The sequence below is a fragment of the Hydra vulgaris genome, chromosome 12 (assembly GCF_038396675.1).
Source record: "Hydra vulgaris chromosome 12, alternate assembly HydraT2T_AEP".
NCBI classification, from domain to species: Eukaryota; Metazoa; Cnidaria; class Hydrozoa; order Anthoathecata; family Hydridae; genus Hydra; species Hydra vulgaris.
Genome location: NC_088931.1, coordinates 49,234,925 through 49,307,013, shown reverse-complemented (window position 1 = coordinate 49,307,013; position 72,089 = coordinate 49,234,925). Strand labels below are relative to the sequence as shown.

Sequence of the window (72,089 nt, the reverse complement as noted above, 5' to 3'; positions counted from 1 at the left end):
GCAGTGTGAGCTGAAAAGTTTAACAATAATTGACTATGGGGAGGGAATGTCGAGACCAAACAATGTCAATTAAAAAATTATATTTAAAAAAAAAAGTAAAACATTTAAATTTATGCTATCTATGAGCAGGTTTTAGAGGTATTTACACCAACAATGTGGTATAAAAACTTCTTGCTTTTGTTGCTTAAAACTGTACAAGATCATCGGAAAAACAATTTAAGTTCAAAAATTAGCTTGCTTATCTGAAATAACAATTTATTTATTTTTACTTCAATTGAGTACTGTTGTGAATAAATATATAATTAAACCAAATAAAAATTGATAGTATATGCATTTTTAATATTATATTAACAATTCAGGTATACCATCATAATATGATAACAAAAACTGACATCGTTTTCAATGGGAGATGGCAAAAATTGACCGAGTTTGATAAAGGGGATGGTGTTCAACAAACCGGGTCATCATTTGACATCATTATCCATAGATGACCCTATGATTTAGGTAAAATAAGTAATCAATCTTCCATACTTCTCTTTAGAAAGTGTAAGAAAAGAGCATTGTAATGCTGAGAATCTATCTATTTGACCACCTATTTTATAAATTCGAGAGACAGGTGTACGTGCTAATCGCAAAAGAACTAATAACAATACTCTAAATTGATTTTAACTTCGTAGACTAACATTAATATAGTATTTAGAGATAATAAATGAAGCTTACATGATTTTTATAATTTGTATTTATTTCCATTAATTATCAGTTTTAAGACTCTATTTTATAAAATGTATTAAAAAACTATTTATTTATAGTATAATAATAATAATAATACATTAATACTAGTTTCCTAATGCTATTATCATCTCAATGTTAATGGTATTCATTTTAAAGAAAAAATTTGTATCGATTTTATTGTCTTAATGTTATATAAATATATGTATATTTTTTTTTTTTTAGAAAATGTTTGAAGAAAGTTAAAAGATACTAAAAACCATGGTTTTATGCAAGTCGAAGCGATTTAGTTAATTCAATCGACAAAAGACGGTGTGTAAATCGCAAAAGAAAAAATAATATTTTCAATATTTATTTTGAATGTATTTGTTAATACCATTTATTTTAAAATAAATTCATTTTGCAACATGTTTTTTAATTTTATAAAATTTCGTTATAATAGTTTATGGTAAATCCCACATATGTTATAGGTGGAAAGCATCAGATGTAAAAGATCTAAAATGCTACACATTTTGAATCCCAAATAGGATAAAGTAGCAAATATCAGATTAAGTTAAGCCTCTCTGAAAGCTTCGATGATTAATTTTAAATTACTATTTAAGTAAATTTTAAAAATTATCATAGAAGCATTCGGGCTTTCATTTGTCTAGTATTGACTACTTTTATACCATTCGGATTAAAATATATGTGGCGTTTAAAATCTATAACATGTAGTATTTTCCACCTATATCCCATGTAGGATTTACCATGTAAAACCTATGTGGGATTTAACATACAAAACCCACATGGGACAAAATAATAATCCCCATATGGGTTACATAAGGTAAAAACCCACGCGTATCTCATATGGGATTTACCATATGGAATCCATGTGGGATTTACTATATGAAACCCACATGGGACAAAACAATAATCCCCACATGGGTTACATATGGAAAAAATCCACGCGTATCCCATGTGCGCTTTTTCACTGGGATCATCTTTATTTATATATCAGTGACGGATGCAGCTTTTTTTTGGTGTTTGAGAATTGCTTTGCAAAAACTACGATGGTTGGGGGCTGGGAACAAAAAAGCCTTAGAATTTCATCCTCCTCCCAACCCGAAACGTAAGAGCAACATGTTGATAAAATATTTTCTTTGCTATTCTCAACTAAATAAATCATCAATAAGTTTTAAGTAATATTGTACTATCTCTAAGCGTTCAAAAATTATGACTACGTAAAATGTGTAAGCCCCTCAAATAGGGGGAGGGGCTTAGGGTAAACTTTATATAAATTAGAGTTTATCATTTAATGCAATCAAACAATGTTATTTCAACGTTGATGCGTTTGATGAGTTTATTTTAAAAAAATAAAGTTAAAAATATCTTATCTAAACCTAAAATAAAGTTATTTGTATTTGCAAAACCCAGATTACATATATTTTTATTTAAATTTGTATTTGATAATTTAGAAGAAACGTATTTGTATTTCAATTTAAATAAATGTATTTAACTCTAACCCTGCGTTCCGCTAACATTGTTTCTCAGCAGAGGCTAGTGTCTTTATATAAAAATTTCAGTAATGACTAAGGTTCTAGCCACTTACTTAATCTGAGTTTCTTGCAATGTAAGATTTTGATAGTTTTAAGACTGTGTATATGAATTATTAAGAGCTTCGTTTTTTTTTATTATTATTGTTTTTTTTTTGTTTGTTTGTTTTGCTGTTTATATAAACTACAATTTTCACAAAAAATAAAATTTAATTAACTATTAAAACTATTAAAAGTTACTATTTTTCTTTTAAACGAAAGCTTAAAGAACTTATTTTTACAATCGAACATTTAACAGTATACTTTTGATATTTTTTAGTGATCTTCCTTTTCACCCTCTATTTAAACATGAATTTATAAAATATATATGTATCATTACCAACTGTAATATGTAATAATATGTCTTGTATTTTATTGTAAGTGTATTTCTTCGTTAACTTATTTTTTATCTTGTAAATATCTTATATATTTTAACACGAACATTTCTTAGCTATTACTCGACGACAACCCCGTTTGGTCTTCTACGAGTCCCCGCGTTCTTTTATTATTTAATTACGATCATTATATATATTTTTTTTATTATTATGTCTTTCTATTTTAAATATTGTAACAAAATGCTTATTTAAAATGTAATAAAAAGAACAACTACAACAAAAAAATATATGTATATATAAATAATTAACAGACATGAATTAAGCAGAAATATATCAGATTTAGACTTGGTGAATTTATGTATGGGTGAGTTCGATACATAATACTAATAGTTTTACAAATTTTTGATTGTATTTATTTTATATGTGGGAGCCATGATAAATGATCGTTCACAATAACTCCTAAAAACTTTATAGTATCTTGTTTTTTTAATTTGTTTATAACTTATAATAAGTTTTGGCAGTTTTAGAGGAAGGTTTTCTTCTTGTGTTTTTTTATGAGACAATGTATATTGTGTTTTTTCAACGTGAGGAGAAAGTTTGTTTGACCTGATTCAATTATTTATGTTTTCTAATTCAATGTTTATGTCAGCATATAGTTGATTAATATTGGTATTAGATAAAAATAAATTTGTATTGTCTGCAAACATAATAGCATTTAGTTTTATTGATGCATTATTAAAATCATTAACATAAATTAAAAATAAGAGCGGTCATAGGATCGACCCTTGAGACACTCAACACAGAATATTCTTTAATATCGACATTCAATAAAAAATCTTCATTTAAATAAGGAAATGTTTCACTCGTTTAAACTTTTTAGATACTTGTAATACTTTTGAAATCGGCAGGGGTCAGTGGTTGCATAAGAATATTTCACATTTAGAAATGCAAATGAGTAAAGCACTTTTTGGCCAGTCCTTTGTCAATACGAATGTTAGTAAAGCTGTGAAGTGATATTTTAAAGATGAAAATCCAACGTCACCTTTAGTCATGTCTTTTCATGGATCTACTGGAACTGGTAAAACAAATGTTTCGAAAAAAAACAGCTGATTCCTTATTCAAAAAAGGTATGAAAATTAAATGTGTTTATTTTTTAAATGCTTCACAGAGTTTTGCTGATAAAAGTAAGTTTGCAGATTACCAAAGTGAATTATCTGGGTACATTCAGGAAAATTTAAAATTATTTGAGCAATCATTATTTATCTTTGATGAAGTTGAAAAAATGCTAGAGGGTCTTGCTGACACTATGATTCCCTTTTTAGATTACAACACTAAAATAGATGGTCAAGACTATCACAAAAATATATTTATTTTTTAAGCAATACTGATGCTGATATAATAATTAGTTCTATTATTGATCATTATTAAAATCATAATTCCAGAGAGACATTTACCTATGCAGATGTCGGAAAAAAAATAGCTATTGCTGCTCTAATGTCATCAGGTGGGTTTAATGACTCTATATATCATCATAAAAGCTTTAATAAATGCTTATGTTCCTTTTTTACATTTGGAGAGCAAACATGTTCTGTAATGCGCAGAATCAGAATTAAAAAAAAATATGAAAGTCGAAAAATCCACTTTAGAACAATTTTTTTTTTTATTCCTATTTTTATACAGAAAATGATAATTATCCCTTGTTTAATCTTTATAACTATTATAGTCAACTTTTTACTTGATTTTAAGCAGGAAATGTCAATTAAAAGTGTCATTTTTTTTTTTGTGGAAATGTTTTTCCTTCAGGGAAAGATTTCTTTAGATTGGTTTCGGGGAGCTGGTCTTTAAGGTTTCGCATTGCGAAAAGCTTTTTCTTTAATATTATCAAGATATTCACATTCTTTTAAATATTTTAATATTATCAAGATTATCACATTCTTTGTTTTTCTTTTTGCTAATCATTGTTTTTCCTTTTTGTAATCAACATACTCAAATAACCAAATATCTAATGTAATAGCTTCAAAAAAAGTCCAACATAAAAAAAATATAACCTAAAGTCCTCAACCTTTCCATCAAACACCTGACAATATTTCAAATATCTCTTCTTATAAAAGATCCTAAGTTTTGCCCGACAACCAAAGGAAGTTTTTACACATTGGCTCTGATATAAAATAGTGCACAAAAAGGTAATATTTTATTTGTAAAGGACTTATCTTATCATACCAACAAACTAGTTTTTCAAGACCACCTACTTTTTTAAACACTTATGAAAAGGTAAATCTTTAATAAGATAAAATTACCTTTAGAGATCTTACTAAAATGATTAGTAAATATAATCGTTTAACCAAAATTGAAATAAATTACATCACAAATTACAAATGAGAGTCAAGCAATTTTTACATAACTCCAAAACTGATAAATGTAATGAAATTATTGATAAAATTAACAAATCAAACTTTCTGTATACAGAAATGAAAAGCAGGAGTTAATTTGTCAAAATTACAGTTAAGTGAGTTCTTAAACATAATTTTATTTCCAATTGTTATAAAACAAAAAGCTTTCAATACAGATTATTAAGATTTTTTAAGAAAGATATCAAGAGATTTAGAGAGAGAAAGTTGTATTTTGACATGTGATCTGTTTTGTAATATAAAACATAAAAATATAATAGACAAAATTAAAAGCATTTTTTATTCTTTCTGTTTAATAATGAAATGTATCGCCAAATTACAAAAACAGCAACAAGTATTGATTTTGCTCCAGACTATGCAATTCTCACAATTGAATTTTAAGAAGAAACAAGACTTTTTCCTAAAATCTTACCTAAATACTTTTCCGATCAAGAAGTTAACGATATGAAACAGTTTTACTATAGATCTATTGATGACGGTTTCATAATCTGGCCAAAACAATTAGATATTGTAAAGTTTATAAATTCTTAAACTGTAAAAGATAATTCAATCAGTTTTACAACAGAACGGGGAAAAAAAAATATAAAAGATGGTAACACTAACAATTTGATTAATTTTTTAGACATTTATTATTCTTGAAAATAGCAATAGAATAAAAACAATAAATATTGTATTGTAATTCGTCTTTGTAATACAATAACAATATATTGTTATTGTAATAAAAAAAAATTATCTTAGTGTCAAAATTTAATAAATGTTTTAATAGTCCAGTTGCCGACTATATATTCTAGTACCCTTGAAATAGGGTACAACTAATATTTAATGATTGATTCTATTTTACTGAAACATAATGGGAGGGGGAAGGGGTGCCCAAATAGTAAATTGGGCAACTTTAAATATTGAAAATCAAAGTTAACGGGATCAAAAAAAGGAAACCACCATTTTTCTGCAATAAAAGGGATTCGGCAGACCTAAGACAGCGATTCAATATAAAATACTGAGAAAGGTAAAATAAATAATAAAAATATAGTGAATAGTTTTCTTTAAGTTTAAAAATTACAGAACATTTTACAATAAGAAACTACAGAATGCTCATCAAATTGCCCACAAATGCAAAGTCCAGTTACTTTTGCATTCGGCGCGTCTTTTGAACGATTTGGACGTCTTTTCAACGTTCAAAAGACGTCTTTTTTTTAGGTCCCGTGCCTATTGGGTTAACACAATGAAAACTGGCTTTATTAAACAGTCGATGCAATGTTTTGATGCTCGACTCTTACTTACTGTTTTTTTCAGATGAATCTTTATGTCTTTAGAGAATAAAAGTGAAATTAGTTCTTCCACGATTATACGTAATACTCTGATACTGTGTGGAAACTTCTTCCAGCCAACATAGCTCCAACACCTGAAATCGCAATTTTCAATACACCTTCCAGAACATGACATTAATGTACAAACACAATCAATAATTGCAGGATTTTTTCAACTATTTTAGCTACTAGCTTTTCCTGAAGAACTGAGAACCACCATAGCATTACCAAAGTAGTCAAAAAGATCAAAAATTAAACTTCTGCGGCTCTTTGTATCACAATGGCTCATGTGTGTAGCATACAACTCTAAAAAATTTCGCTTAAGATTACGATTACTGTTCATAGTAGAGATAACAACAATAAAACCTTTATCCTCTTTAATTAAAACACTAACAACCCTTTTGTTTTGTGCACTTTTAATATTTCGAGCGGTCATAAAGTTTGTGTAGCATTTAGAGTAGCGCTTGCTATCTTCGAATATTTTAATCCGCAAACAAAATATTAAATTAAAAACTACACTCTTTTTATTTGGTACGGATTAATTATCAAAAGAACATTTGCGAACGTATGCCATATGTAATAGTACCAATAAATTAACACAATGAGAGCGGAAACTAAAAACCTTATTGCTACGAAATTATCCTTAATTAGCTATTTAAAATTCGGGAAATTTCTAATAAAACTATTTATAAGTTAAGTCTTGTATTGTAAAAAGAGTATACCAAAACTTCTATAGAATTTCATTAATTATATTGGTTGTAATTTATATAATACATTATTAAATAAAATCTTCTTAAATATTTTGTGGTTCATTCTCGGTTACAACCGATTTTACCTGATTCAAAAAATATTTTATGTTGAATTGCTATCTACTTAATATTTACACAATAAACGTTTAATTAAATAAAATATTAAACTTTGATAAGTCTAAAATTATATTTTAACTTTAATTTTAGACAGCCTAATTCTTTCCTGCTTTCTAGTACAAATTAGGTTTTTTAGTTTTATAGTCATAGTTTTTTATTACGTAATAAATATTTCTTCCGCGGAAGAATTGACACGGAATTCTGTGTCAAGACAGTATTAAAGCGTGTCAATATTAACGCGTGACAAGTTAAACTTTCTGAGTTGCCTCCAAAGAAAATTTCGATTTTTGAAAGACTCATAATTAAATGCAGTAAAAAGGTAAGTTTTATGATTCATTTTATTTTTAGCTTGTGAAGGAAATGTTTCTTCACAGTGTTAAGCCTGAAGTCTTAAATTTCAAAAGCGCAAATTTTAAGAAAGTACTTTTAGTTTGTATTTTTTTCAGAAAAATTGTGTGGCTCAGTTTTTTTCTCAAAAAAGTAGTGTCACCCAATTTTTGCAACTTCACACTCTAAGTTTGTAAACATAAAAATGTAAAAACCAGCAAAATAATGTTTACAATTTAAGTTTATTTTCACTCTTTTAGATTTTGCATCTAGTATCAGACTCATTTTTTGCCTTAGGATCAAAGGTTGAACCACGAAATAGCAGGTATAGTTTTTTTGTTTATTTTTTTCACTTTTTTTGAATAAATATGATTTATAACCCAGAGTAATTTTTTTAAACAGGTTCCAAGCAATAACTGAAATTGTTTTGTTCATCTTCAAGTTATATTATAAGATTGTAAAATGGGGATCCTAAAGTAGACTAAGTAATACTTGCTACAAAGTTGGTATTGCTACATTTTGGGCTTGTAAATAATTTCTTTTATATTTGCAGAAACTAGACTCCCACCTGGTGGCAAAATGCAAAAACTCTGGTGGAATAACTTTGAAGATGTTGAACCGAATTCAAAAAATGTTTCACAAGTCAAATGCAAGTTATGTCCAGATGTCGTCTCTAACAGAATCGTTAGACCAAATGCTTCTGCAATTGGCATGAAGTCACACTTTAAGCGCAAACACAAAACTGTGTATAATGAAGTTTTGCGGCAGGAGGAAGAAATAAAGTCTCAACAAGCCACTTCTGGGGAAAAACTTGAGTTTTTGGCATCAATAGGAGGTAATCATTTTTTAATACTTAATGATTCTTAAAACTTTGAAAACTGCTTTTAGGAGTTAAAGCTCTTGTGATAACAGCAATTAAAAATATATCTAGGAACTGGAGCTGGTAGTTACTTTCAACTGCGCGGGAAATTCAGAAAGCCACATTTAGAAAAACACATTTTCTAAAGCTGATGTCGCAAGATCCTATGCATTTAAGATTTGACTATAAAGTGTGTCTTGGCCTTGCAAACTCAAATGTTTTATTTCACTTTATGGAACTCCCATTGATTCAACAAATGTTTCAAGCAATTTGTCCACAGGTATATTAGAGTTCTATTCCAATATTTATGCTAACAACAACCCGAGTTAAGTATGCTTCAAATGCCAGGTGTTATTATGATTCAAAATATTTTAAACTATTTTTAGTACACACTTTGTTCTGCAAGGACCTGCGCTCAGAATAAACCTCTCATTGTATATGAGGCTGCCAAAAAAGCTGTGAAAGACATCGTCTTTTCCGAGATCAAAATGGTTACGCGCATTGGTTTTACCACTGATTGATAGTCTTCTCCAGCATGTAACAAGTATAATTCCATTACATCAACAACAACTACCAAATACGGAGATTTTTGTGGTGTTGTGAGCCAACTGATGTCCCACAGACTGCTGAAAACTTACAAAAAATCTTCTCGGAGTAAGTACTTAATGCAATGAATATGGTCAAAATTTGAATGGTATTGGTTATATCAGTAAAAAATATTATATTTTATTTTTTGATTTCTTTCAAGTTAATTATAATTAACTAAAAATTTGGGAGACTTTACTGTATTAGTAGATTTTTGGTCAATTTCCAATTAAGAAAAGTTGTTTGGCAACTTTTAAAGTTAATCATTTGATGGAAACTATATTTATAGTAAGATATATAGACTTTGGTATTCACAATGCAGTGGCATAGCAAGGGTCATTAGCGCCCGTGTCCAAAATAGCAAAAAGGGCCTTTTTATAACAAAAAATATATTTTTTTCAGAAAAAGCTTTTTATATAAGACAAGCATTTTTTTGGCGCCTCTTTAATTGTTTGCGCTCTGAGGAAAAGGCCCTTTACCCCCGTTTCGCTATGGAACTGCACCAATGTACCTCTAATATTTTTGTGTTTAATTATTTTCACAGTGTTATGATTTTATTCTTCTAGCTTAACTCAGGATTTACAAAGTCAATTGCCCAATGGTTGTGAAATTTTTCTCACTCATGATGCTGCTGCCGCCAATGTGAAAACTTTTTCAAAAAACTCATCATCAGTCTCATCAGTTTCCTGTGTCAACCATCGGTTAAATCTGGTCTGCTTGGCTGGACTTAAAGCCAGTCCTTGGTTCGAAAAAGCAAAAGCGTTTTTTTGTTTGCTTTGAAACTTACCCAAGATTGCAGGCCAAACGGAGGCCACTGCAGCGCACTTGAAACAAAAAAATTTGTTAAAAGGACCATTTCATAAAAATCAAAGCTTTGTCAAGACACGCTGGAATAATATGTTTTTTTGCTTGAAGTCAATTTTAGATGCAAAGCCTATTCTTCTGTACATACAAAGAAAAGGAAAGAAAAAGGAATTCCCTGACAAGCAGAATACCTGGTGGAGAGAAACTGATGAATCCATTTTTGAAATCTGGCAGAAAGTTTTGCCCTTGATGAAAAGTCTTAATGACGCAATCAACACCTTGTCTGTTGAAGACAAGCCATAAATTCATGAAGTCATTCCCAAAGTGTTCAACTTGCACAAAATCTTCTCTGGCAGTATGACAGAAGAAAACACAGAAGATGTGAGGAACTACTGTGGCAGCTGTTTTGTCCAAGCTTGAAGAAAAGTTTAAGAATCATGGCTGCGATAAGAAATTTTTTGCTGAAGCAAACTTTTTAGATCCACGTTATTGTGGAGTGGCTCTACGTCGATTCTGCCCGGCATTATTCAAAAAGGTCAAACGAGAAATTATGAATGAACATTCTTCCTGCAAAGAATGGACCTCTGCAACACGCCCAGAGGATTTTGAGGAGTTTTCCCGTGAAAACGATCCCCTTTATGAAGCCTGCAGAGGTGAAGAAAAAGCAACAGACCAAATGGTTAGAGCTGAAAAGAAACCTCTTATTTTAATGGAGTGGGAAGCTTTATCAAAAGTCAAAGTGCCAAAAGATACTGATGTCCTTTGCTGGTGGATACAAAATGAATTTCGATTTCCACTTTTGTCGACAGCTGCTCGTGCTGTGCTCTCCGTCCTAGCATCTTCTGCAGCATCAGAACGAGTTTTCTCAGAAGCAGGAAATATTGTCTCCACTACGAAATCGTTTGGAGCCAACTAATGCGGCTCGTCTGGTGCATATACATCACAACAGCAGCAAAGTCATAATTCAGTGGGATTTACCACTTGAATCAGGTAAATGCAGTTTGTTAGAGGGTTTGTTGGTTGCTGTAACAAATTTATCTTTCTAATTTTTTTAATTTGATTTTTGATTTTACTTTAGTTTGAAAATTTTAAATTAAAAAAATTTAATCAAAAAGTTAAAAAAATTTATGGAACTGTCAAATAGTTTATTTAAAAAGTGAGATTTTATTTTTCATGCAAATTTTTAATTTAACTGACTAAAACTGTTAGGAAATATCCAATTATATTTTGATACAAAGTATCAAGAAAAGTAAAAAAGCTGAAACAATGTTATCAACTTGAAGGTCCTTCTAAGTCTGATCAATATCAAAGAGCATCCAGCTCTGGATATTTAGACTCCTCAATAAAGTTCCATATCTGCTGCCTCCTCGAACAGAACCTCAACTCCAGTTAAGCGCAATGCATCTCATAGCCAATTTGAAGAAATTGATTCAGAAGATGATAAAGATCAACTTAATCAGGTCTCCAGTGGTTCAAGTCAGAGTTTTGATGATAATGATGATTACAAATCACCCTGAATTCAAACAAAGGCAACTGTAAGGTGCAGGTATTTATTCGTTGGAAATATTTAAACATCTAATAGTCTTATTCTTATACCAAAATCTTATAAACACAACTCATTTCAGTATAACTTTTAGCAATTAAAATCTTTTTAAAAAAAAGTATGAGATAAAAATAATGAATATGAAGATATTGTTAAAAATAGTACGGTTAACATTTTGTTTTATTTTCAAGCCTTAAACGCATCAAGAAAAATCTCCTTTTGGCTCTTCGTTTCGTCATCGTTAATTTTTTTATGTTGGTTCTTCAACTTTTCAAGACATTAACATTTTTATTTAAGAAGAATTATTATGTTTAACTGTTTGTGTTACTAAAGTTATTTTTCATATATATTTTAAGTTCCTTTTCAGCATTAAAATCAAGAGGAAAAAATAAAAGAGCTGAATAAAATAATTTATGAATGTTATTTTTCATAATAGTAAGGCTATCATCAGACAGGCAATATTTTGCGGCCATTTAGAGCTTAGAAATACATAACAAGATAGGTGATGCGAAATCTAAATGTGTAAAAAATAAAATTTGCAATATCCGTAAATAAAAAATAGCAAAAATAATAGTAAGTTCGTCAGAGATGAATATAAATACGTTAAAATACGTTAGCTTTTCTACTTTAATGTAAAGTAATACACTACAATAATTATTGTAATTGCTTTCATCAAATCAATATAATACTTATTGTAATTTTATTTCATTAAAACAATACAATACAATAGTTCTCGAATTTTATTGTATTGTTAGAAAAAAAACAATACAATACTTATTTTAATTATTTTTCATCATAGCAATACAATACAGAAATAAAATTTTTTTGTTGTTTCAGTAATATTACAATACAATATTATTGTATTGTAATGTGTAATTGTATCTAATTTTTACAATTACAATTACAATAGTCCTAACCCTACTGATAATATTAAAGAAAAAGCCTTTCACAATGTAACACTCCAAGGACCAACTCCTCAAAACAAACCTAAAGAAATCTTTTCCTTAATTACAACTTTTTACAGCATTTTTAACTATCAACCTTTTATAACTGAAACTAACCTTTTACTTAACCTATCTTTAAATGAAAGAGTGAAGAAGGTTATTTCAAATATTCAGCCAGTAATTACATTTAAACAATCACTTAATCTGCTAAGAATATTGACCTCTGCAATGTTTTAGATATTTGATAAAGAAATAGGATTAATCAAATGTAATGATAATCGTTGTAAAATATGCAAACTCTACCTTCAAAAAGTTAAAATAATTACAACATTAAATGGTTTCATATGGAACATAAAGAGTCATAAAACTTACAACAGTAAAAATGTAACATTATATTTAAAATGTTTATCTTGCTATAAGAAAACTTGAAAAACTAATAATTCAAAATTTCATACAAATGGACATATTTCTAGTTGAAGAACCAGACTATTAACAGATAGATCTGATAACCATGTTTAGAATTGCCAACGTGCGCATAATACAACTATAGAATCTTTCTTCCAACTTTTTGTTTTTTTGAAACTCAAAAACGAAAAGAATTTAATTTTTTTTATGAAAAACATATCCACAAACAAAAACATTACACTTTTAATTGACATTTCCTTTTAAGAAACAAATAAAAAATTGATTATAATAGTTATGAAGATTAAACAATGGATAATTATCATTTCCTGTTTAAAAATAGGAAAATATTATTTTAGCAGCTGTGGCGCAGCAGAAGCGCACTTGCCTCAGAAACAAAGTATCCCTGGTTCAAACCCCACCTCTGGGAAAGTTTTGAGACATCGGTTAGGAATGAGGCGTGAACATCCGATTATATGCTCATCCGCTGTGCTCTGTGATAAGACCGTAAGTACTTCTTGGAGCATTGGAGCACCTAAAAAAAAAAGAAATAATAAAAAAAAAAATAGCACTAAAGACGATTTTTTGAAAGGCCTCTACCCAGCTAGCACACATACATTGATTAAAACGTTAGAACAATGTTGTGCGTTGCGTTGGCCCAACATCGACCGCCAACGTTGTTTTTATATCATTTTGGTTACAAATGCGACGTCACCAAAAACCAAGAAACAACGTTAGTCCAACGTTGTAATATAAGTATTTATTGTGAAATGTTTTACATTGATTCAACGTTGTATTTTACGTTGGCACAACGTTGTATTTTACGTTTGCAAATCGGTATATATTGTACGTTTGCGAAACGGTATATTTAAAATTAATTCAACGTTATATTAAACTTTTATTGGAATTAAATTTATTTGTTTTAAATTTTATCGTATACATATAACCATAAAATATTATATAGTTATACGCATATATAGTTCTATATATATAGTTGTATATATTTATGCATATATATTATTATTTTTCTTTTTTTTTATAAAATAATCATTATTTACAATTTTATAAAATTGCATTAACTCAGGTTACAATAATAATAAGGTCTTACAATATAAATGTTTTACAACTGTTATTATATATATATATATATATATATATATATATATATTTTCTATTTTTTTATTTTTTTATTTTGTACTTTTTTGTGTTTTTTGATGTTATGTTTTTTTGTGTATTTTGATTTTATATTTTTATGTATTATTTGTTTTTTTATTTTTGGTTGTTGGAAATATTTTTTTATTTTTGTTTGTTGGTTGTTACGTTGTGCGGAAAGAAATCGAGAGTTTAGATAAGGTTTTAGAATAAGATATTCAATGTAGATTAAAAGACATTGTTTTTTTTTGAAGGAAAACTAATTTTTATTAAAACAAAAAAAAAATTTCAGGACTTTTACTCATATTTTACGTTACGAACACTAGAGATAACACTTATATGTTGAATATATATATATCATAAAATTAGGGCTGGCAGTGATTGTCTAATCATAAATAACAATAATTTTGTTGAATAAAAGAAAAAAATATTTGCAAAGAAGAGGAAATCTTTACTAAAAATGCATATCTTGCTTCAAGCTGTTGTTTTATTTTAGCTCATATATTTAGTTTCAGATGACCATTCTCTACCAGTCAAAAAACGTTCTTAATACACAAATATTGTCAGAAAATGTCCGCAGTGTTTCTATGGACATGATAATTATATTTTAAAAAAATAATGTTTCTGATGTTTCTGATTATTACCCTGATCATTGCCATTGGGTCAATTTTTTGTTGCTAAACATATGGTGGCATCTGCTGTTCCATATTGTACTCATGATGGTTTAAGTCAGTGTCGACAGCAGCTGCAAAGTATGGTTTTTCTATCATGAATTCGCTGTTTCAATCAAGAAAATTGAATTTATCGGAGAAAATTTGCTTTGAGATGTCAAGAAGTTATATAGATGTTTAAAATACTCCCATATTTCATTAGAAGTAGGACAGTAGGCAAAGATATGGACGTTGTCCTCTATTTTACCACAAGTTTTGCTTTTAATATTTTTAACGATCTTTTGCCTTGTGCTTTTGGCAAGCAAGAATGCAGAAGGTAGGCTGTTGTGTAAAAAACAAAAGAGAATACTTTGTGTAATGCGTGGGAGGTAAAGTTTTATTCCCAAATTTGGGTCCACGGCAGTTTTGCTTTTGTTGAACCGTTCCAGCAAAGTGGCTCGACTGCTGGCACGACTGTCTGTCGTTTTTGCCTAATATTTCAATTGATGTTTGTAGTACTGAGACGCTCTGTTGTCCCAGTGTTTTGGAAAATTATTTTGTCTTAAAAAGTTTCAGCCTTGGTTTTGGTTCGTAAATTTTATAAGTAAACTTGCCAACCAATACTTTAAAAAATAGTAATATTCGTGAGTTTTATCCTCTCCGCATTTTTTCAGTTGAAAGAGTGTTTTGAGGCAAGGTGCAGGACTTTGCACCTTCAGAGATAAAATACCGAGACACCCGCTTTTGACGGGTAAGAAAAGTGTCTCTCTCTGACCGGATTGAAATCGGTTTTTTACCACAGATTTTTAAAAATAGCTTTATGCAACTGTTCTATTACCCAATCGGAAATGGGCGACATTTGCCAGAGAACACGCTTTTAATATTGCTAGCGTACTTATCAATATAGTCTTTCCCCTAAGTGACAAAGTACGTAGTCCCAGAAACTTAAGTTTTTTCTCTATTTGTTTAGAGTTACTAGCCAGTTAAATTGGTAGATTCACTCAGTCTGGTGAAAAAGTAACACTTAATACTTTAAAACCGGTGTTATTGTTCCACTCTATGTCCTCCGATTCTGGGTATATTCTAGGATCAAAACCCCCAACAGCAAGACCCTTGGTTTTTGAGGCATTGATCACTGAACCACTTGTTTTTTCAAACAGTTTTACTTTTTCGAAACGATAGCGGATAGATTTTACGTCTCTGGAAAAAAACTTCGAATCGTCTGCGTACTGCTGTAGTTTAAGGAGTTTTGGTGTTCCTGGTAGTGGGAAACCCTCTATTCTTCTATCCGCTCTGAAGCAAGAGGTTTGGCGACAAAAAAGTACAGCAGAAGAGCGAGAGAGTCGCCTTGTCTGACTCCTCTTTCCGTTGGAAAGAAAATCGACAAAAACCGCAATTCAGAATAGATACCGAAACTTCTGAATATAAAGTGTAGATATAAGATACAAAATTTTCTCCGAAATTGAGTTTTCGGAGAATTTACAGCAGAAACGCACGATTGCTTCTGTCAAACACTTTTTCTTGGTCTATTGATAAAATGAAACTATGTAGATTTTTAAATTCTGCGTAATCTATAAGATCACGGACTAAATGCAGATTTGAGAATATTATTCTACCTGGAATTACGCAAGTGTGATTTGGTTCTATAATTTTTCCTATTACTTTTGCAACTCTAAAGGCCAGCACATTTGTGATATTTTTGTAATCAGCGCCAATTAAGGATATGGGCCTGGAATTTTTGCATTCAGTTAAATCTCCTTGTTTGGAACTAGTGAAATTACTGATTTTTTCATAGAGTGGCTGGTTTGTTTTCCTAGAAAAAATGTTTCGAAAGGAAGTTCTTTAAAATCTTTTTCTAAAACGTGCCAAAAAGTTTTGTGAAACTCAGCTGGAAGTTCGTCATAGTGCGGAAATTTTCCGTTTTCAAATTTAAAAAGGGCTTCTTTTAATTCCGCGCCAGTTAGGTGGGTATTTAAAATTTGGTTTTTATCATCACTTAAATGTTTAGTGATGTGTGACAGAACATAGTTTCGGCTCTCTTTGCACAATTTAGTTTTGGTGTAAATGTTTTTATAATATGAAAACAGGGAGTTGAGTATTTCACCAGGTCCACTCGTCATTCTTGCGAATTTCGGTAACTAACTTGTTGCGCTGTTGAATTTTTTCTAAATTATACAAAAATTCTGAAGGTTTTTCTCCTTCTTCGATTAGTTTTTATTTCGTGCAAATAAACGCTCCTGGAAACTGGAGCAAGAAGAGGGCATCGCGTTTTTCTTTGATGCTATCTAAATTCGGGTTAGCGTTTTGTGGCTCCCATTGGATTTCGTTTTCAATTCTTTTGAAGTATTTTTTGTTTTTCGTACTTCCCTTTATCGATATATGTTGTAACTCAGCCTTAACAAAATGTTTGCAGCCGTCCCACCATTTTTAAAATTGACTTACAGAACCGTTTTTTAGTTTGCCAATCTTGAATTAAGAGTTCAATTTTCTGCCTATGCACCTTTATTTCCAAATAGGAGCAATTAAATTTTCAGTATCCTAGTCCTCTCCTAGTTTTACTGAAATTGATGGTTGTTGTTACGAACTCGTGGTCGGAAAAGGGTTGGTGAGAATTTTGGTATATGTTGTTTATTGGCGACTTTCTCAGGGCAGTAAATTAGGTCGAGTCTACATTTTACCTTCTGATTTCGCCATGTAAATTTTCTTTTATTGCGAAGTTTAGAACGAAAACTATCAACTAGGTTATACTTACCTTGGAATACCCCGAGTTCATCGATGCCGCAGTATAATATTTAGCGGTGTGTGTGCACTCTTTGTTGAGAGGCAGGCTTTTGACCATGTTGAAATCTCCGGCCAACAGAACGGGGTGTCCTGTGTCCTGCGAGAAGTCTCCAAGGTTGCCATAAAAAGGCGCCTTTCTCTCGGCACATTATGAGCGTAAATATTCAGCCCCTGCATTTCGTGTTCATCTATAATGTCTGGTAATTCCGCATACATTTGTTAGTAGATCTTTTTCAGCTTGGGCAGCCAAAAAATCATTGGCACTGATCTAAACATCTCCGTATTTGAAACATAGAACATACGCGGCTTGGCGCAGTGGCTAGAGCGCTTGCTTTTGAAGCAGGAGATCCAGGTTCGAAACGAGCTCTGAACAAATTTTCGCGTCACGGCAAGGAAGGAGGCGTGAACTTCCTGGTTAAATTCACATCCGCGGTGCTCTGTGACAAAACCGTTAGGACTTGACACAGAGCTTATCACTTGGGGCACCTAAAAAAAAAAGGACTTGTCACTTAGGGCACCTAAAAAAAAAAAATTTAACTGTTTTCATCCGCCTGCTTAGAGTTGCAAATACCAAGTTTTATGCTAGTGTTTGAACTTGATGAAGCAAGAGCACCAGCATAACTTTGGACATTATAAACTTATAAATTATCAACACACCACTTTCGAATAATAAAAAACCACCAGCAAGACTTCTAAAAAGATTTAGTATGTGTTTTTTTCCCTTTAATATTTTTTTATAAAACAATAAATAATTAAAATTTAATTTCATAGCATATATAGTTAGTTTAAATTGCATATTCTAACATCTCGTGCAATATCTGTCCGTTTTCTCTTAGCTATCTTTCAAACTCGACTTCTTCTGACTTTCACTCTAACTTATTTCGTTCTTCCTAAACTCACTTACTCTTGGTCAGCGATGCTGGTAATGATCCTCATTAGTGAGCTGAACTTGTCTTCGCTGGCCTGGGTATGTGGCCTCTATATGGCAATTAGCCGGAGGAGGATGTACCACAATACCCAATTGAATTTCATAACAAATTTAATTATATAATAATTATTTACAAGTTAATTATATATTTCTTCAGATGAAAAATTATAAGTATTATCACATATTACTTTGTTTTTATAAATTGTAATTTATTCCGTCATCCGGCTAACTGCCATACCGACGTCCTCATAATAAATACAAAGGTTAAGAAAACGAAAATAAACGTAACAGCCAAAATACCTCTGGGCTGCATTTTTTTCGTATCCAAAATAAATAAATTTAAAGTTGTTAGCATACTGATATTCGGTAGGGTAGAGTTGGTCTAAAATATCTAGAACATAAAATATTAGTGGCTGTACTTTTTCATATTCGTACATCATGTGGGCAGTATTTTCATGTTTAAGTTTGTACTGTTGACAAAGTTTGTCTTTTCTAATCTTAAAATCAAACATTTTATCATTGGTGGGCAATGTACAATGTGATGTTTAAAAGAGAATTTCGCTCGCATTATTGTTGATATTTCTTTTATGAAGATTGGTAAAGAAACGTTTCCAATTATTTTCGTTTATATTTTTCATGCTTTCAAAAGAATCTTTCCATTCGTAATATTTATAGTTCAAACTTTTTGTTGGTTTATTTATTAATTTGTATAGAATTAAAACAATTAGGTTTTTATATTCGTATTTTATTTTTATTTTGGCTATATAAAATGGAGATTTTTTAAAATCATAATTTTGACATTCAGCTAGAATTTTTTACGCCATTTTTTCGGATAAGCTTTTATAATACATTCCAATTCCTTTTCAGTCAAGCCATTGCTTTTATGATCTAAAAAACCTGGCTGAAATGTTTTTGTTACATCGGCTACTAGTAAAATATCGTTTTTAACACTTATTTGGCATCGTCTGAATGAGAAAAACGTCATTAGGCTTGTTTTTGAAACTTCCGTTATTTAAAACAATATGTTTGAGGTGTAAAATTTTAAAACCTCCATTTTTCTTTTTTTTTTTTTATTTTCTAAGTTATTTTGTACTTAGTTTTCGTACTTAAAAAAGAAATCCTTCTTTTCTAGATTAGGTGAAAGCTTCTGAGCAAAACCTCAGTATATAGTAGAAATTAGTAAAAAAATAAAGTAAAATAAATACTTATACCAAAAAAAACTTCTCCCCTCAAATAAGTCTTTAGTTAACCTTGCCATTTCAGTTTAACATTTCATTTTACTTTAATCGTCGGTCATTCTTTCATCGGCGTTTGAGGATGCAGTCTTTTTCTATCACTTACGTTTTCGACCATCGTCATACCAACTTCTGAATCGTAATCGACTTCACTCTCGCTCGAAAACTCTCCATCTTCTTTCTTCTTCATCACTTTTTTGTCTTTATTTTGTTTCCTTTTCAATTTCATTTCGGTTAAAGGATCTTCTAGTAGAACAAGATTTTCAATAGGATGCTCGACTTTCTAGTTTTTGGGCAGCGTCGAAAGCCGAATGATATACTTTTAGTGTTGCAATAATCGTATTTTTTTATTTATTTATTTTTTTCGTATTTTTCACTTTCTTTGGTAACGTTAAGCATTTTATAAATCTGTTTGAGTTGATGAGAGAAGCTTTCAAATAACACATTGTATCTTTCCATTTGTTGGGGAATAACAAAGCCAGGTACGGTTGGATTTTTCGTAAGTTTGAGAATGTATCCGTGTGAAAAATTTAGATAAACAATAACGAATTCGATTTGGATTATCATATACCCGTTTTGGCTTTTCAAAATTATCGGTTATGTTTTGACTTTCAGCACTTCCTTTCCGGATGAAGTACTCTTACACATCTTTCTTCGTCGGTTTGATTATTAATTTGCTTGACAGCAGCCATAGCATTAGTATCCTCTAAAAATGAAGCGTTGGTTTGATGTTGATCAATAGGGTGTGTCATACTATGTTCAAAATTTAAAAATTCATACTTATCAGTGGCATTTTTAAGAAAAGGGTGAGGTTTAACACATTAAATTCAGAACTATCAAAAAATTTGAATTTAAATGAGTGTAAGCTACCAGGGAACTGCCTTGAAAATTGCCAAAAAGTGTAAATTTTTGATATTTTCATATTTTCAGGGTTAACTTCAATATTTTAGTGTTATATCTGCTTTACAACAACCTTATCAAAATTATAGAAGGATAAACAAAATTCGTTTAATAGTTATACTGTTTCAGAAATTTTGGTTTACAAAATACTTAAAAATTAGTATTTTTGCAAAGTTTTGTATGTATTTAACTTATTCATTCTATTTGATGAATGGCTACACACAAAACTTTATTCAAAAGTATTTTGCTTTAATATTTGTTATGCAAATTATATATATATATATATATATATATGTATAATTTTAATATTATTTTTTATCTAGTAATTTTTAAAATTAGAAAGACATAAATATATATTATAAATATATAAATATATATATATATATATATATATATATATATATATATATATATATATATATATATATATATATATATATATATATATATATATATATATACATATATATATATATATATATGTAAATATATATAAATATAAATATATATATATTTATATCTATATATATATGTAAATATATATAAATATAAATAAATAAATATATATATATATATTTTTATATATTTATTTATTTATATTTATATTTATATATATATATATATTTATATTTATATATATTTACATATATATATATATATATATATGTATATATATATATATATATATATATGTATATATATATATATATATATATATATATATATATATATATATATATATATATATATATATATATATATATATATATTTATATAATTATAATATGTATTTATGTCTTTCTATTTTTAAAAATTACTAGATAAAAAATAATATTAAAATTAAAATGGCTACTGGAACAAGATGGAAAAATCGTTCTTGTTAACGTCAATATTTGGGATCTGGAAAAGAGTTGCCAACAGCTGAACTGCCAACAATGAGAGATGTCCTAAGATATGGTATTTTTTTAAGAGAAACAAGTAAACTAAACAGAAGAAACTATAGTAATTCTGAGTTGATCCAGGATATTTATAATAAACTTTCAGAAAAATGGCAAATGGCCAGTGTTTTATTTGTGCCTCCCGTAACTTGTTTAAAGCATAATTTGGTAACAAGACTTATAGACGCATGGAACAAAGCTAGTCTAATTTCTCAAAACAAAGCAAGTAAAGTTATAAAACAAAAGTTTAATTTCATTATTGACAAACTGTTTGACTTGGTGGAGTGTAACTGTAAAATAGTTCTTTGTTCTGAGCAATGCTGTTCTCCTGACTGTAAATTTGGTGCCGACATTACCTGTATCTGTCCTAGGAAGAGAAAAATACCAATTATTGAACTGGTTTATATAAAAGGTATGAGTGAATATACGACAATCATTATAAAAGTGTTAGTAAAGCTGAAAATCAAATTTAATAATATTTTACTGATCTCTTTGATTATTTTAAAAAGAAAATTTAGTTTTAATTTGTCTAGTTGTAAGCAAAATATTGCTACCTTTTTTTTAGCCCAACGAGAAAAGATTGGATCTTTTAGTTCATATCAACTTGGACCTGCTGATTTGATGGAGTCCGAAATGTTCAAAAAAGTACAAAGTTGCAAACGAAGAAGAGAAGAAGAAAAACAAACGAGAGAAAAAAAACACACAACGCAAGAAGAAAATAATACTCAAAATGAACAAGATAACGAACATGATGATTATAAAAAGTTTGAATCTGAGGAAAATGAGATTTTTTTTATTCAAAAGTCTTGTACAAAATATTTAAAAAAATCTAGAAATTATGAAGATATCTCTAATATTGCATTAGCCAGTATTCGATACGGTGTTGGTTTAAGAGCAACTGCAGTCATAGCTACTGCAGCATGGGTAGATGGAGGACTTGTATCCCAAAGTGACACTAGATTAATAATAGATCACAGTAAAGTTCGGAGAGCTAGGGATAAAGTAATGAATGAAGTTGCTATTCAGTTTGATGATTATTGCAATAAAGAGATTATTGACTGCATATTTTTTGATGGACGAAAAGATCTTACTAAAGTATTTTTAACTTTGCATGGATCAGACAGACAGTATCCGGCTAAAGTTAAAGAAGAACATTACACTATTTGTTCTGGTGATGGTGAGTATTTATTTCATTTCACTCCAGCTAAAGAAGCAAAAAAGAACCACGCTGAAATTATTGCAGATAAGATTATTGAGTATACTGCAATGAGGAACATTAATGTACACTTAAAAGCAATTGGTGGAGACTCTACCAATGTAAACACTGGTTGTGATGGAGGAGTAATGCACTTTATGGAGCTGAAATTAGGGCGAAAGTTAAATTGGATTGTATGTGCTCTACACACCAATGAATTGATGGAGAATCTAAAAGTGGTAAAAAATGGAGTGGACTCATTGGAAGCTTACTTGATGAAGCAACCAAACTTGAAATTAACCCTTTTTTTAGTAAAGTTGAAACTGGTGAGCCTCTAATTAACTTAAGTAATGAAGTGGTTAAAGACCTTTCTACAGATCAGTATTACGGCTATCAAATAGTTAACGCTATACGCAGTGGTCATGTTCCTCAGCAACTAGGACTTCTTGAAATTGGCCCTGTTAACATGGCCAGATGGCTAACAACAGCCAATACAATATGTAGAATTTGGGTCATCATGGTCTTCAAGGCGATGCAGCCCAAAAACTTCTTAAACTAGTCGAGTTGTGGGAATGTACTTTCCTGTCTGGTTTAACATCAAAGTTAAACATAGTTGGACAGAAGGACCAAAACATGTTCTTTACCAGCTTAAGTTGCTTAAACACCAGTTACTCGATATTCAGAATATTGTCATTCCAACTATTTAGCGATCTACTTGGTATGCCTTCTCTGAATCTATTCTTCAAACTATCCTTTGTTCTGAAAATAAAGAGGAGAGAAGTTTCAGTGTACTCAAAATTCTAGAAATAAGAGGAGAAGGTGATGAAAATGAACAACTAGGAGATCTATCTGTTAGACCAAGAAGGACACCAGATATCAATACTAAGGCAATTTGTCTCAAGGATCTTATTGATTGGAATGAACCTTTTGAACCACCTTTGACTTGTTGCATGACAACTAAAGTCATCAAAAAGTATTTATTTAAACCAATGATTGTACCAATCTTGTGCTGCCACACTCAAGCTGTCGAAAGATGTGTAAAAAAAGTTACCCAGGCATGCGAAAATGTTTTTACAGAAGATAGAAGAGATGGTTGGATTAAAGGACTAGAGTCGTCACAGAAGTTGATGTCAGGTAATCTATCAAAACAAAACCTTATTGGCTTGACAATGTTTAAGAATTATTCTTTATTGTACTTTTTTTTAATAAATACCAGTAAATGTTGTGTGGATCTATATAAAAGTTTTATTTTTAGTTCCAAAACAACCTAATTTTACAGTTTCAGTGGTAGGCAGTGGGAGGGGGCAAACCCCTCTATTTGTTTTTACAAAAAAAAAAATTTTTTTGAAAAAAAAGATGGCGTTTTTACGTTTTGTAAGTTTTTTTTTTTTAATACTTTCATTTTTTAAGTTTTTTTCCTACCCTTCCCCCCCCCCCCCCCGGGCTTTTGGTGAAATAGTCTCATTGACTCCCTGGTAGCTAAAACCTTTTTCTTTTTTTTATTTTAACGGTTCTGAACTTTTAATATTATACCTCACCCTTTTTTAAACTATGCAAAGTAAAATTCAAAAAAAAAGTATGACACACCCTATTGATCAACGTTGGTTTTGTGTTGACATAAGCGATCAACGGCGATCAACTATAAAATTTATAGTTGATCGCCGTTGATCGCTTATGTCAACACAAAACCAACGTTGATCAATAGGGTGTGTCATACTTTTTTTTTTTTGAATTTTACTTTGTTTTAATTTTAATTTGAATTTGTTTTTTGTCAACAGAAAATCAACGAGGTAATAATAAAATATAATAACAAATAAACGTGCTTATTTAACGGCAATTTATTATGATAACATTGCCGTTGCTACAACATCCATTTAATGGATGTTGTAGAAGCGACAATGTTATCATAATATATTGCCGTTAAATAAGGACGTTTATTTGTTATTATGTTTTATTATTAACTCGATGATTTTCTGTTGACAAATAACAAATTCATTGAGCCGTTTACTAACAGCAATATGCTGAGCAAACTAGGGTTAGGATTATTGTAATTGTATTAAAAAAAATAACAGTAACAATAATTATTGTTATTGTATTAACCTAATTTAGAAACAGTAACAATACTTGTGATTTACAACTATTGTAATTCTGTAATACAATAACAATAAATATTTTATTGCAATTCACCTTTACAAAACAATAACAATATCTGAAAAAAAAAAGAATTGCAATGACCCACTACAATAACAATAACTATTGTAATGTAATTCGTCTTTGTAATACAATAACATATTGTTATTGTAATAAAAGAAATTAACATTTTTATTTAAGAAGAATTATTATGTTTAACTGTTTGTGTTACTAAAGTTATTTTTCATATATATTTTAAGTTCCTTTGCAGCATTAAAATCAAGAGGAAAAAATAAAAGGGCTGAATAAAATAATTTATGAATGTTATTTTTCATAATAGTAAGGCTATCATCAGACAGGCAATATTTTGCGGCCATTTAGAGCTTAGAAATACATAACAAGATAGGTGATGCGAAATCTGTGTAAAAAATGAAATTTGCAATATCCGTAAATAAAAAATAGCAAAAATAATAGTAAGTTCGTCAGAGATGAATATACATACGTTAAAATACGTTAGCTTTTCTACTTTAATGTAAAGTAATACACTACAATAATTATTGTAATTGCTTTCATCAAATTAATATAATAATTATTGTAATTTTATTTCATTAAAACAATACAATACAATAGTTCTCGAATTTTATTGTATTGTTAGAAAAAAAACAATACAATACTTATTGTAATTGTTTTTCATCACAGCAATTCAATACCAAAATTAAATTTTTTGATTGTTTCTGTAATATTACAATACAATATTATTGTATTGTAATGTGTAATTGTATTTAATTTTTACAATTACAGTAGTCCTAACCCTAAAGCAAACAGCATGTTCTGCTGGGATTTTTTTATTTTTGGTGGTAATAAAACATTTCAAATTTTAATTATATTACGGTATGAAATTAATATAAACTTTATTGAAAAACATATATTTTATTAAGTAATTATATTTTCAGTTCTTGAATAAAGATTATCCTATTGAAATTAGGGTAGTTCTTTAACTATTTGAGGATAATAGAACATCGTAATATAAATATTTTAACAAGTTAACATGATAAAGTCACAACTTATCAGCAATTTGGCTTATTAATGCTTATTATAATAAAATTACTGTTATCATAGCAAATTAGTAATGTTTATGACTGCAAGTATTTGCCTGATAAATTCTGACTGCAAACTTAATCATATAGTACAAAATGCAATTTAAATTGGTTTTTTCGGTACAAGAATAATAATTCGTTTAATTTTTTTCTTTTGTGATGTAATAAAATCAAGGCCTTCTTAAACAGGCCGCGACAGCTCATTTTCCGTAAAATTAGCGAAGGCCGACTTATTTACGGAGAAGTTTAGTTTCAATGAGGATTTCGGTTGTTTGATTGTAACTATTAAACTCGTAAAATGCCTAATAAATGCTGCGTTTATGGTTGCTCCTCAAATTACAAATCAAAAATAAAAGATAATGTTTATGTCACAATGTATAGATTTCCCTTTAAAACCGAGGATCGCGAGTTATGGATAAAAAAACTTCCAAATGCAAACTTTGTGTTTACAGATTATAAGCGAGTTTGTGCTCAACACTGGCCTAAAGATGCAGAATTAAAAAAAGTCAAAGGCGGTAGTTTTGTTCCAGTGCATCCTCCATCAGTCTTTAAAGGTATACCAGTGTCTTGTATTCCAATAGTGTTTAGAAAACGAGATGTCACTGGGTTAATGTGCTCTGAAAGAAATAATTTACCTGATGAGTTAGAAAGCTTCAAAAAAATGGACGCTATTCAATTTAATGAAATTGTAAAAAATTTGAGGTCAATAATAATTAACTGTGAAGAAAAATTCTATTTTGTTGAAAAAGAAAAAAAAATATCTTTAATATCATATGAACATTGTGGACCAGTACCTAAGTTTTCAATATATATAACTTTAAAAAATTCTGGAGATATTTATTTTACTGGATACAGCCAATTTTTACAAATTAAACTGTCTTTTTTAAGCAAAGGAATTATTAAATATTATTCTCAACTGGAGAATGCTGTTAGTTATGTTATTAATAATGAAACAGATTCTAAGCGAGCAAGTTATATTAGGCATCAAGTAGCTTTATTAAATAAAACAAACAATACACCATTTTCTTTAGAAGACATTTCTGATGCATTGCATCTTTATTCAAAATCTCGTTCAGTATATTTTGATCTCGTAGAGAAGCTTGTTTTGCCAAGTGTACGAGAGTTACAACGAATGACAAACAAAATAAATAAACTTGAAGATACTGAATATTTAAAGATGATATTTAAAGAGCTTCAGGAACTTCAAAAATACTGCTTTATCTTGGCTGATGAGGTGTACATAAAACCTGGCCTACAGTACTCTGGTGGTAAGTTATTTTTAACTAATCAACTGGAAAGCTAAAATTTTTGTTTTTAATTTTTTTAAATTATTGTTTGAAAAGCTTAAATAATTGTAGAACTCTCAATTAAATAAAATAAATCATTAAAAAAAAATTTTTTTCAAGAAGTTAATAATTTTGTTTATTGATTATAGGTATTGTGTATGGTGAAGCAGAAAATGTCCAAGAAAAAGCAATAACAGTTTTAGCACTAATGCTCCTTTGTCTTTTTGGTGGCCCACGACTTGTTATAAAAGTTTTTCCAGTTTGTAAAGTTACAACAAATTTTCAAACAAGCGTAATAGAAGAATTAAATCAACAAATCATAATTGCAGGTGGAAAGCCTCTTAGGTTAATAATGGATAACTGTCGAGTAAATCAAAAAACATTTCAATATTTTAATGCCAAAAATGTTCCAGCATACTATCTTTTAAATGACACTGTGCATATTTTAAAATGTATTCGAAATAATTGGATCACTGAAAAATTACAATGTTTAAAATATAAATTGCTAAATGATAACGATACTGTGCGACTTGCAGAGTGGAAATTTATAATTCAACTTCATGCTGCAGATAATCGAACAGTTAAGTTGTCACCGTTAACACAAAAAGCTGTGTCACCAAAACCAATTGAACGACAAAATGTTGGATTAGTTCTCAAAGTTTTTTGTGATGAAACAGTTGCAGCATTACATGTAAAATTTCCTGAAGTTGAAGATACTGCACTTTTTATTGAAACAGTTGTCAAGTGGTGGCTTATTGTCAACAGTAAAGCAAAAGGTCTAGATATTAGATTAAATGATATTCGAAGAAAGCCTATTACTTCAGTCAATGATTGGCAAATAGATTTCTTAGAGAACTATATTTCTTATTTTGCTGAATATTTAAAATGCGTAAATTCAAAATTAAGAGAGAAAAAGTTAACAATGGATACCCAGAGTGCATTGCAAAAAACTTCTAAAAGATTAGCAAGCTGTGTCAAGTGTTTGTTGAATTGCGGTGTATCATATGTATTGTTAGGACATATGCAATCAGATGCACTAGAAAAACAGTTTAGGAAATATCGGCAAGGGTCAGGTGGCACATATCTGATAACTGTGCAAAATGTTATTTAAAAATTTAGAATCGACAAAACTAGAAAGTTGCTAGACGAGCAAGCAGATTTTACAATGTTTCCTCCTGCTCACCACCACTGTGATAAGTGTGAACTTGATGTGGAGTTTGATTTGTCAATATGTGAAAATTGTGAGGATCAGTTGCCAAATGAATGCAAACAAGGGCTTTTATATATTGTAGGTTTTATTGCTTACAAACTTCCAGAATTACATTTAATTTTAGAAGAAACAGACACCTTTGATATGTTTCAAAAATATGGAACTTTGATCAGTTCTTTGAACAGAGGACGACTAAGAGAACCTTCTGACAATTTAGTCTACTTTGTTATTTATTGTTTTTTTATATTTGAAGTGACACTTGTGAATAAAGTTTCACCATTGTTGTGCAAGAGAGGATTAATTGACATTTTTATTAATTGCAATAGTAAATTTAAATTGCTTGTTCGAAGTGTTAAAAAAGTTTGCTACATTTTAGCAAACATTTTTTTAAACAATTATTGTAAAAAACACTCTGAAGATTTTGGGAAGGAATGTTTAATAAAACAAGCAAAACTTTCAACTTCAAAATAAAATACTTTGAGTCAAAAAAGTCAAAATAATTTTAATAAAATAAAGTTAATATATTTGTTTATTTTTATCAAAAAATTTATTTTTTGTATTACAAGTGTTAAACAGCTACAATAAACATATAGTTATAAAAATGAGTCATTTTTAGCTAAACTCTTTATATTTTTATTGTAATTAACTTATTTATAAATAAATAAATAATTCCTACAATAATTACTTCCGAAATTTAATTAAAATGTTTTGTCCTAATAAAGCTCTTTAATTGATTCTGAAGTTTGTTTACAAAAGCAAAGATAAAAAATAATTTTAACCGTAAAAAAGTCGGCCTTCGCTAATTTTACGGAAAATGAGCTGTCGCGGCCTGTTTAAGAAGGCCTTGAATAAAATAAAGATAATAATGCCTAAATGTGACAGAAGTCTATACATGAGAGAATTTATAAAAGAAAAACGAGATGTTGAAAAGAGAAAAAAATATCTTCTTGAAAAGTGCAATATTGTTGATAGAGGGAATTGTATTCATCTAGATTCAGACATTCAAAAAAATTTTAAAGTTTCTGAAGATGTGCACATCAATATATTGATGTTTTCAATCACTTTGCCTGAAAATAAATTTTTTTTAAGTAAAGTTGAATCTAATTATGGTGATATTGACAACATTGCAGTTGAAAATAGTTTATATAGTAGTATTGATACTCTAACTTCAACAAAAGATTTTTTATATGAGTGGTCATTAAAATACTGTATAAAAGATGATGCTTTAAATGCACTTTTATTTCACTTAAATAAATTTACTCCATCTATACCGAAATGCAGGCAGACATTACAAAAATCTTTTTAAAAAGTTAATGTTTGATATGTCAGTGGAGGCAATTATATATATCTTGGAGTTAAAAGTGCAATTGATTATTATATATCAACAGTTGGAAATAAGGAAAAGCTTGATCTAATTGAAAGTATTGATGGTGCACCTATGTACAATAGTAAAAGACTTCCATTTGGCCTATACTAATTACAATTAACAGAAAAGGACCATATGTTGTTACAATTTGGTATGGTCAAGGAAAACCAAACAATTTAGATAAGTACTTTGAAGATTTTGTGATGCGCCTGCAAGAGCATTTTTTAAATGCATTATAGGGCATAGTGGCTACCATAGCTGTGAAAGATGTATGGCAGTTTGCACATAAAAACATGGTGTAAGATTATTGGAAACAACTGCTTTACTTGGTACTGACATGGCTTTTAAAAATAATTTGAATAAAGAAGGTCACCAACATAAGAGTCTTTCTCCGCTTGTTCAATTAAATTTCCCAATGATAACTGGATTCCCATTGAACTATATGCACTTCAAATGTCTTGGGGTAGTTAAAAAACTTCTGATAAACTGGTCTAAAGTTCCCGATGTATTAGAATAAGTCAATCTGTTAAAGACAGGATTTCAAATGAACTCATAAATTTGCAAAGTTATACACCATCAAATTATACAATTTTCAACGTAGACCATGCTCTTTAAATGAACTCGAGAAGTGGAAAAGCAACAGATTTTCGATTCTTTTTGCTTTATGCTGGATCTGTTGTTGTAAAAAAGAAAAATAAATAAAATTAACTATGACTTATTTATTTCTCTTTCAATTGCTATGCACATACTGCTTTCTGATAAAATGGTGAAAAATGAGTTGTTAGTGGCATATGCTAAACAGTTGCTTATATGGTTTGTTAGAGAAGTGCAAATTTTGTATAGGGAGATCTTTGTAACATACAATGTCCATAGCATGATTCATGTAGCTGATGTTAACTTTTGGGAGAGTCTTAATCATCTATCAGCTTTTCCTTTTGAAAACTTTTTAAGTCGAATTAAAAAATATTGCGAAAATCACATCAGACTGTTACCCAAATAGTGAATCGACTAGATGAGAGAAAAAAGTTGGATATTTTTCTTAGAGAAAGGAATGGTAAAGAAATTTCTTTCCAAGTGGTAAATAAAAAAATTACATTAAATCTATGAAACAGAGTTTATTTCATTCAAGACAAAGGGTTTATTTTAGTAGAAGAGGTTTTTATAGATCTTGTAAAATGGAAGGCTCTAAACCATCACTCAGTTCGAAAGTTTTTTCCTGATTGTTTAGAAACATCTTATTTAGACGTTTGTTATGTAAATTCATTAGCCAACCTAAAAATAATTTTTCTGAAAAAAAAAAGAACTTTTGGAAAAAGACTTGATGATACCTGTTCAAAAAGGTGATTATGCTTTTTTTTCTGCTTAGACATTGTGATATTGCTTATGATCACTGATTTCTTGAAAAAAAAAACACAAAATTTGATTATACTTGCGACCATCAATATTTAAAGAATGTCTGTGCATGTGTCATTTTGTAAAATTTGTTATAAATTCATCAAATATATAGTTCATTGAATAATTTAAAAAAAACTTTATTGCATTTTAATTTATAAATTTTATGTGTGAAACAAATACCTGGTATGTTTATAGAAATAATAAAATATTTACACTGGTGTTTTACATTAATAAATCTAAAAAGCGTTTTACAAAGTTCATTGTTTTTAATCTCTAATGTATTTTTAATTTTATTTTGTAACTTTTATAAGATTGTTTAGTATTAAATTGCATCAGAAATGTCAATTTTTAAATGGAAATATTAAAGAAGTGGAAGTGGTTGCTAAACGTTGAATGAAAAATGATGGGAAATGCTTCTGGCCGCCATTTAATTTGGTGATGAAGAGCTATGTGGAAGACATTATTTTAATAGTTCAAATAGCCAAAGAACCTTTAACGTGATTCTAAATATAGCAGGTTAACTATTTTTGTAAATGTAAAATAATGGTTTGTTAAAATAAACATGCTTATTTTTTTACTGATCTATAGATGTTTTTAAATCGATATCAACTTCCCATTTACACAGTGAAATAGCAAGCTTTTCAGTTGCCGAAAATAACATTGACTTCTCGAAAGAAACTAATTTATCTCGAGGGAAAATGATGCTGTCTTTAAATATATTGGTAAAAAAAAGTCCTAATGTTGCTTTTGTTCTAATTAAAATCTGTGTGCGTGTGCAGCAAAAAAATTAATAGAAATCAGAACACTATGTTATAAAATATAATTTTGTTGACAAATATTTTATAAATATATATTTGTTGACAAGTTTAAATAAAAAATCACTATAGAATGTTTAAAAATTTTCTTTAATTTTTGTATGTATAATTTATCTCTACCTAGGTAGAAAATGGCTCTAAAAATTGTGTTTTGGATAAAGAGGATAGCAGAGAAAGACATTTGTCTTGCCAGGATAAATTAAATTTTTAAGAATGTACATTTTACGTGTTAATCAAAGTTTTATTTATTTTTTCCATTTTGGTAATTTTTCATGGTTAATTTTTTACAAAATATTTTACATAAACAATAATAATATTATTTTTTTTAATACATTTTTTTTAAGATTTTCAAAAAGTTGCGTTAAGTTGGATGGCAAAAATAGATAAAAAGGTACTACTGTTGCTTTTTATTATAATATCAAGGATTACATAAGGCCCCCACAAATTTTCGAAATTTTAAATCAAATCAGAAAAGTGATTCAAGAATCAATTTTAAAAATCCATGTATTGAAATGATAATTTCATTCATATAGAATGAACAGAGTATGTATTCTGACCCTTAAGTAATTTTTATTTTTTAGTAATAGATGAGTTCTATTAGTAGTTGTGGAGGTAATACTCCATACAAATTGGCTTCTGCTTTTGGAAAGTTTTTGATGCGCGAGGACGCTGGGGCCTGTTTTAATGTCTCTGGTGGTTCATTGAAGATAAATTTTAAAACATACACCCTGTATCATATGATAGTGGGTAAGAATGGCTTTATGCATTTTTTTATATTTTTTTTTACAGGAAATATATTTTATTTATCCCAGTCAGTCATTTATGTAACTATTTGCAATAATTTCTGCAGTTTGATTTTTGTCAAATTTGATTTGAATTTTTGATTTAGATGCGATTACACGACAGCATCATGATGCAAAAATTTGCGAATGTCATTCAGGCATATCGGAATTTATAAGGCAATCAGGAACACGACTCAATCAAAAAGTTTTAAAAATGAACAATTCTGCAAACGCTAAATAAATTGTTTGAAAATGTAAATTTTCTGTTAAATTCGATAAAAAACTTTCTTACTTAACGCAATGCCTAATATATTTATATTAGGCATTGCGTTAAATATAGAATATATTTAAAGTTGTTTAAATATATATATATATATATATATATATATATATATATATATATATATATATATATATATATATATATATTTCGTTAATTGTTGATATATATTTTTTTGATATATGCATCAATAAGCGATATCAAAATGCCGTCGGCTATTATAAAAATCAGTGTTGAATCACCATAATAAATGTTTGTTGATTAAACGTTGAAAAGCAACATTCGATCAACGTTTTTTTGTAAACTCCAAATCAACGTTGATAAGTGGTTAATTTTCGGACAAAAAATCGATATGGAATTAATGTTGACGAGAAACATTGAATCAACATCAAATCAACGCCTCATTTTTTAGCAGGTATGTAACAAAGTATCTATGTTGTTGTTTGCTTCTAAATAAAACTTTAATTCTACTAATGGAAATGCATTATCCATTATTCTTGATTTTGTGAAAAAAGTATCAAGTTTGGTGGTCTTCTTATTTTCTTCTCTTTCACTTTTTTCTGAAACTTTTTTTCGCTTTGCAGAACCGCTTTTATAAGTCTTTTATAAAAATTGAAACCAGACATTATTTAGCCACTTAAAAAGTGTAAGAAAAAAAAATACTAACTGAAACCAAATACCGTCAAACCTAATTTTATCTATGTTACACAAACGTACATCAAACGATGTACAAACGACGTTTTAAACTAATTTTTTCATGCAAAAAAAAACTCATTGTATGATAGTAATGTTTTACTTCAAAAAACTTTTGTAATTACCTAAATAAAATACTTACACACTTCGTTTGAAAGAATTAAATCACAAGAGAAAATGCTAACGCCAGATTATTTTGGAGCTAAGTTAAAAATTATTTTTTCTTTTGCATGGCTTCCTTGAGACGTGATAACCTTGTAAGATAATAAATTCGTATAATTAGACAATATGGCTTTTGTTTTAAAGGTTGCAGAGAAATTGTATTAAAAAAAAAGATGTGTTCAGAAATTTTTCTCTACTAAAAAATTAAATTGTGGGGCCTGAGGCCATGGCCTCAATTGCCATATTGATAATCCGCTACTGCTTCCATATATGGCAAAACTCCCAAAAGCAACAATACCAGCTGTTGTTATGGGTTCAAAAAAATGTACTGATACCAGAGAAATCAAAATAATAATCAAATTTTGTTAGCTATTCGTTACAAGTTAATAGCTTTATCACTGTAATCTTATGATAAAATTGACAACTTTATGAAGAAAGTTAAAAAATATTAGGCCAACTATATATTGACAACTATATAATTAATATATAATTGAATTAATATATAATTGACAACTATATAAAGAAAGTTAACAAATATTAGGCCAACAAATTAACTTAAAGAACATGAACCTAATGTCTAGCGATATGTGATTTTGAAAGTAAAACATATATGATAGTTTATGATATTTAATTTTTGTATTTAGTATTAGGTACCGGCGTATCCAGAGTTACGACACCGATTAAGATTCAAAATCTTTGACCATCTTATCATAACGCGTTTAGCGTTTAAGTTGCAAAAATGTATTTTGTTGTGTTATTTTTAAGCATTTTTTATCCATATGAACATTTTCTAAAAATTAAGAAAGTTAAACTTCATTATTGTATCGTTTTAATTTTTTTTGATACTTTTTGTTTCCGCTTTTATTGAATACACTTTTCATAAAAACTTCGTTGTTGATAAGACATTAGAAATTGATAGGGTTGAAAATTTTGCTTGAAAATTCCGGAAATTTGAATTTTTTTTTTTTGCCATAAAGTTAAGTTATTATAGAGTTTTATAAAATTCATTTCTTTTTTTAAAAACATGCGTTTTATCATCATAGGATTTGGGTTTTATGTAAATAATTCAACAAAAAATATAAAATAATAAAGACCCACAATTAAAAAATACAATCTTTTAGTCAGACTTTTTTAGTTACTTTCATATTGGGAGTTACTTTAAAAAAGCAACAAAATGCGTAAATCAACAAAATGCGTAAATTATGTACGCTAATTAGCTTAAGCCAATTATGTGTATAGTTTAAATTGCACATTCTAACATCTCGTGCAATATCTATCTACTTTCTCTATGCTGACTTTCTAACTCAACTTCTGTTGACTTTCACTTAACTTTACTTCGTTCTTCCTAAGTTCACTTACTCTTGGTCAGCGATGCTGGTGATGGTGCTCATTAGTGAGCTGAACTTGTCTTCGCTGGCCCGTGTATATGGCCTCTATATGGCAATTAGCCGGAGGAGGATAAACCATAATACCCAAATTATAAAGAAAAAAATTATGTAGCAAACACTTATTTTTATGTGGCAGAATATGTACTCAAGTTAAAATGTTGCGTATAGGAATGGCAATCCCGGGATCCCGAAATCCCGGGATTACAGACAAATTCATGATCCTGAAATCCCGGGATTAGTCTCTAAATTTTCCCGGGATTGTAATAAACAATAAATAAAAACAAAAATTGATTAAACTTAATTTATTTATTTAAATGTCTAAATTTTTGCTATAAAATTTGTTGAGCTGCTTATTCTTTGTTATAACAGGTCCAAGTTTTTGGACCTGTTATAACAAAGGTCAGGAAAATAGTAAAAATCTTTAAAAGGTCCCCAACCAAAAGTGAAAATTATTTACAAAAGTACGTGAAAATTGAGTTTGGAAAGGTCATCCATTTGATTATGGATTGTAAAACCCGATGGAGCAGCTTATTGCTTATGCTTGAAAGATTTGACAAATTAAAACATTGTGTTAAAAAGGCATTTCTAGATTTAGAATTGGATTCCAAAATTGACGATTCAATTAAGATGGACGAAAATGAATATAAAATTGTATCTGATTTAGTAGCACTTTTGACTCCTGTTAAAGCCACTGTGGAAGCACTTTGTCGACGAGACGCAACTTTAATTACAGCTGACATTGCATTAGAGTTTATGTTGACCAAAATAAAACAACAAAAATCTGAAATCGGGAATAAATTGTATGCTGCTTTGAGTCACCGAATTAAAGAGAGGAGAACACCATTAAGTAGCTTAGTTTATTATCTTCATAATGGCCAGGTTACATCAACGAAAATCACAGATGTTTTTGTCCCAAATACAAGTAATCAAAATAAAAAGATTATAGTAAGCATGATAAAACGTTTTCATCCCGCAGATATAGCATCAGCAGCAGACAGCAGTTGTGATGTTCAGCTAAACCAGGTTTTAAGAAGCGACGAAGGTGATAAGAAAGTCAAAACAATTAGTGAACAATTAAACGAAGTTATGGAAAAAGATTGATAGCTATACGAACAACATCTATAAGGGTAGAAAGTATAACTTCTAAGATTCAAAAAGAAATGTTTTTATTTGAAAGTGGTGGCACAAGAGGTGATCACCTTCAAAAAGTGTATAACTATATTCTATCTATACGACCAACAAGTGTAGAGTCTGAACGAGCATTCTCAGCCGCTGGGTTTTTATGCTCTAAAAATCGAACACGATTAAACGATGAAATGATGGACGCTTTGAGTTTTTTAAGGTGGAGCTTTCAAAACGAATTATAACTCTTATATATTAATGTATACTTATATTATTTTTAAACATTGTTATTTTGTGTTATCGTTTAAAGGTGTTATTTATAGTTTAAATTACTTTACTTCATCAGTTAAATTAATTATATAATAGTGTTTGATAATTAAAAGTTCTTCGCAGGCTTTATCTTCTATGATTGTAAGTTTTTCATTCAATCCCGGTATTTCCCGGGATTTCCCGGGGACAAATTTGTAATCCCGAAATCCCGGGATTGAGAATTTCCGGGATTTTTGCCATCCCTAGTTGCGTAGATGAAATAACAAAGTTTCGTAACAAAATTACCGTTAGCCGAATCTGACATTTATAACTTGTTTTCAGTTTTATTAGGCAATCTTGTAATCAAATTTTGTTACTTAAATTAGCATAACTTTTTGTTGAAGCATTAATTTGTTATGAAATATTCACTATTATAATTTTGATTTTAACTCTTTCCTCGTTTCAAGTTATTTATATTTATATACCTTCAAATGTTCAAACTATAAAATACATAAACTATTTTTATTATTGGTTGTCATTAAAAAGTTGAGAGGCGTTAAAGCTAGAATTATGTTATACACAAACTCAAAAAACAAGCTTACTCGGAAAACTATTTTTTATCGTTTGACATAAATAATGCAAGTAAAAGTAACATATAACAACTACTAAAAGTAAACATATAAGAAGCAAAAGTAGCATATAACATTTAGCAACTACAACTTATAACAACTTATGCATTTTTTTGTTTTTTTTTATTTAAGCATTTTATTGCTTTTTTAAAGTATTTATCCAATTAGATATGACTATAAAATTGTGACTAGAAGATTGTATTTTTTAATTGTAAGTCTTTATTATTTTATATTTTTTGTTGAAATATTTACATAAAACCCAAATCCTACGATGATAAAATGCATATTTTTGAAACTAAGAAATGAATTTCATAAAACTATATAATAACTATAACTTTATGGCAAAAATTGAGCAAAATTTCCCGGAAAATTGTCGGAAATTTTCGACCTCATTATTTTCTGATGTCTGATCAACAACGAAGTTTTTACGAAAAGTTAATTCAATAAAATCGGAAACAAAAAGTACAAAAAAAAAACAATACAAAAATGAAGTTTCGCTCTTTTAATTTTGAGAAAATGTTTACATGGATAAAAAATTCTCAAAAATAACACAAAAAAACAATTTCATTCGGTGCCGTAACTCTGGATACGCACGTACCTAATAAATACAAAAATTAAATATCATTAACTATCATATGTTTTACTTTCAAAATCACATGTCGTTAGACATTAGGTTCATGTCCTTTAAGTTAATTTGTTTGCTTAATATTTGTTAATTTTCTTTTAGCTCGATAGATTTTCATATAGTTTTCAATTTTGTCATAAGATTACAGTGATAACGCAATTAACTTGTGATGAATAGCAAACTGAATTGGATTATTATTTTGATTTCTCTGGTATCAGTGCATTGTTTTGAACCCATAACAACAGCTGGCGTTGTTGCTTTTGGGAGTTTTGCTATATATGGAGGCAGTATGTGTTTAATTTTATCTTGTTAGAATTATTATTACAACACTTATCATATTAGTTTTATTTACTTTTTTGATTCTGCATTTCGAAATAAGGAATTTTTGTGCTAAAGTAGCTGATTTTTTTTTTAATTTTAAATATAGGAGACTAATTTTTTTTTTAAATTTGTTTATTAGTTTATTTGTCATTAGGTTTAACCGAATGGTTAAACCTAAGGGTTTAATAAAGGGGACTAATTTTTAAATAAAGTTTTAAATAAACTAAGTTTTAAATCAAGGGGACTAATTTTTTTTTTAATTTATTTATTCACTAGTTTATTTGTCATTAGGTTTAACTTAAGGGTTAACCTAAGGGTTATGGTAACCTTGGGTTTAAGATTTAGCATGCTTAAACCCAATAGGTTTACCCATTTAAATTTTTTACCCATGCAGAATCACTTAGGATAATGATTTGATTTATAATAGGATAATTTCACATCAAATCACCCAGTTCAATAAATCATGTGCCTTTCATTTTTTTTTCACACTGTGACACTTGATTCATGTTTATGAAAAAATCTTGCATGCAAAATATCAGTCAAAAATGTTGAGTGGTTCTTGGATATTGCAACTCTAATATTAGTTTTTATTTTAGTTTTGAATCTCAAAATACCTATCTTTTAATTAAAAGAGTGTTAAAGAAACGTTTAGTTGATATATGTACACTCCACTTTAGCTGTTTTTATTCAAGTTAGTTGATAAGTGTACACTCCACTGCCTTCTCAGCTACTTACCCGCAGTCCATAGCAACATTATCAGTGTAAAAGTTATTAAAAATCATTTTATTATTAAACAAAGTTAACATTAAATAAAATTAATAAAAATAATAAGTATTACATATTGTAGATTCTAAAACACTATATCAATTTAAATCAAAGTTGGACTTATTTTTAACATAAATTGGCTGTTAAAGCCTAGATTACCTAGGCTCCGTACATTGTCATTGTACATGTACACATTATATTATTATTAAATAAATAAATAAATATTATAATATTACCTATTATATATATATATATATATATATATATATATATATATATATATATATATATATATATATATATATATAATAATACCTATTATTAAAAGCATCTAAAACTATATTTTACTTAAATACCACTTTTTCAAAAAGTTACTAAAAAAAATTTCTAAGAGCAACAAATATCATATAATTTTAAATTTAAAACTTAAAAACATACTAGATGTTAAATGATGATTATACAAGATTTTTTAACTATTGAAAATACATTTTATTTTGAATTTAGTTGTAGTATAATTTTGAGACCAGGTAAAGTACTCTTGAGTCCTCAAAAAACAAGGGGAGGGGGAATTTTAGTCTAGATCTAATAAACATGGGGAGGGGGGACTTGTTAATAGAAGGGGATTGGAAAGTTTTTTATATTACAATATAAATATTTTTTATAAAAAGTTTCAGTTTATAAATTCAAACTAATACTTTTTACAAAACAATCATAAAACTTTTTAAATCTAGTGTGGCTTGTGGTCAAATGCGCATTTTCTAGCTGCTGTTTTATAATAATTTCAATAGGATTTAGTATCCTGATATAAGCTATATACTTTGGTGAAAAATAAATTAAATTTTTGACAAATCAAGATTTACTTGGTGATTTTTAAAGCCTGTTTACACTGAAAGTTATTTTTTTTATCAGTGACTGAAATAACTATTTTCTAATTTTTAAGACCGATTTCCCTGATTTTTTTTTTGATAACAAGTAAAAATTAATAAACAGGGGTTTTAATAAGCTCGGGGTGGGCAGGAAAAATTTCCAAAAAATTAATAAATGTCCCCCCTCCTTTTATTAGAGATTCGAAATTATGCAGATTAACCAATTGGGTGAAGAAACTTAACTTCAGCATCACCTTCTTCCAGATTAATTTCAGTTATAATGCCAACCCAATTCTTATCATCATAGACTACTGCTACATAACGAAGATACCTATCTCATTTTTTCACTTTAGAATCATGTCCCTGGTAGTACCGCGCTTAACTTGTTTCTCCGCGCAGCGGCCTTGTTCATCAAGGTTCGTGTTTTGGAGTTATAGATTTGAGAGCGGGTTATAATCACAAGTAGCCTCCTCATCTGTAGTGGCCTTATCCGCCTTGGGGAGGTGAATTAACAACAACAACAACAACAACAAAGTTGTTGTTGTAAGTCTCATCATTTATTTTAGAATTAAATTTAAAGAAGTTATTATTATTAAGGATTACTCAAGATTTTTTAACTTTGTCAAGTGATAACCTTTTATAATTACATAAAATGGCTCCTATTTATCCTTGATTATGTAGAGAAATAATTAAACCTTAAGAACAAACAAATTATATCTGTTCAGAATGAAAATTTATGTACAAAACAAGATAAAATGTGAAGTATACTCAAAAGCTGCTACCAGCTGCTTACAGTCAAAATTTTAAAAATCAAAAGCTGCTATCAGCAGCTTGAGGTTGTAAAAGATTTAAATTTTGTGATCATTTTGTATCTAAATAAATTTTTCTAGATGCCTTAATTATGTTGCGTTGTTTTTTATTTTGACATTTTGATAGTTTTTAACAGTTTTTAATTAGTAATTCTTTTAATATGTTTAAGTGGTATTTAATGTCAATATTTGTAAATTACAATATTGTATAAATTCAAATGAAAGTTTGTATAAACAGTTTTTTTTTGTGAAAATCTATAATTTAACCGCGCATAGGATTCTAGCTACGCAAAAGATTTAAAGTTAGAAAGCAAATGATGGAATTATCTTTAATATTTTTAGACGTTTTTGAACATCAATTGCTGTTTCTAATGTTTTTGCATGTTGGATGCTGCAAACCATGCTTATTGCAGATATGCAATATGTGGAATTGATATTGCTTTATCCTGTGTTGCTTTGAAATGCTGCTTATGTTTGAAAGATGCATAAGAGAAAAATGCAAAGAAAATTGACAATGTAGGCCTAATCAGGAAAGGTATATGGCTGCATGCCTTGTCTATGCATGAAATAATATTTTTAGGCAAACTGACCATTAGGGTGTCCCAAACAAACATGAAAAAAAAAAAGACTGAATTTATAAAAATTTTGAATATTGTACCATCTTGGGTCTCAAATTAAGAGAAGTTTATTATATTTTTAAATTTAGAATGAAAATTTCAAAAATGATAATTATTAAATATATATATAAAATAGATATATATAAAAACTTATTAAATAAAAATTATAAGAGAAATTTGATAAAAATGCATTTTTTTTTTTTAAATTTTTGTTTCATTTTTGATGCTATTAAATCATATATTTTTATATAGTATAATTATAATTTTTTAAATTTTCATATATTTTCACTTCATTTTTAAATCCAACTTGATACACTTTGGAAGAACTTTTTTTTAATAATATTAGGAACTTGTTGTTGTTTAAGGGTCTTGAGGGTCCCCTAAAAATAGTTTTTCGAAAAAAGTTTTTAAATCAAGTGTTTTTTTATCATATAGAACACATTAAGGGAGTTGCAGCATATATTTTTCAAAATTGTTGTTTTTTAGGATACCCTACTGACCGCATCAATAATTTGCAAGAAAGCTAAACTTATCCACAGAAAAAAAAAACTTGGCCACAGAGGAAAAAAACTTATTCTAAAAAAGGAAACAAAATTTTAACAAAATATAAAACTTAAGTTAAATTTAAATGATAGAAAAATTAATCAACTTCAAAAAGAAAATTTTTTTTGTCACAAAAAAAAAATTTGCAAAATATTTATACTGTTTTTGTTTTCTTTTTTTAGGGTTGTTGTTATTTTCAGTTACAAAGATACAATTCAAGGAAAGAAAGACTATAAGTCATAAAAATTTAAGAACTAAAGACTAGATACGAAATTTATTCACAAATTTCATCAGTCTGTGTATTAAGAAACTAATTCATTATTCATGCTAATATGGGAAATTTAGTTAAATTTTTTATTTTATTTAATTTTTAAAAAGGTTTTTGCTACATTTGACATTTCTCGATATTAGTCAGGCTAGAAGATAAAGTGCTATTTATTATTAAAGGATATTATTTAAGTTTTTAAATATAACAAGATATTACTTATTATTTTATTAGATCTTTTATAACATTGCAATCAATTAATTGCAAAATTTATTAATTACGGAAGAAGTTCAAAAAATATTTGCATTTTTTCTTTTACAAATGTACTGACCACATTTGATGCCTGTCTGAAATTGTTTCCTCAATATTAATTTTCCAAGATAAATACAAATTACTAGAAGAGGTTTTTTTTTGTTTTTGTTTTTTGTCTTAAAAATACTTTAAAATCAAATTTTTAAAAATGTTTAAATGATTTCCTAATAATTTCATCAAAAAATACCCTCTTGGGTTCACAATTTAATGAATCCGAGGCAAACGCAGACTTTATCAATAAGTCAAGGGCAGAGCTATACCATGTAGTAATGGAGGGCCATTTTGAGTTTTTTTTTAATTGATGGTTCCAGACTGTCTATTATGGAAGTGATTTTTCAGGTATAATAATTTGTAAGCTGGCAAGCCCATAGTTTAAAATTTGCACTCCACAATTTTATTAAACTTTCATGCTACTTTTAAACAGCCTCCCTAATTTACTTTCATTTTCAAAGAACATACTTTGTTACATATAACTTTAAAAGAAAAAACCTTAAAAATCTAAGGGGGGTCACCCTCATAGATGTTGCCCCCCCCCCCCCAAATAATTCTGCCAATCTGCCATTACAATCGGTAGTGAATACAACCAAGTATTTTATATTTAAACATTATTAAAAGCTTGTTGTAATTTGACAATAAAATCTTGTTACATTTAAAAATAAAAAGACGTATTTTACAAATGAGTAGCAATTAGTTTTCTCACTTCCTTTTGTATCAATAAAAAATGTAAAGTTTAACTAAAATATTTAAAGATAATTTAAAAGTTGTTTATAGTTCTAGTGTAAATATTTAAGTGTTTCCTTATATACTGACTGATAAAAGTTGTGAATAAAATATATATGAGTTATAATTTTTTTATCTTTCTTTTTCCTTGTATCGTTTTTTTATAGCGAACTACCATCCTAAAAAAACAAGAAAAATTGTTAAGTTTTTTTTTTTTTCTAAAGCAGATTTTATTACTTTATTTAAGCATTTTTTTTTTTAACGTGTATTTTTGTTTAGCTTTCTTTTAGTGCAAGTTCTTGAAACTCAAAATATTTAAAAATGCCCTCAGTTTGTTGAAAAAAAGTTATTATATGCGTAGACAAACAAGACATGTGGCAGCGCACCTTTGGGAAGGCCTAGGAGATCCTTCCCAATGTCATGACATTGGGAAGACCTGCAATGTTTTGTTGCAAGCTTTTTACGAAAGGACTAGGCCGTAGTTTATTTTAATAGAGCTGAATTAGATGCCATTTTTGATTTTGAACCATTAACATGGGTTGGAAGTTCAAGTTCAATTGTTCTCAAACTCCATAATGGTCTATTACTGATTTTTTGATGCAGGATAACAGGAAAATTGAGATTGAAATCAAAAGCACCAATTGAACTATTAATACTGTAAAGAGTTAATATGTTTCAGGAGTTAGTTAACAAATACAGCTTGTAGGTTGGCATAAAACTAAAAGCAATCTGGTCGATCCATCAACAAGAGTACCTTGTTAGAGAATAAAAATGTTGAAGCCTGAAAGCTCTGTAAATTTATGCTTTAGTCAGAAAAAGTTTCCAGATGCTACAGATAAAGAGGTATGTAAGATAATTCAAACAACTGAGTGATCAAAATCAAGCAAACAGCTGAGTGATCAAGAATCTCTTTAGCAGAAGCTGTATACTTGTATAATGTCTCAGTTAAAAAGAAAGTGGTGAGTCCTATGGACAAATTGCATAACTATTAGGCTTAAAGTATTGGAACAAAAGTTTGGCTTGTCAACAAATGTGCTCAAAACTCCTTGGGTTAATGAACGTGTGCGGTTGAAACTGAGATGCATTGTTAGACAAAATGACAACCAGGTACTACCACTTGAGACATTGGAGCAAGTAGTCAAAGTGGATGGGATGTTATGTCATGTGAAGCACATAAAACCAAAAAGAGGAATGCACAGCAAATAGTTTGATGGAGATCTGAGAAACTGTGAAGAGGTTGAACACACAGATACTAGTGATGATCTAAAAGTAAATATAGCTACAAGTGCAGGTGCAGATCACTCAGTGGTTGACAGTAAAATCCAGAACAACTCTGTGCCCCTATATTGAACCAACTGAGAATGATAAATACCTTTCCAACTTTCCAAAGGTTGTCATTGAATGTGATCCTAGAGGATCAAGGAGAAGTGTTTTTGCATCAGAATAGAAATTGCTAGATGCTTTAATTATGTTGCAAAAATTTTTTTTATAACAGTTTTTTAATTACATTTAAATACATTGTTATGTGACAGTTTTTTAAAATTTTTAAATTAGTAATTATTTTTAATATGTTTAAGTAGTACTTGATGTCAATGTTTGTTGGCTACATTATTGTAGAAATTCAAACATTAAATTTGTATTAACACCTTTTTATTTACTAAAAGACCTGTCTATTGATGTATTTTTTGTGTAAAAAATGTAAAATATTCTCAATGCAAAATTGATGCATTGCTGATTATTTTGGTATTTCATTTCAAACTTTTTTGCGCTATCAATCTTTTTACAGTATCACAGATCCCTTTGCATGGTGACTTCTTAAAAAAAATTTTTTTAAGAATCCGACATTTTTGACAGGTCGTAATATAAGTGAAATTTTTTTTCTTCCTAATTATTCAACCTGACACTTAAAAAAGCATAATAAAATGCTATTTTTAAAAATGTTAATATAAACAGAATATGTACCAATTATATTCGGACAAATGATTTACTTTGTTCTACATGAAGTAAATTTTGAGTAGCTTATTTTTATGATTCTTGTATTTTTAAAATTAGTATTTTTGTATGTTGCGTATAGTGTGTGATAATTAAATAGTATGTGGTTTTGCTTTTGCTAATTAAGTTATTCTTCATTTTCAGCATGTTACTGATTATATTCAGGAATGCTGAGCAAGTTTGGAGTCCAGTAGTCCATATTATTGATTAGAGTATAAGGTATCCTATAAGTTTTTGGGACTCTGGGACTCCAGTATTTGTTTTTTTTTGTTTTTTATCCAAAATTTGTTAGGGCATTTAAAGTTGACCTAACATTTTTGTCAAAGAGCTCTTCAGAATTCCATTCAACCAGGATGTTCACATCTCCTTCCTTGCCAATGTCATTTATTTGATCAGATTCAATATCAATTTGGAATTCCCTAATATGTAGATATTTTAAATCATTTTAAGAGTTTAACCTGCTTATAAACTTTTTCTACTGTATAATTTAAGACGAATGGTGACACAAAATGTTACCAGATCAATGCCTCATTATTTAATAAAAAAATTTTAAAAATTCAAAATTAAATCTTCGTTCATAAACATTACAACAGATGGTCATCATGGTTAGCCTTGTCAAGATACTTGCAAAACTTTTTTTGAAAGAAGTTTAAATTAGTTTTTGATTATTATTTTAGCAGGGGTTAGTTTTTGAGTTTTTGCATCTTTTAATATTTTAAGACTTTTTTCTATTATCTTAGCAAACGTTTTTTGGGTGTCCACATGGTACTGTTCATCTTGGGTAAAAAATTTTAATAAAAATTATCTGCATTTTGGTATTTTTATAAAATATAAAAATTATAAACAGATAAAATAATAAATAAAGCTAAAAAAGAATTGAAACCAACATAAATTATTTTTTTAATTTGTGATGACACAAACAATTTAACATTTGTGTAATATTTAGCACATAAAGTTCAAAGGATTAAACATATTTTTATTTTGTATTTTTATTGATTAATTCTACATCAAGTTACCCTTTTATATATTCCATGTTAATCATGGAATTTATTAAACATATTCAATGTTATTTAACATATTTAATGGTAATCATGGAATTATGGCGAGTTATGTCTTATGTTGTAAAAGATTTTTAAAACTTTTTTTATAAAGACTTAAAATTTAATAAATTAATGCAAAAAACATTTTCATTTCATTTTCTCAAATAGCTGCAAAAAATAACTATAAAAACTGCCGCAATTGAAAGCAGTATTTAACAAATTTGTGTATGTTTGTTAACCATTAATTCCATTTGTGCATTATTTAATGCCTTTTTACATCCAAATCCTACAATAAAATAAATGCAGGCCTATTTAAAAAATTTTAACAAAGCTGTTATTTTAATTAAAGTATAGAGTTTGCTTTAAAGTCATGTGAAATGTAAAATTTTCTCAATTTTTTTTTTTTTTTAGAGTTCTATTATTCTCATTATTTTCTCATTATCCAGCAACTACAGGACAAATTAACTTTTGGATTTAACTAATTAGTGGAAATTTAATAGTACACTATCGTTTTTTTGGGATTTTCTCATCTGTAAAAACTCTAGATAATAAAATCAAAATATTTAGATAAAAATAATTTTGATGCATATATTGATATATATATATATATATATATATATATATATATATATATATATATATATATATATATATATATATATATATATTATATATATTATATATATATATATATATATATATATATATATATATATATATATATATATATATATCAATTTTTTTTTTGCTAACCTAAATCCATACCGGTCATGGCAAATGAACCAAAATTTTAGGATTTCGGAATGGAATAGGAATCAGATATGATATAATCAGATATAATCAGAATAGGATATCAGATATAATCAGAATAGGAATCTTATATAATCAGAATAGGAATCAGATATGGTGCAGAAATTTAAAAATTTCTGATTTTTTCAAAATAAAAACTTTAGTAGCAAAAATATGTTTTGTACATTCTTTGAAGCTCGATATTTCAAAAACAAAATTTTAGAAAAACTTAGTTTTATTTTTATTAATTTCACATTTTATCCATAATGTCCATCTAAAAAACCTATAAAGTTGTTTCCAATTATAAAAAGTTGATGACTCAGCATACAAAATATATAATTTAAGAACTGGAAATACGTTTTTTTTTTAGTTTTATTTTCAGAAATTTGCTAATATGATATTTTAATAAGATTTAATAAGAAATTATAGAATTAAAAAAAAATACTGTTCAAAATTAAGAAATACTATTCTATCTGTGTTCAGTTAGAATCACATAACTTGTCATGGTTTGCAGGAATTATAAAACTGAAGCTATATTTAAATGTTAAAGAGGTAACAAGCAAGAATTAAATTTACCCAACTTAATAATAAAAAAATAAAAAATCAAACACCTCATGGTCGAATTTACAAAGGAAATAAAAGAAAATCAAGATACTATAAAGCAATACCTGGAATTAAAGATGGAAAGTGACACAAAAATTGAAATTCCTGAAATTTTCAAAAGTGGCCCTATAATTTGTTGCCTCTCCTCCTTAATTAGGGGCCACAAAGTAACACTTGTTGCTGATATGTGACATGCACATAATTACCAGTCACCTCCATGCTTCTGCCAGTCATCCATCTGTATTTACCAGTCATCCAATAGTTTTAATGCATTAATCTGAATGCTTCTTATCTTAACCTTTTAGCAGTTTTTATTAGCAATGTTAACACCACATCATTTCAAAAAATTATCTCCGTGGTTTGTTATCCCAATACCAAAACAGGCAATCTTATTGTTATTAAACACCATAATTTGCTAACAGATTAAAAAAATAAGGAAAAGGCTTAAAATGCAAACAATAGGTTTTGCATCAAAAATAAATAAAACACTGAAGTAGCAAAACATTTCTGAATCTAAAAAGAAAAAAGTCGTAAAACGTCAGAGGAAAACACTTCTTGTCAAGAAAACTTGTGTTGGGTTTCTTGTAGTATAACTAATAGAACAGCAGCAAACTTAAACAGTGAATAAAATTTACAGCTTATTTTATTGTCTCATTTTAAACACCATTTTGACCTTAGCTTTGGGAAAAAAATTTTCAAAGATTTTGAAATTGAATTTGAAAGTTTTTTCAAAGATTATGATATGTTAAATAATTCGTTTTTATTTAATCCTCTTGTCAGTTTTTTGATAACTTTTTCCTTTTTATGTTATAATTATTTTTTATTTTAAGCCAAGATCTACTGTCAATATAAAGAATGCTGTGATGATAATTGGATCAATCACGATGTTTCAGGTATTCAAAACAGTTTAAAGGAAAAGCTTTTTGGGCAGCATTTAGTAATAAAGATGGTTGGTAAAGCTGTGGAGTCACATATTAAAGAAAAAACTCCTAAAAAACCTTTGGTTATGTCCTTTCATGGATGGACAGGTAGTGGTAAAAGTTTTGTATCAGATATTGTTGCACAACATTTGTATAAAAATGGTCTAAAGAGTAAATTTATTCACAAAAAAATTGCAACATTCCATTATCCACATGGTGGTGATTTGAAGGCATACAAAAAAGAGTTGAAAAATTTTATTGAGAATAATGCAAAAAAATGTGAGCGCTCGCTGTTTATATTTGATGAAGTGGACAAATTGCCAGAGGGTCTTGCAGATGTTTTAAAACCTTATTTAGACTACCACCATGCATTAGAAGGCACCGATTACCGTAAAAATATTTTTATATTTCTAAGCAATACTGCCGGTCACAAAATTAACAATTTTGCTATTAAACACTTTGCCAATGGTAAATCTAGAGAAATGATAACCAGTGTTGAAATGGATAAACTCTTATCTGTTGGTGCATTTAATATGCCAGGTGGCTTTAAAAATGCTGATATTGTCTTAGCAGGATTAATAGACTTCTATGTGCCTTTTTTACCACTGGAGCGTAAACATGTCAAGCAATGCGCACAAGCAGAACTTCAAAAGCGTTATCATGAACATAATGATGCTATTTTAGAAATAATTGCAAATGAAATACATTATTTTCCAGAAGAAGAAAAATGGTTTTCAGCTACAGGATGCAAGACAGTTTCAAAGAAAGTTGAGGTTTTTTTTAATTAGTCTTTTCAAAATAATAGTGTTGTTTTATTTGTCACTTGCTGAAAATATTCTTTTTGCTCAGTTATTTTTAGCAAATGTTTACCACACAAGAGTTTGTAATTGTTTTTTTAAACAAAAATTATTAATTTTATTTTAACCTAACAAAAAACCCAAAGTAACTTGTTTTTAGTTTGTACAAAAAAAGTTCTTAATGCTTTAAATTAAATTTTAGATCAGATTTGTTGTTAAAAATAATTTCATTAGATTTATCTTTTTTAGAGTATCTTGATTAATTTTTGTTTTTAATATAGTTTTTAAATGTGATATTTTTAACATAGAACTTTCTATAAATTGTTTATATTTATATGTGTGAAAAATTTTCGGGTATAAAATGCGATAAAGACCATTATTTAGTAATCTATCGTTGTTGTTTTTTCACTCCATAAAGTTTTATTTTTTTAAGTAAATTGAAATCAGTCTTTTGCTCTTTATTTCAACTTTTATAAATTAAGTTAAGGACATACAGTATGCACAGACAGTTTAACAGACATGTTAAGAACATACAGTATGAAAGGACATACAGTAATGCATGACGCCTTTAATGGTAGAACTGTTAGGTTCTAGTTCTTTTGAGACCCAGGTTGATATACTTTTAAAGAAAAAAAAAATTCATTATATATATGGGAGCCAGTTTATAATCAATGGTCATAGCGGTAGACCTTTTTCAAAAATTAAATAAAACTAATGACTTTTCAGTTACTTTCAAACCAAAGTTTATCTGTTTTTTATATTGGAAACTGGAGATACTAAAAGTTTTCCCAAAAAGTCACATCCCTAATATATATATATATATATATATATATATATATATATATATATATATATATATATATATATATGTGTGTGTGTGTGTGTGTGTGTGTGTGTGTGTGTGTGTGTGTGTGTGTGTGTGTGTGTGTGTGTGTGTGTGTGTGTGTGTGTGTGTGTGTGCGCGTGTGTGTCTATACACACACATGTATATATATATTGTACACCCAGATCAAGGGTGCCACAAGTCAAAAATTATGGATATTGAGTTATGAATGTCATTTGATAGTATGTTATGTGTTGTACATGGTGACAAAATACAACAAGTCTAAAATGAATGTTTACAAAATTACAAATACAAATGGCACTCTTAGTTGAAAAAAATATTAAAAACTTAAAACTTTAACCGTCATTTTCTCAGTTTGACACTTTTTGACTTGTTGCACCCTTGATATGGGTGTACAAAATGTTATATATATATATATATATATATATATATATATATATATATATATATATATATATATATATATATATATATATTAATATATATATATGTATATGTATATATATATATATATACATATACATATACATTTATATGGCCATGTTGTATAAGCTGTAGATGTTAACACATCTACAGCTTATACAACAGCTTCTGTGCAAACTAGAATATGTATATATGTGTTTATATATATATATTTTATATATATATATATGTATATATATACAACATGGCCATAGGAATGTATATATATATATATATATATATATATATATATATATATATATATATATATATATATATATATATATATATATATATATAAACACATATATACATATACTAGTTTGCACAGAAGCTGTTGTATAAGCTGTAGATGAGTATATATACATATATATATATATATATATATATATATATATATATATATATATATATATATATATATATATATATATATATTTATGTAACATTTTGTATTCATAGAGTAAATTTTAACACATGACAAAATCACTCAAAAAGGTTAACAATTATAATCAGGTTGTCAACAATATCTAAACGGCGATTAGTTGACTCAAAATATATTGAAGAGGAGAACATTATGGCTCATGTTACTGTTGCGGACCGTTTTGATAATTCATATAAAAGTTAAAATTTATATATCAAAACAACCTTGTTTCTGGTCTTTTTTAAATATTTGTGAAAAGGCAAATAACATTTAACAAGTGAATGGAGTAAATTTATTACTTTTTGTTGAAATTGGCTTTTGGGTATTTTGTCATTAAAATGAACACTTTAAACTTTTGAATTTCTCCTAATATTTACTTTGGTATTTACTTCTATTTACATATCATATTACAATATTTACTTTTGTATTTACTTTGGTATTTACTATGGATTTGATTTCATAGATAAAATTCATCTTTTACAAAGGGGCTATCCATATATTACGTACGCAAAAATCTCCAAATTTTGACCCCCTCCGCTACCAAACCCCCGCCCCCACCTCCTCCTTTTCTCCCATGAGGGCGGGGAGGAGGTATAAAAATGAGTTACAACGGATGGCCCCATAATACTAACTTAAAGTAAAAAACAAAAAATAATTTAAAGACAAATAAAGTTGCATTTTTTAAAAAAAAAATTTATATGGAACGGTTATTGAAATGGCTAATGGTTATGTTATTATTTTGTTTGTTAGTTTTTTTTATTATTAACTTTAATTTTGTTGTTATTATTCTTTTTCTAGATATTTTTTGCTATTAATAATAATAAATATTATTTTAATGAATGGAGGATATTTTGCCAAAGAAATGTGGTGTTAAGTATTCTCCTCCTACACTAGTTTTATTTTACACTGTTAAGTCATCAGGGAAGATTCATCGGCGCTCTATACCAATACGTTTAAATGAAAATACAAACGAAGAAAAACTTTTTACCAGTCTGCTCAAAGAATCTCATCATTCTAAATATTTAAAAAAATTTAAGCATGAACAAATTGAAAGACTGTTTAAAATGTTGATGACAAACGTAAACGGTAATCAAACTAACTTAAATGCAGTAATTCAAAAAGAAGCTGTTAATGTTGATTTTGAAACGGAGAATTTAAATAAATTAGACGATGAAACGTTGAACAAAGTAAAAGGACAAATGAATGAGGTTTTTCAAAAAAATCAAATAAAACCCGGTGATAGTGCATGGAAGTATGACGTAGAAGTTGACTTTAGCAACAACGATGGTGTGGCAAAATCATTTTGGGACGAAGATGATTCTGAGTCAGATATGGAGTTTTGATTTGGTATCAAAGTTTAAAAAATTTATATAAAATATTGAGTCGAAATTAATATTTATTTAAAATTACCAGTTATAATATGTGTTTAAGTATATGTGTTTGTATATATACTGTTTATAAAACTTACCTTTATTGTTACCGTGGTTTTATTCTAATATTTGCATAATTGAATTAATGTTTTAAGTCAAATGATTTTTACGATTTTTCGAAAATTTATTCTTCATTTATTATTATTCTTTGACAAAATCTTTATTTCAGATGTTAAATAAAAAGAATATATTTTGGAAACCAGGTGCTGAAAAACCTGGTATCGATTTAAGGACCGAAAGGCAATCAGAGGGTGAAGGAGCTGGAAGCTTTATGATATACAATCCTAATAATTCATTATCTATTCAGCAGCAAAGACAACGACTTCCATCTTTTAAGTATCGAAATGTTGTATTATACTTACTAGAAAAATATCAAACTGTGATTATATCTGCTTCAACTGGCTCTGGGAAATCTACACAAATTCCTCAATACCTATATGAAGCTGGTTGGACTAATGACAAAAAAATTATTGGTGTAACACAACCTCGTCGTGTTGCAGTTACGTCTGTTGCTAGTAGAGTAGCTGAAGAAATAGGAACTGCTTTAGGAAGAGAAGTAGGGTATTCAATTCGTTTTGAGGACTGTACTGATAAAGATTTGACAAAAATTAAATTTCTTACCGATGGTTATTTGGTGAGAGAGATGATGGCTGATCCTTTGCTTTCTCAGTACAGCGTTTTAATGTTAGATGAAGTTCACGAACGGACACTTTATACTGATGTTATAATTGGATTGCTCAAGAAAATTTTGCGCAAACGGCCAGATCTGCGATTGATTATTTCTTCTGCCACATTAGATGCCGATCAGTACCAAAAATTTTTCAATATAAAAAAATCTGTTGACAAAGCCGAAGTTACATCTGTTATATTGGAAATGGAGGGCAGGACTTTTCCTGTTGATGTTTATTATCTTCAAGCTGCTATCCCGAATTATGTGAAATCTGCTGTAGACACTGTCATAAGTATACATAAAACATATTCAGACGGAGATATATTAGTATTTCTTACTGGTCAAGACGAAGTAGAGAATGCCTTACAACTTATACAAAATGAAATTAATTTGTTGCCGAAAAATATGCAAAGTCTTTTATTACTTCCTTTATATGGTGGTTTACCCATGGCTGAACAGTTAAAGGTTTTTCAACGTGCTCCCCCTAATACCAGAAAAGTAGTTGTTTCGACTAATGTCGCTGAAGCATCAATTACTATAAGTGGTATTGTTTATGTTATAGACTCTGGTTTTGTCAAGTTAAAAGCATACAATGCTGCATCAGGATTAGACTCTCTTGTGATAACACCTATTTCAAAAGCATCAGCTGATCAACGATCAGGAAGAGCAGGTAGAGTTCGTGCTGGTAAAGCATATCGTCTTTATCCAGAATGCGAGTTTAATAAATTAAGTTTATTCACCATTCCAGAGATACAAAGAACTAATTTAGCCTCCGTTATTTTACAATTAAAAAGTTTAGGAATAAGTAATGTATTGAGATTCAATTTTTTAAGTGCACCACCAGCTCAGCTTATGATAAATGGCATAGAACTTCTGTTTGCACTTGGTGCACTTACCGAAGAAGGTAATTTAACAGAGCCTTTAGGCGTTCAGATGGCTGAGTTTCCTTTAAATCCAATGCTTTCTAAGATGCTTTTATGCTCTGGAAATTTTCAATGTTCTGAAGAAGCTGTTACGCTAGCAGCCATGCTTCAGATCGAAAATGTTTTTGTTGTCGTACCTAACATGAAAAATAAAGTGACCAGATCAAAACTTCGCTTTGCTGCAAAAGAAGGAGATCATCTAACTCTCATTAATGTTTATCGTGCTTTTATTAAACATGGAAAGAGCATGGATTGGTGCCACAAACATTTTTTGAATTATAAATCTCTTGTTCGTGTAGTAAAGGTTAGAAATCAATTAATATCTATTTTAAAGCAGTACGACATTCCAATAGTTTCGTGTAAAGATGATGACGAAGCTATTCGAAAGTGTATTATATCTGGATTTTTTGCAAATGTTGCTAAGTATCATCCCTCTGGTGAATATAGAACAGTACGTGATAATCGCTCGTTATTTTTGCATCCATCGTCAGTGCTTTCGAGTGTTACGCCTCCTCCGAAACTCCTTATATTTAACGAAGTCCTTTGCACTTCAAAAGATTATATGAGGGATGCTACAGATATAAAACTATCTTGGTTGTTAGAATTAGCAAGTTCTTATTATGAATACGATACAGATTTAGCTATGGATAGAAAGAAACTAAAGCTTGATATATAATTGTTTAAAACATTTTATTTTGTGTTCAACTACATTTTTATAATTGGAGTTTATTTTTTTCATTTAAAACATAGAATGTGAAATTTAAATGTGAAAGTATGAGAATATTTGAATGTGAAATTATGATAAAATTTAAATGTGAAAGTACGAGTAAACTTGAATGAGAAAGTACGAGTAAATTTGAGTGTGAAAGTATGAGAATATTTTTATGTAAAAGTACGAGTAAATCTGAATGTGAAAGTATAAGTAAATTTGATTGTGAGTTAAATTAAAATATAAAAGTACCAGTAAATTTGAGCAAATATAATGGTTTTACCACGAATATTCCTTTTTGATCTACCTCCAAACCATAATGATAATTAAGTTGTTTTTTTTATTTTCTCAATATCCTCATATTATACAATTTTATTCTTTAAATTATGATCATGGCCTACTATAGTAGTCCCAGGCCTAGTAAACGTATGGCTCAAAAAAAAAAAACTGTAGGCGAGTTTTTTTTTTATGGAAGCATTCATTTTTGGTGGTTTTTAGCAAAAAATAAGTTCGTTAGATTTTTCATTCATCATAAACAAAGATTTTTGTAACAAATAAATAATTAAAATCTCCGAAATAAAAAAAATTGTATATTAAATGTAATCTTGTTAAATTTTATTAAATAAAAGGTCTAAATCGTTAAGAAAAAAAGAAAAAACTTTTCCAAAACCAAACTACAATTAGTTTAAAAAAAAAGAAATATATATTATATATATATATATAAAGATCATGCATATTTCTCAAGCACGTTTCAAAATATCTCTGATAAAGTATGCCCAAAAATAACTACAGAAATAAAAAATAAAGGGTATAAGAATCCATGGATGACAATAACTTTAATTAAAGCATCAAAAAGAAAACAAAAACTTTACGTAAAACTTTCGAAATCAAAAAATAAAGATGATGAAAAAATCTACAAAAATTATAAAAAGTTTTTTCAACATAATATAAAAGAAGCAAATATAAGATATTTTTCTAATCGACTTGATAAGCATAAATTAGACATAAAAAGGACTTGGGCTGTTATAAACCAACTAACAGGAAGAGAAAAAAAGAAGCATACTTGCTTATAACAAAAATTACTTTCCGATAAAAAAAATTATAACAAGTGAAACAAATATATGTTAAGAATTTAACAAATATTTTGTTAATGTAGACACCTATCTTGCTTTTAACATTGCGCAACCAATTAAAGCCTTTAATAATTTTTTGGGAGAAAAACCCAACATTAGTATAAATAATGAAAGATAACTAAACTTGAATTTAATAAAGCAATTATTGAACTTAAACGCAACAAGTCATGTAGATACGATGGTATTTCCAGTAATGTAGCTATGTACGGTATGGACAGCATTAGTAAACCATTATTTTATTTAATATCATCTAAATTTGAAAATAGTATATTCCCTGACAGACTTAAATTAGCCAAAATTAGTTCCATTCTCAAAAAAGGTAATTGCAATAATGTTTCTAACTACCGACCTATTTCTCTACTCCCAGTTTTTTCAAAAGTATATGAAAGAGTAATTTATAATAGAGTTAATAAGTACTTTATATTAAAAAAGTTATTATACAACAATCAGTTTGGATTTCAAAGCAATTGCTCTACTGAACATGCTGTTATTAAACTTGCTGACAAAATATATAAGTCGTTTAATAGCGATGAACTGGTATTAGGAGTTTTTATTGATCTTTGCAAGGCTTTTGATACAGTTGATCACAGTATTTTACTTCAAAGCTAAAATATTACGGCATAATAGGCTCAACATTTAAGTGGATTCAAAGCTACTTGTCTAACAGAAAACAATTTGTATTACTAGAAAAGTCAGGAGCCCTTGATGTTACGTGTGGAGTTCCTCAGGGTTTAATCCTAGGTTCATTATTGTTTTTAATATATATTAACGATAAGCATAAAGCTTCCCAAAAAATATCTACAATTATGTATGCTGACGATACAAATTTTTTTTTTAATCATCCTGATGCAAAAAATTTGAGTTCAAAATTCATTGTTTGAAACTATGAATATTGAGCTCAAAAATTTCAACTTCTGGTTCATAGCAAATAAAATATCCCTAAATTGTGAAAAAAATAGCTTTACTCTTTTTCATAAAAAAAAAACAATCAATTAATCTTCCGTTAAAGTTGCCTAAACTGTTTATTAGTAAAAATAGAATTAAACGTGAAAAATACACAAAATTTTTGGGAGTACTTTTTGATGAAAACTTGTCATGGAGAAACCATATTGGTCTTCTTGAAACAAAGGTGTTCTCTGTAATAGGTGTTTTGTATAAGTCAAGACCTTTTCTCGATAGTAAATTAAGCAATATGCTTTACTTTAGTCTTGTACATAGTCAGCTATATTGTATGGGCTGGCACCCATAAAACCAAATTGCTAAAATTGCAAAGTCTGCAAAACCAAGCAAGCAAAGCAATTAATTATTTAAATAGGTTAGTAAACCTGGCCCCAGTGATGAAAAGCATGATGGTTCTAGATGTTAAGAAACTTAACACATTACATATATTAATTTGTATACATAAGTATAAAAACAATCTTCTAAAAAGCGTTTTTCCAGATAATTTCTTGATACCATTTTCTGAAAAATATAATCTGCGTTCAAATACCAGGTACGACTATCACCTAGGGAAAATTAAATCACAGCAGTCAAGTTTTTTAATTAAAAACCGTGGTTCATCAATATGGAATCATTTCCAAAATAAAAATATTAAAGACCTAAAAAGCATTTCATTGTTTAAACGACGAACATCTCCTTAATTCCTGACATATATATTATAGTTTACAGTATTTGTTCTCAGTTTTTTAAATTTTTTAATTTTTTTTCTTTCCTTATGTGTTTTAATATTTTTTTGTTTTCAATTTTTTATTCTAAAAAAAGTGAGTTTTGCTTTATTGAATTTTTATTTTACTTTATAAATTAAAGTGTTTTTATTTTTTTTTATTTTTATTTTTAATGAGTGGCTAAAGGGGCTCAATGAAAAGGTTGTGATGATAAACGCATCATCCTTATCTTCCTTGAGTCCCTGACTGATTATAACAATATATATATATATATAATATATATATATATATATATATATATATATATATATATATATATATATATATATATATATATATATATAAATATACATATATATATATATATATATTTGTTTATATATGTGTGTGTGTGTGTGTGTGTGTGTGTGTGTGTGTGTGTGTGTGTGTGTGTGTGTGTGTGTGTGTGTGTGTGTGTGTGTGTGTGTGTGTGTGTATATGTATATGTGCATATATACTATAAATAAAAAGAATTAAAAACGTTTTTTATCAAGGTTTTTTTTTATGTTTATCATGTATCTATTATATATGAAAAGTTGTAATATTGTTTAATCAGCGAAGTAAAAATTAATAAGTATATAAAGTAAAAATTAATAAGTATATATATATATATATATATATATATATATATATATATATATATATACATACATATATATATATATATATATATATATATATATATATATATATATATATATATACATATAATATATATATATATATATATATATATATATATATATATATATATATATATATATATATATATATATATATATATATATATATATATATATATATATATATATATATATATATATATATATATATATATATATATATATATAATTCACATCTTTATATTCGCAAAGGATAAAGATGGCAATAATTGTTAAAAATATATTTGGCAAGGATTCTGCAATCTTTTTTTTTTGAAAGATTGGTAAATCCATAAAATTCAGATACCATCAAAAAGCAGTTAGATAAGCTAACACGACAGACAAAAGCGTAAAGATGATGAAACAAAATGTATGAAAAAATTAACCAATGCAAAATGTTATCGCCAAGGAAATTTAAGTCATCACGATTATTCTCTCTGACATATTCTCCAAATCTTCTCTACTGACATAGCCAGCAATATAAACCAAACACATTTTAATTTCTTTAAATAAATCACTTTCAATAACTGGAAGAATATGAAAAACATTAAACAAAGTATCATATTACATTACATAATTACATTTGTCACACAAATAGCTTGACGAAGATTCTAAATCATTAACAATGATACCAATATTCAAGCAAAGTTTTGTTTTTTTAATGTCAAATTTTTTCAATATGTGCTGAATATTTATAAAATAGGTACCACCTGATCCTTGTCAAAGTTTTCCAAACGCTTTTTCAATAGGATCACTAGTAAAATGTTCAAGGCAAACATACTTATGACTTGTAACTAATAAATGTTTTACTAGTTTAACTATTCCACGACACGTATGATAAAAAGCACGAGAGGTATCTTTAGTTAAATGTTTAATTCTTTGACCTTGTTTTTCAGGTTTTCAGTGATTTCAACCATATCACCCAAATTTAAAAGAAAGTTCGTTCGCTTATCATTGTTTGATAAAAAAACTGTCCAATATTCGTCTCTAATACATATATCCTCATAAAGTCCTTTAACATTAATAGTTTTAAAAAATTTGATAAAAATAGATAAAAAAAACTGTTGTATCATCAACATTTTCCATTGATAGATGAGTTTTTAAAGCAGCTAAAATCTCATCACAAAATACTCTTAAACAAGATGACACATTTTGACGTTCAATTGGTTAAGGAAAAATTGCAGTTTTATTAAGTTTAGACAATTTTATAATAGAACCTATTTCTAATTGATAAAGCTTTTTCAGATCTGACCATTTTGCAGTTCTTGAAATACCTTCATAAGTAAAACAGAGTTTTTAGCATTTTTCGGTGACCCAATCGTTGCGAATAGATTTTATTAAAAGAAAAAGTCATACAGAAGAAAAATGTTATTATTAGTGCACCAATTTATGTAGATTAAACATTCCAAAAAACTTTTTATTTACTTTGTTATTGTTGCAAATAATAGCAACAACAGAACCACCACAATTTTTTGTTTCAATTGTTTGCATTGTTTGATCATATTGAAAACTAGCATCTAAATCTGTTACTGGCAAAGCCTTTTACAAAAACTGTTTTCCACCAAACAATGAACAAATCATTAAATCCAAAACTGTTTTTGCCAATTCGTTTGTGGAGTTAACAGATTTACCAAAAATATTACCTCCTAGATATGTTTAACATAAATTTCATCAATTAGTAAAATTACCTGTCTTTGAGTAATAGAACATTTATCAAAATAAACTCTAAAAAATCATCATCTCCGACATTTCTAACTTTAGACGTCAATTTTGTCATCAGCGATATCCTTGGTAGTTCATAATCGTCACGTAATCGAGAATAAAGAGTTCTTGATAATGAAAAGTAATCAAACGCCCTAGCAACCATATTAGGAGAATTTTTTATTCCCCAATGAACACTAATGAGTTCATAATTAACATTTGTTCCATAATAATACTTTTCTTGAGATCAATTAGTAAAGAATTCAGATAGTGTATAGCAACATGGAGCCGACTAAAACAGTCAATATTATTCATATGATTGTAAGAAAAAGGTTTTATGGTGCACTCAATACCATAGTGGTAGCTATCAAAGGATAAATCAGTTTTTATTATCAAAATAAACTTTGGAACACCCAAGTTCTCCAAATTATCAGCAGATTGATGATGTACAGATGTACAGTTTTCATCAATATTTGATGTTATCGAAAGTGGAAAAGATATAGTTTTAGACATTATTTTGTAACACAAATTTTCATTGGATGAAATTTTGTCAGCCTTTAAAACTCCTCCATTTTAACAGGCACAATATTTTTTAAAGATGGTTATGATTTAGTAGTTGATCTTGGCGGTGCATGTGGACTCGGAATTTGACTTGGATTTACATAAGAAAATACAGATGGTGGATGTTTTGGTGTTAACTTTCTATTAACTAAAACTTTTTCATAATCTCTAGGCCAATGATCTTCGTAAATAAAAGTTTTTGAGCTATCTGGAATATTCTCAAGAGGTATAGCATTTATCCATCTTTTTCGTTTATTTACATTTTTTTTTTTGGAAGGCGAAAAACTTTTACAGACTTTGTAACATCGTAGTTACCTCTGCACATAGTGACACAACACTTAAAAACCATATTATAACAATCTAATTATTTAGCTCTAAAAATGAAGCAAATTTAATATACATATAAGTGAGATTTATCACATAAGAAATTAAAAGACCACGTTGTTTCTCTGGAATGCGCCATATTACAAATGTATATTTAAAAAAACTCGCCTACAGTTTTTTTAAAAGCCGTAGGTTTACTCGGCCTGCTACTATAGTAGGCCATGATTATGATATATATTTTTTTAAATCGGACTAGGGCAAGGAGAAGTCTGATATTCTTGTCTAATATTTAATTTATTGTTAACATGACTTAAAATAAATTAACCAAATAGTGCAGTGAATTGGTGCAAATTTTGTGCTAATAATAGCGCAATCCTAAAAAGATAAACGCATTAAACTTGGTTAATGAAACTTAGATTTAAAATATTTCTTTTAGTCTTATTATACAGTTTGTAAGATCTTTGTGGAAATATTTTTATTTTTTATTTTACCTATTTTTATTTTTTAAGTTTTTTTAATTTAACTGACGGCTTCAATATAAACGGGGCTCGGCAATAAGACAATATATGTCTTTTTCTTGCTCCTGCCATTTATTATATATATAAATTATTTTTCGCATTGTAAATTGTTTTATACGGCAAAATATATATATATATAAAAAAAAAAAATAACTTTGATAGATGTAGCCGTAAGTTAACCTTCATGCTGTTGTGTTTAAATTACTTCCTTAACTTTTATTAAAAATAACTTTGAAAGACTCTATTAAGCTATTTTGCATTTTATATAAACTTCTTTGAAACATTTCACTTTTTTTACTCATTTTTAATTTTATTTACAACGTGTTTATGTGAATGTCTAGAAAAAACAAGGGACTTGGTGATAAGACAAACCTGTCTTCTTATCGTCCTTGTCATCTTTATGTATTTTATAAAACACGGAACTTGTAAATATTTGTACGGCTAAATAAATAAAAAAAAGACTCAGACCCACTTTTAAAATGATCTCTATGGAAACCAGCACCTGTCCATAGCAACAAAACTTTAGTTTTTCAAAACCTTATAATTTATATATCAATCAAAAGCTCCATAAAAATAAAGCAAAGGATTTATGGAAAAAATTAATTTAAAACAGCAGTTCCATGATAAGCGTTGATGCGTTTTTAATCGAGAAAACAATAGTATTTACCACGGCGTTAACATTAACAAAAAAAATCTCCCGATTGCCAGTTTAAACATTTACGAGTAAAATAAACGTGTTTAATTACGTAATTAAACTTTATTACAACGTAAACCATATTGAAACAACTGTAAAGTTTTAACAACTAATGTTGATGACCAATCCACTAATGTTTATTGTAAATCGGTTATCTTTTCCCAATGATCTGACAAGTTAACATATCAAAGCTTTGCATTAAACTTCTATATTAGATTTAACACTATGTCTGTCGAAAGAAACAAAGGGTTCTGGAAAAAATATGAGCTGGAACTGTCAACTTTTGAAAGACGTTGGTTTGCCGATGTTATTGATAAATGCATTAAGGTGGTGTTTTATTTAGTTTTATTTTCTATTTATAATTGAATTGAATATTTATAGCTTTAAAATGTAGTATTACTTCATAATACTATTGTTAATTAATTGTTCCTAATAACTATAATAATAATTATGATAATATATAATAATATAATTATAGTTAAATATATTCGTTATATTAAATATATTCATTCATTTATTATTAAATATATACATATCTGTATATATATATATATATATATATATATATATATATATATATATATATATATATATATATATATATATATATATATATATATATATATATATATATATATATATATATATATATATATATATATAAACACACACACACACACACACTGTGGGTTTGATTAGTTTGTTTTTTATCTATTCTTCTTTTTAATCTTTTTTTTCTGAAAAACTGGTTGGATTTTATACTTTAGGTGTGCAAAATGTATTTAAAAGGTTTACACCAAAATATGCACAAGTAATTTAGTGTTTATATATACCTTTTGGCTTTTAGATTAGCAGTCTACTAATACATTTTGCACATTTAAATCCATAAACTATCAACTTTTATATATCCTTTGCATGTTATCCCTATTTCATAACGATGTCAGTAATTATGTTTTCTGTGATAGCTATGTACATATTTCCATTTGTGTGTGTGTGTGTTTGTGTGTGTGTGTAAAATAAATATAAACAACCTTAAATTTTATGCAAACAACTTTTATTTTATTTTAAGGACTATAAAGAACACTCCAATATGGAACAGTTAATTGAAAAAAATATTGGAAATCAACTATGTTTAGCTGGTCCCTTGATAGATGGCTATTTAAAGGAGATAGGTAAAGCTCTCCATAGGAGACTGGCAAAATGGCAAGCCTCTGGTTTAATGCCAATTATTTCCATGTGTATTGCACGGCAGATCTATAGATCTATTGCTGCATTGTGTTCAACATACGGAGGAAAGAAGGAGATAGTGACATGGAGGAGAAAATCTTCTATAAAAAAGTTGGTTATTATAGTTGATCAAAAGGCTACTATAGGAAAAGTTTCTGATCCATGGAGATTGCAAAGGATTAACTATTTACTAAAGCGATTTGATAAAAAAAGATAAAGTGATGTCAGTAACAAAACAATACATGAAATAACTGGAAAAGCAATTGTTCCAATAACATCAAAAACCCCTTTAAAGTTTGAGTATTGTTTAAATAAAAACGTTGTAAAAATTTTTAATTTTGTTCAAAGGTATGATGCAATTTGCTATTGATGGAACAGTTCAATCTTTAATGAACCAGTAGCTGCTGAGAAAAATCTCAAAGATTAAATTAACACACATACAGATATATATATATATATATATATATATATATATATATATATATATATATATATATATATATATATATATATATATATATATATTAGTAGAAAATCACTTAACAAAATTTTTTTTCCATTTAACACTGTGTTTCATCAACAAAGATTCATCAGAAATGCTATTTATGATGAATCTTTGTTGATGAAACACAGTTACTTATGCTATTTTTTTAAATGTTTTTTTAAAAAGGGTAGTTAATGTAAATATAATTTGAACTCATTTATTTTTATGGTATTTTAGGAGAAACTTATTTTCGTGCCTACATTTAGAAATTAATTCCGATCTTTTGTTTAATAAGCATTCTTGATTTGCATCTGTAATTATTTCAAATTTTTCTTGTAGGCATAGTATGCATTTTTTGGAAACATTGTTATATGCAGGCACTGTTTTAAGGATAGACCAATTCAGTATAAAATCATCAATATTTTTTTCATTTAATTCCCGTATATATTTTGACAGCATGGTGTCTTTTGAATACTTTTTATTCTTGAAAGATTGCTTATGATTGGCAAAACGTTTTTTCCATTCACCCTCTGTTATGCCAATATATTGTTTATCAGGTACATTCTTAGAGGAAACAACACATTTATATACCACATTTTTTGATAAACAACTTCCACTCATTGGACAATTGATTTTTTGTTTACAATTACAATTTTCTGTAGTTTTTTCATTTAGGATTTCTTTTTTGTTTAACAAAGCCTTATTGTGACCTTTTATAATTCTTTCCATATTTTTTGTGCAACTGTAGCTAACTTTAATTGTATTTCGATTAAAAATTTTATGTAATTTATAAGATCGCGGGAAATGCTTATCGACCAATTTTAAAAACACTTATCCTATGTTAGTAGAAACATTTTTTCTAAATGGGGGGTTGAACCAAATTACATTTCTAGTTCTATTTCGTTTTTTTGTATTCTTTTTTTCAGGCTCAAATTTTAGTTCAAAATTTTATAAACCACTTTTTTTTAGGGCATCTTCAAATATTCGTTTAGAGGAATTGAATACATTAATTTTCAGAGAGGTTAAATGTGACATCAAGAAAATTTTCTTGATGTTTTATGCTTATTAAACAAAAGATCATTTATGAAACAAAAGAACATTTATGCTTATTAAACAAAAGATCGGATTTAATTTCTAAATGTAGGCACGAAAATAAGTTTCTCCTAAAATACTATAAAAATAAATGAGTTCAAATAATATTTACATTAACTACCCTTTTTAAAAAAACATTTAAAAAAATAGCATAAGTAATCATTTCTAAAGAATTCTTTTTATAATAGTGTCAGCAAATTCCACAAATGTGTGAAAATTTACAGTAGTTAAGACATTTGCAACTTCCTGTAATTTAATTTTTGGTATAAATTGAAGTTTTATTAATTTGATCATCCATTTCTGATGAATCTTTGTTGATGAAACACAGTGTTAAATGGAAAAAAAATTTTGTTAAGTGATTTTCTACTAATATATATATATATATATATATATATATATATATATATATATATATATATATATATATATATATATATATATAAAATATATATATATATATATATATATATATATATATATATATATATATATATATATATATATATATATATATATATATATATATATATATATATATATATATATATATAATTAAAAAAGTAAGATGAAAAAAAACAACTTTTTTACGGTACTTAAAGTTTCATGCCGTTTGCGGCACTCATCAGCCATATATTTAAATCAAGAAAAAACCGTTCAAAAATACAATTAAAAAACCGATACAAAATTAAAAAAAACAATGGAATGAGTTCTGACGTCAAATAATAATAATAATAGTAATAATAATGACAATAATAATAATAAAAATAAAAAATAAAAATAATAATATGGAAAAACATCTTTTTTAATCGCCAGTGTCATATTGGGACAGAAGGAATCTGTTTCTATGTCTACACTTAGAAACAATCTCACTCCTTTTATTCAATAAATTAGTACTTTTATTATATAGAACTTCATATTTTTCGGTGAGACATAATTTGCAAGATTTAGATGTTGGATTATATGCTTTACATCGCCTGAGAATTTTCCACTTGACTATAGGGACTAAATTAGCTTCTTTTAACTTCCATACATGTTTTGAGAGTTCAGTATCATTTTTGTATTTAGCGATGTTAAATGATTTAACGTGATTAGCGTATCTTAATTTAAAAGGAGTCTCACTTATCCCAATGTAGGACTTTTCATTAGAAGATGAATCAAGATTATCAGTTGTAACAGTTGCTTGATATACAATGTTGCTTGTTAAACATTTATTAAACAACGGACAGAGATTTTTATTATAGCAGTTACAGTCCTGTTGATTAAGGTTTGTATTGTTGCATAAAATGTATTTGTTGTGCGAATTTATAATAGATTTTACACTTGGCATACAACTGTAACTAACTTTGACTGTGTTCCTGTTAAAGATTTTATGCAGTTTATTATTATTAGGAAAATGTTTGTCAATAAGTTTCAAAAAACATTTTCCCAGGTTGATGCTAACGTTTTTACTAAATGGAGGGTTAAACCAAATGATGTTGCGGGCTCTTTTCCGTTTTGGAGTTGATATTGTTATAGGATTATATGTTAGACTACATTTATAACCAGACTTTAATAAAGCTTCATTATATAGAGGAATAGTATTTTGAAATATTTCTTTGTTAGATGAATTTGTAGACAATCTAAGTTCAATCGAACGTGGTATTTGTTTTAATATACTCGGCGGGTGATTTGAATCAACATGGATGTAATTTAATGTATTATCAGGTTTGAAATAAGGTTTAAAAGTGCAGTCACTAAGATTTAGAGTCACGTCAAGGTAGTTTACAATTTTCATGTTGCATTGTATAGAAATCCGTAAGCCATTGCATTTAAATATTTCGACAATATGCTTTTTTATTTTTTCCATTTGAGGGCCGCTTTTATTACTAAAAACTGCCAAGCCATCGTCACGGTATAAACCAACCTCAAGCTTGTTATAAAATTTTGAAATTTGAAAAAGAAGAAATATTCCTACCAGCTCACAAACCTCTGCACCGTCGAACGCTCCCATGGAAACATCAAATAAACCGCTTGATTGCTTTATCCAAACTTGATCATTATTAAAAAGCAAAGACTTTCTTGCATGAAAAATTAGTGGTATGTTTTCTTTATTTAATGTTAGGTGTTGCTTCGCAAAATTGATAGAGTTTTTAAGAAGTGTTTCACTGATAGAAGGGTAGAAGTCAATAATATCAAAAACTAAAAATTTATAAAGGTGTTTATCTTTTATGGGCTTAAACCAATCTTTTATGGCCTTAAACCAATATATATATATATATATATATATATATATATATATATATATATATATATATATATATATATATATATATATATATATATATATATATATATATATGTAAAGTATTAGTATTGTCGCTATAGCTTAGCCCTCCGTTTTTGGATTCTTTCCTTTTCTAAATAGGCAGTTATGTAATTTTTTTTAAAAGTTTTTATTCAGCTTCTAAAATTTAATTTTTAGATATTTTCTAAGTACAAGCTAAACTGCACTTTAAGAAATGATTTCAAAAGTTTAACATCTGTCGGGTGTTTATCATAAGTGGTGCAGTGATGAATAAAGATTTTATGAATCAAGCAACAAAATTTAAAGGTATTATTTTATTATTACTTACTTAGCATTGCATTTTGTTGCATAAAACCATTGAAATGCTTTTAAATAAATTTGTGGCTATGAAAATAACCATTTTTAAGTTTTTTTGTTTCCAAGAACTACTATATAAAACTCGCCAATAACAATGTTGCTAACCCAGTAAATTATCCAAAGGTCGTATTAACATGGCTCTAGTTCCGTCTGAAGATTAATTTCTTTTAGATAATTCAGACTTTAAGTCCCCGTTTGTCATGTCCTGAGGTACAAGATCTTTACAATTAGAATTATGCATTAGTGATATACACTTATGATTTTGTAGAACCCTAACCCTAAGCTTGAAAAAATATTGACAGAAAATGTCTGCAGTGTTTCTATGGACATGATAATTACATTTTAAAGTAATAATATTTCTGATGTTTTTGATTATTACCCTAATCACTGCCATTGGGTCAATTTTTTTGTTGCTAAACGTATGGTGGTATCTGCTGTTCCATATTATACTCATGATGGTTTGAGTGAGTGTCAACAGCTGCTGCAAAGTATGGTTTTTCTCCGATAAATTCGCTTTTTCAATCGAAAAAATTAAATTTATTGGAGAAGATTTGTTTTAGGATGTCAAGGAGTTATATACATGTTTAAAATACTCCCATATTTCAACAGAAGTAGGACAGTAGGCAAAGATATGAATGTTGTCCTCTATTTTACCACAAGTTTTGCATTTGTTTATTTTAACGATCTATTGCCTTCTGCTTTTGGCAAGCAAGGTCGCAGAAGGTACACTGTTGTGTAAAAACGAAAGAGGATATTTTGTGTCGGTCTGCATGCGTGGGAGGTAAAGTTTCTTTTCCAAATTTGGGTCCACGGCATGTTTGCTTTTGTTGAAACGTTCCAGCAAAGTGCATGACTGCTGGCACGACAATCTTTTTGTTTTTTTGCTACTTTTAAGTAAATATTTTTTGATGATTTTAGGGGGATGTTAAACAGCGACCCGTATTTGCATAATAATTCAGCTATTGTTTTATAGTACTAAGATGTTTTGTTGTCTCAGTGTTTTGAAAAACTGTTTTGTCTTAAAACGTTTCAGCTTTGGTATTAGTTTGTAAATTTTATTAGTAAAATTGCCAACCAATACTTTGAAAAGTAGTAATAATCGTGAGCTTTATCCTCCTCGCATTGTTTCAGTTGAAAGAGTGTTTTAAGTCAATGAGCAAGGCTTTGCTCCTTCGGAGATAAAATACCGAGACTTCTACTTTTGACGGGTAAGAATGGTGTCTCTCTCTTGATCGGATTGAAATTGGTCTTTTGCCATAGGTTTTCGAAAATGGCTCTATGCAATCTTTCTATTATCCAATCGGAAATGGGCAACACGTTTTCCAGAAAACACACTTTTGACATTGCTATCGTATTTATCAACATAGTCTTTCCCCTAAGTGACAAAGTACATAGTTCCAGAAACTTAAGTTTTTTCTCTATTTTATTTAGAATTACTAGCCAGTTGAAATTGGTAGTTTCACTCAGTCTAGTTGTAAAAAGAAACCCCTAATATTTTGAAATCGGTGCTATTGTTCCACTCTCTGTTGTCCAATTCTGGGTACATTTTAGGATCAAAACCCACAACACCAAGGCCTTGGTTTTTGAGGCATTGATCACGGAACCAATTGCGTTTTTAAACCGTTTTACTTTTTCGATTAAGTAGCGGACAGATTTTACGCTTCTTGCAACAACGTTCAAATCATCTGCGTACTGCTGTAGTTTAAGGAGTTTCGATGTTCCTGGTAGTGGGAATCCCTCTATTCTGCATTCCGCTCTAACCGCTAAAGCAAGAGTTTTGGCGACAAAAACGTAGATCAGAAAAGAGAGAGGGTCGCCATGTCTGACTCCTCTATTCGTTTAAAAGAAGACTGACAAAAAAACGCAATTCAGAATAGCTGCTGAAACTTCTGAATTTATAGTGTTGGCAAAAAATACAAAATTTTCTTCGAGATTGAATTTTTGGAGAATTTGCAGCAGAATCGCACGATCAACTTTGTCAAATGCTTTTTCTTGGTCTATTGATAAAATGAAACTAGGTAGATTTTTAAATTCTGCGTAATCTATAAGATCACGGACTAAATGTAAATATGAGAATATTGTTCTACCTGGAATTCCGCAAGTTTGATTCGGTTCTATAATTTTGCCCATCACTTGTGAAAGTCTTAGGGCCAGCACTTTTGTGATTATTTTGTAATTAGCACCGATTTTGGGTATGGGTCTCCAATTTTTGCATTCAGTTAGGTCTCCTTGCTTGGGAATTAGTGAAATTACTGATTTTTTCATAGAGTGACTGGTTTGTTTTTCTGGAAAAAGTGTTTTGAAACCAAGTTTTCAAAATCTTTTTCTAAAATGTGCCAAAAAGTTTTGTAAAATTCAGCTGGAAGTTCGTTATTGTCCGGATATTTTCCGTTTTCAAATTTAAAAAGGGCTTCTTTTTTATTCCGCGTCGGTTAGGCGGGTATTTAAAATTTGGTTTTTATCATCACTTAAATGTTTAGTGATATGTGACAAGACATAGTTTCGGCTCTCTTTGCATAATTTAGTTATGGTGTAAATGTTTTTATAATATGAAACCAGGGAGTTGAGTATTTCACCAGGTTCACTCGTCAATGTGCCGTCATTCTGGCGAATATCGGTAATTGACTTGTTCTGCTGCTGAATTTTTTCCAAATTATACAAAAATGTTGAAGGTTTTTCTCCTTCCTCGATTAGCTTTTGTTTCGTGCAAATAAACGATCCTGGAAACTGGAGCAAGAAAAGAGCATCGCATTTTTCTTTGATGCTATCTAAATTCGGGTAAGCGTTTTGTCGCTCCCGTTGGATTTTGTTTTCAATCCTTTGGAAGTGTTTTTTTGTTTTTCGTACTTCCCTGTATCAATATATGTTGTAATTCAGCCCTAACAAAAAGTTTGCAGTTGTCCCACCATTTTATAATTAACTTATAGGACCGTTTTTTAGTTTGCCAATCTTGAATTAAGAGTTTTATTTTTCTGCCTATGCACCTCTATTTCCAAAAAGGAGCAATTAAATTTCCAGTATCTTTCTTCTCTCCTAGTTTTACTGAAATTGACGGTTGTTGTTACGAACTCTTGGTCGGAAAAGGGGTTGGTGAGAATTTTGGTATATATTGTTTTTTTCACCGCCGAGTTCACCGCCGATCTGTGTTGAGAGGCAGGCTTTCAGCCATGTTGAAGTTTCCGCCCATCAGAACGGATTGTCCTGTGTGCTGCAAGATATCTTTAAGTTGCTGACAATTGCTGTTTATTTACAAGCATTTTACTAACTGTATTGAGAAACATCTGCCTATAAAACAATTATTTATGTTTGTTTTGCTTGTGGCTTGATGTTTCGTAATATAAAAATGAAAAAAATATATCAGCAAAATATATTTCCATAATTAACTGAAATATTTGAATGAACAATAATTCTTATAAATTATACAAATGCATATTTGTATATCTGCCTTTTCTTGATGCAAACACAACGTTGATCCACTGTATAAAATATTATTGGAAAGTTTCACCAAATATCACATGGGGGAGGGGAGGGGGTTCGCTACAGTGTGACGTGATAAATAACTTTTTAAATTAAATTTTTTATCACTGCTGTAACTTTAGCTGATCATGTTTTTGTAATTGCTCCTCAACACAAACTTATTCCTTCAGTAATTGCAGCCATAGAAATTTAAAAGGACTGCATGGAAAAATTAGCAGTCACATATTCTGGCCCAACATACATAGCAATCAGAAGTGCAAAACATGATTCATCAACAGCACTTAGTCACTTAGAAGACATGAACAGAATAAATCATCTTCCTGCATTTAAAAGCAGCCTATTTACTGAATATGGAGTTAGCAAATCAGTCATGATTATAACTGTTGATGGTGGGCCGGATGAAAATCCAAGATATGAATAAAACAATTTATTGTGCCAAGACTTATTTCAAAGAGCATGACCTTGATGGAATGTTTTTGGTCACTAATGTTCCTGGCAGAAGTGCCTTTAACAGGGTAAAGAGAATATTGGCTCCACTAAGCCAAAACCTAGCAGGAATTACACTTTCATTTGATCATTTTGGAAGCCATCTTAATTCAAGAGGAGAAACAACAGACAAAGTTATGGAGAAAGCAAACTTTGCCAAAGCAAGTGAAGTTCTTGCACAAATTTGGTCTAGCATAGTCATTAACGGATTTGAAACTAAAGCCGAGTACATAAAACCAAACAGTGAAAAATGTGTACAGTTAAAACATGTCGGAGCAGAGTGGGATGCTAAACATGTCAGAGAAAGTCAATACTTCCTTCAAATTGTAAAATGTGATGATTAAAAATGCTTTGGTCATCGTCGCAGCTCACTGTTTCATCTTATTCCAACTGGTTTTCTTCCACCACCAAAAATTTGTTCCAAGGAGAAGATGGTCTTCAATGCGATAATACAATGAACAACTTTGCATCTCTCGATACGACTGCTCATGTCCAAGTATTCAAAATTCCTTACCAAAAAGAATTTGTACCAATTGCAGTTTATATTTTGCAACTATCAAGTCAATGAAACAACACAAAACAGTTTGCTCAAGTATTGGATATTCGAATGAGATTCATAAAATTAGATCTCAACGCCTAGTTGCTCAACGCGTATGTGAACTCATGTGTGTCTTTTTAAATTCGGGCGAAGAAACAGTTAAGTGGTATGATCAAGACAATGTTGATACCTCTGACCTCAACTGGCCTTCAAAAATTATTGAAGAACATTGAACTCCAATACTTGAAGGTCAAAGTCCGATTTGGGAACAAATTTAGTTTTTAGACAGATATTCATTAATTGTATTTTTTTTATAAAAATAAACTATTACAATTAAAA

The 72,089-nt window shown here is 28.5% G+C and overlaps 3 protein-coding genes and 1 long non-coding RNA gene across 5 annotated transcripts; all 4 read left to right on the top strand.

The window, feature by feature from the left end:
* Window positions 1–25,921: 25,921 nt before the first annotated feature.
* On the top strand, window positions 25,922–28,784 carry LOC136088796 (uncharacterized). The gene is made up of 2 exons (XM_065813559.1): window positions 25,922–26,954; window positions 27,122–28,784. The coding sequence occupies exons 1-2, from the start codon at window positions 25,985–25,987 to the stop codon at window positions 28,081–28,083; spliced, it is 1,932 nt and encodes a 643-aa protein (XP_065669631.1). The 5' UTR covers window positions 25,922–25,984; the 3' UTR covers window positions 28,084–28,784.
* A 2,414-nt stretch (window positions 28,785–31,198) lies between these two features.
* Window positions 31,199–32,800, top strand: LOC136087796 (uncharacterized). Of its 2 annotated transcripts, XR_010642076.1 has the most exons (5): window positions 31,199–31,459; window positions 31,532–31,665; window positions 31,883–32,149; window positions 32,340–32,505; window positions 32,648–32,800. It is a non-coding gene; the product is annotated as an uncharacterized LOC136087796 (long non-coding RNA). The 2 variants fall into 2 exon arrangements; XR_010642075.1 differs by having other exon boundaries at window positions 31,532–32,149.
* Window positions 32,801–37,707: 4,907 nt separating this feature from the next.
* Window positions 37,708–49,423, top strand: LOC101237515 (torsin-1A). Its single transcript, XM_065813558.1, has 2 exons — window positions 37,708–37,975; window positions 48,161–49,423. The coding sequence occupies exons 1-2, from the start codon at window positions 37,858–37,860 to the stop codon at window positions 49,036–49,038; spliced, it is 996 nt and encodes a 331-aa protein (XP_065669630.1). The 5' UTR covers window positions 37,708–37,857; the 3' UTR covers window positions 49,039–49,423.
* Window positions 49,424–51,573: 2,150 nt separating this feature from the next.
* Window positions 51,574–54,798, top strand: LOC100200614 (probable ATP-dependent RNA helicase DHX35). Its single transcript, XM_065813557.1, has 2 exons — window positions 51,574–52,124; window positions 52,377–54,798. Exons 1-2 carry the CDS (start codon window positions 52,062–52,064, stop codon window positions 54,474–54,476), a joined length of 2,163 nt encoding a protein of 720 aa, XP_065669629.1. The 5' UTR covers window positions 51,574–52,061; the 3' UTR covers window positions 54,477–54,798.
* Window positions 54,799–72,089: the final 17,291 nt, after the last annotated feature.

Coding starts and splice junctions, on each gene's coding strand:
- LOC100200614 (XM_065813557.1), top strand. CDS start 52,062: ATGGTGTGGCAAAATCATTTTGGGACGAAGATGATTCTGAGTCAGATA. Junction 52,125..52,376: donor AGATATGGAGTTTTGATTTG/GTATCAAAGTTT, acceptor TCTTTATTTCAG/ATGTTAAATAAAAAGAATAT.
- LOC136088796 (XM_065813559.1), top strand. CDS start 25,985: ATGCCTAATAAATGCTGCGTTTATGGTTGCTCCTCAAATTACAAATCA. Junction 26,955..27,121: donor TGGCCTACAGTACTCTGGTG/GTAAGTTATTTT, acceptor TATTGATTATAG/GTATTGTGTATGGTGAAGCA.
- LOC101237515 (XM_065813558.1), top strand. CDS start 37,858: ATGAATAGCAAACTGAATTGGATTATTATTTTGATTTCTCTGGTATCA. Junction 37,976..48,160: donor TTTTGCTATATATGGAGGCA/GTATGTGTTTAA, acceptor TTTTATTTTAAG/CCAAGATCTACTGTCAATAT.